The sequence below is a fragment of the Eschrichtius robustus genome, chromosome 14 (assembly GCF_028021215.1).
Source record: "Eschrichtius robustus isolate mEscRob2 chromosome 14, mEscRob2.pri, whole genome shotgun sequence".
In the NCBI taxonomy this organism is placed as follows: Eukaryota; Metazoa; Chordata; class Mammalia; order Artiodactyla; family Eschrichtiidae; genus Eschrichtius; species Eschrichtius robustus.
The window spans coordinates 47,865,809-47,926,756 of record NC_090837.1 but is presented as its reverse complement, the minus strand read 5'-3'; the positions used below and the strand labels follow the sequence as shown (position 1 = coordinate 47,926,756).

Here is a 60,948-nt window from a genome sequence, read left to right as displayed (position 1 = left end):
CTCCTAGACATGAGAAGAAACAATAGAATATGAATTTAACGATAAATGATGGTGCCTAATCCAGAATCTCCACTGGACCCTATCCTGGTTGGAAGGATGAAACAGGAGTTCAGTCACAAAGCATCCCTCAGCAGAGCTGGGCGGAGATCTACCAAGGGGGCGATCCCTAACCGGGGTACCCTCCTATCTGTCGCCAGCCCCACTGGCCTCTGAAACTACAGTGAGCCTGGGACCTCCTCAAAGTCAGAGGCTGCACAGCTTGCTCCCCAGGGGCGCTAGAGGCTGCGTTTCCGCTGGGCAGGGCTGTGGAGCGGAAAGCTGTACCCAGAGCACCTTCAGCAGCACCAGTGGAACAGGGGTCACGGCTCCTGGGAGTAGAGGCGAGGAGGGATTGAGGATGGCATCCAGGTTGTCCACCTGGGCAACTGGATAGAAAAGAAACTGAGGAGCAGGGTGGGAAGGGGTTGCTGCTTCAGCTTTGGGTGTGCTACATTTCAGGCCGTCCACCAGGTGGGGTTCTGTTCGTCTGCACAGAATGAAAACCCAACTACAGCCGCTTAGTCGAAAAGGGGTTTGTTTTCCTCGGTAACAAGAAGCCCAAAGGAGGCATTTAGGGCTTGTGCAGCTGCTCAAGGAGGCCATCCCGGAACCAGGATCGTTCAGGTCTCCTGCTGCACTACCCCGGTGGCTTTCGTCCTCATGATTATAAGTTGGATCCTGTAGTCACAAGCATTTTTCCTGACTTCCAAGCAGAAAGCAAGCTTGGAAGTGTAAAGAGCAAAAGACACATGCCACTGACTCTGTCCTTTTTAAATCCCTATAGATTTCCACTTGGCCAAAACGAGGTCACATGACCACCCCAGGGGCAAATGTCACTTAGGTGAGTATTTTCAACCCTGAGCAAATCAGGATTATGAGCAAAGAAGAAGAGACACTGGATAAACAACCAGCAGTGTCTTCACGGGCACTTATGCAATATATATTCATTGCCCCAATGTTGACCATAGGAATGCAGGCCATCCTGCTGGAGATATTTTTGATACATGAGCCAGAAGTTGAGGACAGAACTGAGCTCTAGAACAAGTTAGGTCATTAACTCTCTGGGATCACATCCTTATTCTTGCCTGTATTTTCAGTTGTCTCAAACCCATCAAAAATTTGAGAAATGCTGCATATTATATTGAACCTCCTGAAAATGCATAATGCATATTAGTATATTAAAGGCTCTAAGAAATTCTCAGTAAAAACCTGTTTGACTATATTTAACCTAATATCTCTCCAACATTTCCCAGACCTTGCTTTGGAAAGCTGATGGAGGCTACTACCTTGAGATCATCTAGTTTAGTTCTTCATGGCCATGTGGCTCACTAAAAATTAAGTTGCTGGCAGGGTATAAGAAATGTGGGATCTCCATGCCATATAATAGTAAGTACAAGACCAGTTTCCTGGGCAAGCAACTTATGCAGTCACACAACTCTAAGCACTTAATCCCGTTCCCCATCCCAGGCGCTTCTAGGGCCCTACCTTCCCCTCAGGTCCTGACCATGGGTTCCTGTTGACCAATCAGAGGTCTTGGTAGCAGGAACCATTACTGTCCTAAGCTCTGAATGGACCAGTCAGAAGGCTAAGTGATAGTGACTCATTGATGTTGGGTCCTGAGTGGACCAATTGGGAGCCTAAGTAACAATGACTCTTTGATGTCCAGGAGCCTGAGTAAACCAATCAGAGAACTAAGTGACAATAACCCTTTCGTGGCCTCTGTCCTGGGTGAACCAGGTAACAATGACCCATTCATTGGTCTTTTAGATCTTGAAAAGAACAATCCAGAAGTCTGAGATACAGTGGCCTCTTTTTAATCTGGGTCTGACTGGACCAGCTAGGGGTCCAGATTTCTGTCAAAAAATAAGGGTCCAAATACCAAAGACACCCTTTCTCCACAGTCCAGTGGGCCACTCAGTGGCTGCGGGGACTTCTGTAGCCAAGAGCCCCACCCTTCACTGATCACAGCACTGGTCCAGGGTTGATGGTGGGCATAGCTTGGGAGGGGGATTGTGTCCCTCCTGGGCTGCCAGTGTTTGCTGCACCACCCTCAGCCTTGCCCATGCCCAGCTATTTTTTTATTTAGTGTCACATGGTTGGGGTAGGGTCTGGGCCTTCCACCTCCACCCCTGCTGTAACCAGTCTTCCCTACTTTATTAAGTACCGGAGGGAATAAAAAAAAAAAAATGCCCCAAACTTGGGTTAATGCTATGCTGTTGCCGTCTTGAGATTAATTTCCACAAGGGGCTCCAAATTTTCATTTTGTACTGAGCCCGGCAAACTACGTAGCCAGTCTCAGGCAAACAGGATAAAGAACAGATAGACATGATTCATATTTTTAGCCTTTTCCTATTTCAGAAGAAGGAGTTGTCTGCTAGTTGAAATACATTTGCCCTTCTTGCTGACATATATCAACATATATGAAAATATTAAAACATAGAACTGTTCTCTCATTCCTGTTAACACCCTTCCCCTACTCCTTTTTTTTCTTTCGGGGGGCGGGGGATGGATATGTCAACTTTGTATTAAACGTAGTGAAAAAAGAAATTAGCCTCACTTTATCATAAATGGATATGAATGGGAATTTAAAACAAACTTTTTTTTAAACTGTAAAACAAAGGCACTAGTCTTTGCATTAGGGAAGGGAGTCATATTTTATTGATTATGTTCAACATGAAGTACAGTACATGGCCTATAGTGGATGCCCAGTTGGCTGATGGATTGAAATAGAGCTTGATGAGTGAATGGATTTGACAAGGCCCATCCAGAGATTAGAGAAACTCTCTAGACAGCCAGAGCCGAGACTCAGGCACCTCCTGCAGACTCTGGTGAAGGCCAGGATCTGTTTTCTACCTTGAAATCAATCCTTTTGTGTAGTTTGTTTGGAGTTCTGGAATTTAAACTTATTCCAGAGTAGCAGCTATCTCGTGACCATGAAGGCCCCCCCTTCCCCAGTACATAAAAGCCACAACCACAAATCAAACTGGTCCTCCACATTGAAGGAAATACCTAAAAACAGGAACAAAACTGGTATAATTAGAGCTGGATTGGAGTTCCTCTCCATCAGGAATTTCTTTTGAAATCTCTGAATGTTGACAAGAAAGATAAGATGGTAGAAAGAGACTTACCCACAAGTCAACCAAGAAACGATTTTTTTAAAAGCTGATTTCTTTATCCTTAGCTCCAGACAAATATGTATAGTTTTTAAAATTTATTTTCCCCTGTTCTGCCACTTCCAGCCTAAAATGTATTCATACCATCACCATCAGCCCCCATCACCACAACCCCCATGAATGGAATGCAACAAGGTGTTACAGGAAAAACAAAGTGTTATCTTCCACAAAGGATGGTTGATGAGTCAATATACTGCTCTGTCTAGGATAATCCACATCTAACTCTCTTTGACTTTGCAAAGCTTAAATAGAGTCTTGGGAGCAGTATAGAAGGAATAAAATTGCCTTTAGGAAGCAAGAACCACACTTTCATTTCTTTGAAACAGGAAAGTTAATCCCAACAGAAAAACAAAAAAAGCAACAAAACTCATATATTAGCAGAAAGAGGGAGATTCTTTGTTATTATTTGTCATGTGAAATGAGAAGATAATGAACCATCAGGGATTGACCTTCTCACTGGAAGAAAGGGTTGATATTTCGATTCCTTTTCTGAGCCAGGAACTGGGTCTCCTCCATGGCAACCACCATAGCCATTTGTTGGTAGTGGGTGTTCGGTACTATCTGTTGGTTGTTTGACGGGTGAGTGGGTGAGTGAGTGCATCGGTTGGTTGGTGGATTTTAAATTCAGCAAATCCTCTTCTTCTCTGATGTTATAGCAGCCTTTTTCTCATTTTCCTGGTCTTTGTTCTGTGATGCCTTAGGCTGGCTCTATCCTCAACACTGTTTGAACCAGCATGCAAGTCCCCATATGAGGACCATAAGAGCCATTCTCCTCCAGAAGGTGATCTGGGGTCTAAGTGTCTTGTTTTGTCTCTAGATTATAAGCTCTCATGTCTTACTTTAGTCCTGGTCCCAAGACTGCCCCACCTGCCCCTCAGCCTGTCCCACCCTAGTCAGGTTCAAAAAATATTTCTTTTGTTGGACTGGTAAATATAAACAAATTAACCATTCCCATTCTGCTTTTGAAAACAAACTCTTCAAGTAGTGAATTTTTAGAAAAGATATGTCTTGAGATAGCCATATTTACCTATTTAAATCTTTTTCTTAAATTTACAACTGAAGTCTACATTGAGTCTTACAATTTAAGCCTACAGTTAGTTTTCAGTCCAGTGAAATAATGTCATGGCTTAAAAAAATACAGGGCACACCATTTTCCTAGCTTTTTAGTTTTTCTTTTTCTTTTCTCATTGAAAAAGTCTGCGACTTAATATGTAATTCTTGCTAAATTATAATATGATTTTCTTTCTATGGTTTGAAACATTTGCCTCTATTAGATTTCCTTCTCTCTCTGTGTGAACAACCGGATGCATTGTGCCAGATTCGTCTCAAAGCAGATAGGACATCAGTAGTCACTTGGAGCATCTCCCACAGGCTATTTCAGAGAAGATCTCTTTACCAGTTCCTTCTTTCAAAAGTTTTTAGAGAGCACAAGTCTTAGAAAAAAAAAAAGCACACACAGTATAGTGTTCTGCCTGGGATTTAGAGCAGACAGGCAAAGGTTAACAAAAATAGAAAGAAATTTAACTCATCCCATTTTATTGAAAGCAATTTCCAAGTAGCTTATTTGTTATGAAGATAACTTCATCCAAGCATTTATTTAATAGTTAATTAGCAGCATCTCTTAAAAGATTTCTGCAGCCTAGAAAACACAAGGCCATAATCCCCACTAATAATATCAACTGATGAACAAGGATGCAGCACCTACGCTTTCAGCTGATGATGTGGCAAAGATCATGAAATCCTGCAAAACGCAATCTAACGTGAGTTATAAATCGTACAAATACCAGCTAACGGATAATGAGATTCTCTTCTAATGTTGATAATGTGCAATGTAAGTGTTTCCTGTTTCTTAAATAGGATATCTTTGACCATTTAAACAAGTCTTTAGCACCAAGCATCCACAGGCAAGAGTATATTAAAAAAGCCATTTTGTGTATGCCACTTGGAGGTAATGAGAAAATGCTTTGCAATGGGACACGCATAAGAGGAGACATCAATGTCTTATTAATAGGTAAGAGCACGCTGAGTTAATAGTGCATTGATAACTTATTTTTATTGTCCCCTCCTCACCACGCTTGTGTGATTCAGTGATGTAATATTAGCAAGAAAACAAAAAGCCAAACTAGCACAATTACTGTGTCATCATTTTCTTGTATAAAAAATGTGCTTGCCTTTTATTGAAAACATTTTTTATCCTTGAGAACGTCATATGACCTTTTCAGAAATATCCTGTGTCCAATACATCAACCCCTGACCCCAAATTCCCCACATATTTCCATACTACCCCTCCTTTTATCCAGCCCTAAATCCCAACTTTGATCTACTCAAAAATCCAATAAACACCCTAAAAAACCTGACTATTGTCTAAATCTCCCTCTAACCTAGGCTATTCCCCCATCTTTCCATTTTACCCTTTGAGGAAAGTCTCAAAGACCATTTGGAATTTGAGCAAAGACTTCAAGGTGCTTTTATACAAGAACCTCCAATTGGCAAAGCTTTATCCACCACTTTCTCTGTCCCTCTTGATGCCAGGCACTCAGGGGGATACAAAAATACATGTGACGCAATATCCGCCTTTCTGTCTAGTTGTGGAGATGAGACAGATAAATTCACTGAACTTGCATTTATTAAATACTTACTCCATGCCAGGAATTGCCAGCCACAGACAAAAAAAAAAAAAAAAAGGAAGACGCAAAGATTGTCCTTAAGGCGCTTACAGGAGAAAACAAGAGGAGAGACATGTAAAGAAATTATCAGTACATCAAAGTGTTTTAGGCTCTATGATAGACGTATAAGCAGAATGTTAGAGGGCAATGGTGGAAAAGTTTCCAAGAGAAGGATTTCAGCTTTCAACACTTCCCTTGAACGGCCATTTTAAGAACTCATTAGGAAATGTTCCTGAAGAATACCTCAGTATCTTCCATGTTCAGTGTTATAAATTACTCCGATTTCCATTTGATTGTCACCTTCAAGAGACATGACCAGACTTCCCAGAATAGCGTAGCCACACAATCACAATCTTGTACTTAAGCTGATTTGTAATCCTTTGCCTAACATTTTTTCTTATGGTTTTATTTTTTTATATATATTTTTTTTATTTTATTTATATTTATTTTTGGCTGTGTTGGGTCTTCGTTTCTGTGCGAGGGTTTTCTCTAGTTGCGGCGAGTGGGGGCCACTCTTCATCGCGGTGCGCGGGCCTCTCACTGTCGCGGCCTCTCTTGTTGAGGAGCACAGGCTCCAGACGCGCAGGCTCAGTAGTTGTGGCACACGGGCCTAGTTGCTCCGCGGCATGTGGGATCTTCCCAGACCAGGGCTCGAACCCGTGTCCCCTGCATTGGCAGGCAGATTCTCAACTGCTGCGCCACCAGGGAAGCCCTCTTATGGTTTTATTGATTGCATGTAAAGTCAAAGAGAGCTGGAACTTTGTTCTGTCACCTGCTGTACCCCCAGAGCCTAAAATGGAGCCTGCCACAAGGAAGGTGCTCAGTAGTATTTATGGAGGGGTGAATGGTAAACGCACAGGATTTTCTCAAATTGGCCTTGTGGCCAGCCCATTTTCCATTTCTCGAACCTTCATATTTCACCCACCTTCCTTCCATCCATATCAGCCCTGACTCAATATCCAGTATTGTTCCACAGGGAAAGGTTTTACAGAATGCTCATCACACCCTCACTGAGACCCTCTCAACAGGCCCTGATGCTTTAGACTGGGTCACAGTTAGAACCAAGGCCTATGACAACTGCAAAACTATTTGTGCTAAGTCTACACAAATATCCAATTGTAATACAATTTTTTAAATTTTTTATTTTACACAGCTTTACAGTTTACAAAATATTGGCTATATTCCCTCTGTTGTATAATACATCCTTGAGCCTGTCTTACACCCAATAGTTTGTGCTGTAATATAATTTTTAAGCAAGAAATAGTATAAACTATGTAAGAAAATAAATTCTGGATAATAGAGGTTTTGTCTTTTTGCTATAAGTTTATAGTCTTTTAGTTCAAATTTCACAAGAATTTGGAATTTGGGGTGATGGCTTTTGTTCATTGCCTAACATTATATGTCAAACAGAATGACTGCCATTCTGAGAAGAGGGAGAATGACACAATTATATTTGATAGGCAAGTGAAAAATGTACCCTGAATATTATTTAGGCCTAACCAGCTATTAATAATGATCCAAACAAGATATTGTCTGTTTTAAAGCTTCTTTCTGAAAACTAATTCTTTGAAATGTGTTATTTACCAGGGCTTTGATTATGCTAATCTATTCAATTCAATTCTATGAATATTAACTGAGTACTTTCAAGCATGTGGAGCAGGGGAGGGGTAGAGAGATGAGGGGAAGTCTAGGAATGTTGTAAAGATGAATAGGAACCCCAAGAGTCCTATAACCTAGTATCTTACCATGTGTTATAGAATAGTTTTATATAAACATTCTATATTTTAAAAGAGCTTGCCTCTCTTCACTTTGTGTTTTCAGTATTCAAAATGGGAAAGAGGTCAGAGAAAGCTTCCCCCTGTCCCAGAAGCACCTCTACCGATGCAGGTTCACCCAGCCCCCCAAACTGTCGTGGTTCTAGTTTTCCTGGTCACCTTCTCTATGGGAAGATAAGCAGAGCATCTGTTGCGCTGAGCTCAGAAACAAACGTCCTCTGCTGCTCTTGGAGATAACATCCACAGAAGGCTGAAAATTAAAATAAAATAAATAGGGCTGCAGATTGTTCAAATTAGGCTACATGAAAGCCAGAGGAACAGTCTGTCATTTAGCTGTTAAATTAGACCACGGCTGCTGCCGATTTGAGAGCAGATGAATGAATGACAAGTGTTAATAAACCCGGGAAAAGGTGCAAAGTAAGCCACAGGGAAGCAAGGAATGCAGAGCAGATGGACAGTTGGATTTGAACAGAAGGAGAAAAATGGAATTTTTAGGTTGAGGTTTTTTTTGAAAGATAGCAATAACCTATATTTCTACAGATGGACTTCTTTGCTTTCTGAAAGATTTTGAAAGTTCATCTCTTTCCATTTGCTGTCAGAAAAGGAGGGCTAGGGGATGCTAGTAAAAAGATACAGATAAGAATTCCATGGGTAAGAGTACTGGATGTTTTCCATAAATTTCAGAGAGCATTTATCACTTTGTACACTGAGTTATAATACATCAGCATTTTATAAGACTCGAAACCCAAATACAGGTCAATGAAATTAATCAATTAGCAGTCTACCTCCAGTATGTTGAAATACAAAAGAACTATTCATTCGCTGCCATTTGGCAATGAACTGTAGGTGATAAATCTCGCTATTTTAAGAACCAAAACTTTTTCATTTGAAACTATTTGTTGAATGAATGAACGAATGGGTGGATGAAATGGATTGTACAGTTGCATTCAGTAGCATTGAAAATAATTTCTGGGTGAACTTGTAAACAGAAGTTACACTGCAATACCATCATACAAGGACACCCTTGGGCGCTGAAGTGTGAGTTGGAATCACAGCTTTACTTAGGCGGTCCTCACCTGGAGGGTTGAACATTATGAATCAAGTCTAGAGGGCAGTGGGATTGGCCAACCAAGAGACTGTCATTAATGGTCACTGGGCACCTGCTCTGAGAGGACCCTAAAGGGTAAGTGATCAGACCCCACGACTGGCTTAAAAAAAGGCAGTACCAGGTTTCTGATAGGTGAGGTAGAATTGAGTTCTGCACATCCTTAGTAAGTCCAATACTTTTCCTCTGGGAAGCTCTCATGAACTCACATCAAAGTCCTAGGGAACAGGAATAAAGAACGCAGACGTAGAGAATGGACTTGAGGACATGGGGAGGGGGAAGGGTAAGCTGGGACAAAGTGAGAGAGTGGCATGGACATATATACACTACCAAATGTAAAATAGATAGCTTGTGTCCGGCTAGAGGGGTGGGATAGGGAGGGTGGGAGGGAGACACAAGAGGGAGAAGATATGGGCATATAGGTATATGTATAGCTGATTCACTTTGTTATACAGCAGAAACTAATACACCATTGTAAAGCAATTTTACTCCAATAAAGATGTTAAAAAAAAAAAAAAAAAGCAAAGTCCTAGGGAAATAGTGAAATGCAAAGGAAAAACCAAAACAATTATCTTTATATAAGATCCTGGGCTTCCCTGGTGGCATAGTGGTTGAGAGTCCACCTGCCAATCCAGGGGACACAGGTTCGAGCCCTGGTCCGGGAAGACCCCACATGCCACAGAGCAACTAAGCACATGTGCCACAACTACTGAGCCTGTGCTCTAGAGCCCCCGAGCCACAACTATTGAGCCCGTGTGCCACAACTACTGAAGCCTGTGCACCTAGAGCCCATGCTCCACAAGAGAAGCCACCGCAATGAGAAACCCGCACGCTGCAACGAAGAGTAGCTCCCACTCGCCACAACTAGAGAAAGCCCGCACACAACAATGAAGACCCAACACAGCCAAAAATAAATAATAAAAAAATAAAATATAAAAAAGATCCTTATGCAACACTGGTAACACCGCCACACACTCTAGCATGGTTTCAGAGAACACAGGACAGCTCCAGCACATCAGCTGCAGTAGCAACTTTCCATGAAAGGACACCTTCAGGACAGCCATGTCCCAGCCTGGCATCACGGCTTAGCCACCGTGACACAGCTGCACCACCACCAGAGTCTATGGGCACTCGCAATCAGTGATATTGAGCATCTTTTCATGTACTTACTGGCAATTTGTATGTCTTATTTGGGAAAATGTCTATTCAGGTCCTCTGCCCATTTTAAAATCTGACTGGTTTTTTGCTATTGGGTTGTATGAGTTCCTTAACCCGTTATCAGATAGATAGTTTGCATATATTTTCCCCCATTCTCTAGGTTGCCTTTCATTTTGTTAATGATTTATTTTGCTGTGCAGAATCTTTTTCATTTGATGTTGTCCAATCATTTATTTTTGCATTTGTTGGTTGGGCTTTTGGTGTCATATCCAAAAATTCATTGCCAAGACCAATGTCAATGAGCATTGTTCCTATATTTTCTACTAGGAGTTTTACAGTTTCAGGTCTTATGTTTAAGCCTTCAGTAGACCCATTTCGAGTTAATTTTTGTGAGTGGTGAAAGATAGGAATCCAGTTTCATTCTTTTGCATGTGAATATCCAGTTTTCCCAATACCATTTATTGAAGGGACTATCCTTTCCCCACTGAGTATTCTTGGCCCTCTATGAGGGTTTATTTCTGGGCTCTCTATTCTGTTCCATTGATCTATGTGTCTGTTTTGATGAAAGCACCATACTGTGTTGATTACTAGAGCTTTGTAGTATAGCTGGAAATCAGGTAGTGTGATGCTTCCAGCTTTGTTCTTCTCAGGATTGCTTTTTATAGGATTAAGTATAAGAAATTCAAATGTTATTTGTGTTACCAAGTCCAAGCCTGTACTGCTTGCTGCATGACAGGCCAATAAATGGAGAGACAGGTTGTTGGGGCAAGGAATAGCAACTTTATTCTGAAAGCCAGCAGACCAAGAAGATGGTGGACTCGTGTCCCAAAGAACCATCTTGCCTGACTTAGAATTCAGGCTTCTTTTATACTAAAGGGGAGGGAGTAAAGCCAAATACTTCCTGGTTCTGGTCAGCCTCAGGAGGGGATGTGATGATTTCTATCTCCCTGCAGTTATTCACAGGTGGGCCTGGTCAGGATGTTTCTTATGAAGCTGACAAAGGTATTTTAGCTTAATGCTCATTACCTGGGAGGCAGGCTTCCCAGAGATGGGTCATTATGTATAATTTAAGCTTATAGGCAACATCCCTTTAGGGATTAACGTGTAATAGAATACAAAGGTTCTTCCCTATTACTACAATTCCCCACTGTCAATGTCCATTCCATAATCTTGTGGGAAAAGGGACAAAGACCAGTCTGGCTACTTCCAGAGGCTACAAATATTCCTTAGAATCTTTAGTCAGTCCTTTATCTATAACTATTTGAACGTGATGAACCCCCTTAGCACTTTGTTCATTTGTAATTCAACTTGGGGTTTTGGTTCCAGTTCCCAATACATGTACTAAATTCCTGTGTTGTTTATTTGGACAAAATTACACAAATTGGTTGACGCTTCTCCAGCTCCAGTGAAAAAACCATCTACTTCAGTTGGATGGGCAGACCTGTTGGAGGCAAATGCGTGAACAGAGGTTGGTATAGAGCCCAAAGTTTTAACAAGTTGGCAAGTCCTAGTTCTTTTAGAGCATTTACAGATTCTCTCACCTGGGCAGACACCTGGAATGGCCTTCCATACAATATTTCAAAGGAGCTTAATTTAAGCCTGCTTCTGGAAGCCACTGATCCAGAGCAAGGCAACTGGCAAGGCCTTATCCCAAGTTAAGCTGGTATTCATTTTCTCAGTTTTTCCTGTTGATTGTGGTCTCCAGGATGAATGTAGTTCCAGTGCCTTAATCCAAATCAGGGGATAATTTCCTTAAGAAGCGCTTTAACCAATTAAAAAGTACTGATTTTTAAAAATAACTTAGAAGACACTGGGACAGCCAAACGGCACAGGAAAAGACGTTCAACATCACTAATCATTAGACAAATGCAAATCAAAACTACAATGAGGTATCACCTCACACCAGTCAGAATGACCATCGTCAAAAGTCTACAAACAATAAATGATGGAGAGGGTGTGAAGAAAAGGGAACCCTCCTACACTGTTGGTAAGAATGTAAATTGGTGCAGCCATTATGGAAAACTGTATAGAGGTTCCCTAAAAAATTAAAAATAGAGCTACCCTATGATCTAGCAATCCTACTCCTGGGAATATATCTGGAGAAAACCATAATTTGAAAATATATATGCACCCCGATGCTCACTGCAGCACTATTTACAATGGCTAAGGCACGGAAGCAGCCTAAATGTCCATCAACAGAGGAATGGATAAAGAAGATGTGGTACATACATACAATGGAATATTACTCAGCCATAAAAAAGAATGAAATAATGCTATTTACAGCAACATGGATGGAACTAGAAATTATCACACTAAGTGAAGTAAGCCAAAGACAAATATCATGATATCGCTTATATGTGGAATCTAAAAAGATGATACAAATGAACCTATTTACAAAAAAGAAATAGGCCCACACACATAGGAAAAAACTTATGGTTACCAAAGGGGAAAGGGACAGGGGAAGGGATAAATTAGGAGTTTGGGATTGCCATATACACACTACTATATATAAAATAGATAAACAAGGACCTACTGTATGGCACAAGGAACTGTACTCAATATTTTGTAATAACCTATAAGGGAAAAGAATCTAAAGAAGGATATATACATGTATAACTGAATCACTTTGCTGTACACCTGAAACACAACATTGTAAATCAACTATATTTCAATTAAAATTTTTTTAATAATTAGAAAAATAAAAATAACTTAAAAGTGCTACACACAAAACAAATTGCTCACAAAATATTCTCCTTTCCTTCTGAAGGTTTTACGATGCATTGTTATCATTAATCAGTCTTTTACTATTAAACTTAAATGGCCAATTGAGACAATTCTGAGACCATTCTTCCACCACTGATTAAGACTGGCATAACGGCCAGAGCGGCTGGGACAACTAGCTCAAAGGGAGGGGTTAAGGTTTGAAGGAACATATCCTCACTCTCATTCCCTTCCTTTTCTTATTTTCCCCGATGTAATAGCACAAATGCTTGCACATAAGAATTTCATCATTCTTCCCTGCTCTTCACAAAATAGCTAAAGAGTCATTCAAAAGCCACTGTAAAACCATAAATAGCAGTTGATCACGTCTAACCATTAAAAGGTTGCCTTTTTGCTTTGGCATCAACCAACTGGGATTACAATGCAATTGAAAAGAAACTTGGTTACTGCTGTGACGTACAACAATTTAAGATAATTACTAAAACTATGACTGATGGGACTTCCCTGGTGGTCCAGTGGTTAAAAGACTCCGTGCTTCCAGTGCAGGGGGCACAGGTTCGATCCTTGGTCAGGGAACTAAGATCTCACATGCTGCAGTGTGGCCAAAAGATAAAATAAAAATTAAAAAATTTTTAATAAAATAAAATTATGACTGCTATCATTTACCAGGATATACTAGAACTTTAGGAGTTCCATATGATTTCCAGAATGTGTACATCAATAGCATTTACCCACATGCTACAAGAAGTTTTATCACCACTTATTTGATGATGTTGCCCACATAATTTAACATATCAAATAAGCCTAATTAGTTTAATATTTCTCTCTCTGAGATGGAGAGAAAATAATTTGAATTGTTCCAGGGACCCTTTGGAAAACCTCAAAGTTAGCTAGAGGTCAAGTGAACTTCATTTAGAATTTGATCTTTGGGAAGTTTGTCAGAAATATCAAAAAGTTTTAACCACCGATAATGAAAGAGCTCAAAGGCCAGTACAGATCACTTAAACAAAGAAACTCGCAGTCTATTACCAAAAGCAGTTCAATATTTTAAGAAAACTTTGTCCTCTTAGAGAACCAAATTCAGGTTTTGTGCCACTTTACCTTTAAAATTCGTTTTCTTAAGTTCGATCTTAGCCAATCCTGACTATGCACAAAACTCTTTCAGTGTTCCTCCTCCGCAAACTTTCTGTATCCATATTACTCTGTCCCTCACTTTCTTTTCCATTCAGAAACAACCAGCTCTAGGACAAAACCACCTTTTTCCCTTTTACAAAATGCATTTTCATTCCTCATACCTTCTCTGCTGAAGACATACATCCTACATCTTTGCATACTGAAATGTTTCCCTTATAATTCTTAACCTTAAAACCTTAATCTCTAGTGAAAACCAAGAAGCAAGTACTTGTAAACTGTCATACCAGCATTTCCTGATTGACAAACTCTCTGGAGAAAGCAAAGATAGGCAAATTTAGATATGCCCAGCAAATAATGTTCTAATATTTTATCCTATTTGAAATGACCCAGATAGTCAATGAATTCTCTTCATTTAATTTAGTTTAGTTTCAAAATACAAAATCTTGAGACTATTTTACATAGACATTCCCAAAACGTAATTATTTCTATAGAGTTTACCTAAAACTCTTAACTCATTTACCTCTATTTTATTTACTCAAAAGCCTTTATCATATTATTTTTCTTGCTGACATATTTTGTAACAAGAATAATGAGGTCTTATTTAATTTCTAGTAAACCTAAGTACAATAAAAGTATTATGCTTAACGTTGATGACTCAAAAGACATGTCTGTATTAATCAAGCCAACAAGCTTAAGTTAACTCTGATACCAGATATTAATTCAATACCGAATATTTCCTAGATCATGTGAACCCAAAATTCATTCTGGCCAGTTTTTTATATGAGTATATATATAAGCACTTAATTTCCTTTAAGACAATTAATTTTGGAAATGCCACACAACTATTAACACACGTACAAACACACAAAAAAACACAGGGACCTCACAGTTCCCGTTCCAAAATTTCAGCCATGAATTGGGTACAACAATGTAAAACCCACCAGTTACAAAAGAGGTTGGAGTCAAATTGGGTTTCTGGTAGATGGGACAAATCAAGGTCAGCTGTCTAGATGGCTAAACACTTTTTACTAGTATTTATGGAAAAGGCACTTATTTCTATGTGTAGATTTTGGTGATTTTAGGAACCAAGTAGAACGTTTCTCTTCTTCCTGGGAATGTCTCACTCTTGGACAAGAACAGACAGGTTTTTTGTTCTTTCCCTGTTCCTTTCCTCCATTAGTAAAAGTTTTAAATATCGCAAAACCGATTTGGCTGTAAATGGAGAAACAGAACCAAACAAAATGAAACAAAAAACCTAAAGGACAAACAGAAAATCCTAAATAAACCCTCAAGTTCAATCTTGGGGTTTTACATATACCTGTGACACAGGAGACCATAAACGATGTAATTAACACAGCAAGGGTAGCAGTACATGGTACACAGAGTCCCAAGATAACCCTGCCTAAACCCCTTGTGGAGATCCTCACAGGTACTGTGGCCACACAATGTAACAATAAAATATCATCCTCTTCTCACCCATGGGTTCATAGCTGTAATCAGATCACTTATCCAAAATGCGCCTCAGAGCACTTTCTTTAGGGATAGTTGAAACATTCCCTATTTTTAAAGACAGAAATTCAAGCCAAAAAACCACAAACGACACACATAAATGCTAGCGTCCAAAGAAGCCGCAAACCGGTTCACAAACTGGGTAAAAGTCCAACAGCTCTTTCCTCTCTCCAACAGGGTACCCCACTCAAATACAAAAGAAATTGGTTTATTCCGGAAAAAAAGCCCCAAACAGAGAGGAAATAAAGCTCCCGGCTGTACACACCAGAGCAACTTACCCTACTGTATGAAGCCCCTCGGTTCCCAAGTGTCGATTCTTCGCTCCAACTGCCAAGCCCTGGGGGAGCCGGTGCCACTTTGGGGAATTTTGAAGAGAAGATCCTTAGGACAAGTGGTCCCGGCAGCTGCTCGGGCCCAACTGGGGTTGGCCAGCCACAAGCAACAAGGCTCCTGGCTGGCTGGGCCAAAATGTGTTACTGAGTCCAAGCTCGTGCTACTTGCCTCACGGCAGGCCAATAAATGGAGTGATGAGTTGTAGGGGCAAAGGAATAGCAACTTTATTCAGAAAGCCCGCAGACCGAGAAGATGATAGACTCGTATCCCAAAAAACCATCTTGCCTGAGTGAGCATTCAGGCTTCTTTTATACTAAAGGGGAGGGAGTAAAGCCAAACACTTCCTGGTTCTGGTCAGCTTCCGGAGGGGATGTGATGATTTCTATCTCCCTGCAGTTATTCACAGGTGGGCCTGGTCAGGATGTTTCTTGTGAAACTGACAAAGGTATTTGAGCTTAATGCTCATTACCTGGGGAGGCCGGCTTCCCAGAGATGGGCCATTAGGTATAATTTAAGCTTATAGGCAACATCCCTTTAACGATTAATTTGTAACAGAATACACAGTTTCTTCCCTATTATATTTGGGGTCTTCTGTGGTTTCATATGAATTTTAGGATTTTCTATTTTTATAAAAAATGGTATTGGAATTTTGATAGGGATTGCATTGAATCTATAGATGGCTTTGGGCAATGTGGATGTTTTAACAATATTAAATCTTCTGATCCATGAATACATGACATCTTTCCATTTGTGTCTTCCTCAGTTTCTTTTATCAGTCTTATACTTTTCAGTGTACGAATCTTTCACCTCTTTGGTTAAATTTATTCCCAAATGTTTTATTGTTTGTTTGTTTTGTTTTGTTTTATTGGGGTATAGTTGCTTTACAATGTTATTAGTTTCTGCTGTACAACAAAGTGAATCTATTATAAACGGGGCTGTTTTCTTTGTTTCTCTTTCAGATATTTCACTGTTAGTGCATAGAACTCAATTGATTTCTGTATGTTAATTTTATATCCTGCAACTTTACTGAATTTGTTTATTAGTTCCTTGGTGGTGTCTTTAGGATATTCTTTAAATAGCATCACATCATCTGCAAACATAGACAATTTTACATCTTCCTTTCCAATTTGAATGCCCTTTATTTCTTTCTCTTGCCTGATTGCTCTAGCTGTGACTTCCAGTACTATGTTGAGTAGGAGTGGCTAGAGTGGGCACCCTTGTCTTTTTGCTGATATTAAAGAAAAAGCTTTCAACCTTTCACCATTGAGTAGGACCTTAGCTGTGGACTTGTGATATATGGTTTTTATTATGTTGAGGTTACTGTTAACAATAACTTAATTTTACTGCCCAGGCTAGGGAAACTTATGCTATCCTGTTTTCCTCCCGTTTTTCATATACTTTTTAATGTTTAAGCCTCTAGACAGTTTCAAATTCATTGCAGTATATAAACTAAGTATAAATCTAAATTAATTTTCCCTATCCTGCTATCCAGTTACCACAATAATCTTAGTAATGACTTAGGAAGAATTTATAGTGAGTTTATATTGTATTATAGTCAGGGAAGCAGGAATTCTCAAGTCCACCTCTGTCAGCCATATCCATCCAAGGCTTCCCTCAGGCTCCCGAAAAATTTGGTATAAGAAATAGCAAATATCACTTTGATAGAACTGAGCTAGTGTCTAATACTCCCAGTGTATCCCTGTGATGAAACTGGGCTGGAGCATGCAATTGGGACCTCTCAACTAACGCCTGCACCAAAAGCCTGAGATAATGCCAGATGCAAGGTACGGCAGCATGGTGATCTGCACCTTTAGATGTGTATGTAGAGAAGAGGGAGACCTGGCAGGCCCTGAGTCCAGTTAGCCAAGTACATGGAAGATACTCAGCCCTGGAAACAAGGAGGCAGAGAGGCAAGCTGAGGGCAGAATTACCCTCTGGTTGCCGTATTGCTCCTGTTCTGTCATACATTAATTTTATAATATATGAGCAATGGAATAGAATCCTTTGGGCAATTCTTCTTCTTTTAACTCAGTAGTATAATGTTTTGGTTTTCATTACTTTCTAAAATGTTTCAAATATGATCAATTTTATGTAAATATGTACACATTTATAAATTCATACTGAGTCCTTTTAGTGCTCTTGGTGACTATCAGATTGTCAAGTTCTATTTTCTATTCTGTTATAACTTCCCTTGATAATGCATCAGTGATGCATAAACCTATGTATCATATTTAGTTAGGATTATTGTCTCCTTTATTTAAAATTCTCAACTGGGAATATTATGTATCTGTCCATTTATTCTTGTCCTCTTTTATTTTTCATGTTAAGCTTTTTATGATTTTCTTAAATGTTGTGTGTCCTGAGTTAATTCTCAGTAATTCAATATTTGCACAAAGAAAAAAAAAGAATCTTTCATTATCATTGTATATTTTAGCATTATGGCACACACATACAGTAATAAATCTTCAATATTTACGTTATATATACAATTAGGAGAACTTATTACCTCTGGCAATTTTTTCTAGATTCTTTTGAATTTTGCAATAACTGACTAATAATTACAAAATTAAAATGTTTATTTCTTTATTCCCATTATTTACAATTAGTGTGTCCTTTTTAACTATCATCAGAATTTTTAGATGGTAACTAAGGCTTTTTTTTTGTCTAATAAGACTATCTCTAGTGCTAGACTAAGCAATGTTTTTATTTCTACAAATCTTAACATATGCAATTTTTAAAACCAAATGGAAAGAAACATGATTAAGTATAAGAAATTCAAATGCTAAATAGAGTGGCAGTCTTTCATTCCTTTTAATGAATGAGAAAAAGATCTCTAAAGAATAACTATGTGGGATGTATCTCATAGTCACCAACTTTGGGGGGCCATTAACTACTTTCATTTTCCTTGAAGTTTTCCAGAATAATGCAGCCAGAATAATGCAGGAGGAAGGCAGGACATGGTGGGAAGGGGGTTCTGATACCAGGGTTGATTGTGTCTTGCAGAAGAATATGTAGCAGGATATCACCCCCCAACTCCCTCCCCAGTACCTGTGTTTTTTGTCTTTTTTCTTTTTTTTAAGTGTATAATTTGATATATTTTTAAGGGTTTTTTTTTAAAGTATAATTGACATATAATGTTATATTAGTGGTTTGTCGAATAAAGAAGAGGATAATTAATGAGTCTAATTGCACGCTCATCTGGTTAAGGAATCAAACCTGGCCTGTGGCATAACTGTATAAAACACAATCTTATCCTTTTTTTAAATTTTTAAAAATTTCTGTTAAATTTTTTGGTCATTCCAACATCAGTTACCTATAGCAGGCACAAAATAGAGTGGGCATCCAATCCACAGTGATTTCCCAGCATCCATTCCATCCCGTTCCTTTGCCACAAGTGTGTGCACTGAACCAGACTGGGCTGAACAGGGCACCTTACCCCTGGCCGCAAGAAACTGGCACATAAGCTAAGCCATGGCAGTCAAAACCCTTCCCCAGGATACTGCAGAATGGGGCTGGAGGCAGAAAGCACCACATCCTGTCTGCGGCAGAGCCGTTAGGCCCTGAGTCTGGCAGCACCAGCACCCCGTCCCCTACCACAGAGGAGCTGGTTTGGTAGAACAAAGCCAGCACACACAAAGAGGTGGAATTGGGACGGCTGAGAACGAGACTCGACTCGGTAGCACACATGTTCCTGATTCCGTTCATTCCTGGGGCCAGCTCGCACCCAGCCTTCCCAAGGTCAGAATTTGCAAGCCAATACAGTTCCCATTTGCTTAAGCAAACTTATCACTTCTTCACTTATAAGCCAAGGAGTCCTGAATTATACAACCAAAAGTCAAAGTTCAACTCAGCTGTTTCTAGAATTTATCTTTCTTACTTCTCTGGAATTCCACTGGGATGTCTGTGACTAAACAGCAGTTGTGCTTCCTTAAAGACAGCTACACTTTCTTTCTCATTTCTCATAGACTCTGCCAGGGAGCAGTGGTTAAATGCCTGGACTCTTGAGTCAGAAGGTCCTGGTCAAATTGTTACCCAAAAATTGGGTTCGCCTCTTGGTGGGTGTCGAGCCAAAAGACGTAACCAAATCAAAGAGCAGGAGAAGGAAGGATTTATTTCTTGCAGCAAGTAGGGAGAACACCAGGGATCTTTCCCAGAGCAGTGCCTCCCCAAACAGCAAAACTGGGGAAATTTCAAGCTAAAGGTATATGCATATTCATGAGGGGGTTTGGGTGGTATATGCATATTCATGAAGGGGCTTGAGCAGAAGAGAATTCAGCATAGAATTGGGGCGAAGTTTACCAGCATCCAAGCTTCAGCTGATTGAAGTCAAGAGGGTCAGAAAAGGTTAAGATCATCATCCCTTAAGTTCCAGCCAGTCTGGGGTCTCAGCAGGTCATTACCATCCTCCACCTGGATGGGGGGACCTTAGTTCCTGCAGAACTCAGATATGTATCAGATTGGTATGATATCCCTTGAGGAGGAATCAGGACCTTGTTTTATTGTTGAACTATTGTTTCTTGACTGCTTTTCCCTTGTTCCTGAATTCCCTCACTTCCCTTAAGATCATTAATTACTGAGACCTGTTCAAGGTCAGGCATGAATGTGGCCAGGCTTAGATCACAAAATGCCTTAGGCCAAAAATGGCTTCTCCTATGTCAGGAGAGCCATGCCTGGTTCTCTTTCTCCAGGGACCCCCTACCCTATCTGTTTATAAAATCTCAGCTCGAGGATTTACTAACTGAGAGATCAAAGCCCAGGGGTGACACCTGCAGGAAGTGGTCTGTTTAAATGAGTTCTATTTAATGGGGAGTCTTTTTTGTGGGCTACTTGTCGATTGGCATATCACATAGTTTATGAATGCCACTAGTCAGTGGACTCTGATAGAATTCTCTCGAGAAAACATTCCCATCTGTCACTCAGGGCCATCATTCTTTAGCTTTCCCTTCCTTCCTTGTTCCTTCTTATATTGTTACTATAAATGATCCAAGAAATTATAACCAGAGGCAGCGGCAGCCAAAAGAAGACACAAATTGGAGGCAGATTAAGAGGATTAAGAATAGAAAATAGATAAATTTCTTGGGATTGTTAGAGCTTCCAAGGAGAGAAGTGTATTCAGTTCTTTTCTGATATTAACTACCTTTTTTATAGTTATCTTAATATTAGCTTAGGAGCTTTCAGGCTATGAAAGTTAATTCATGAAATACTGCTGAACTATGGAAGCAGAGAACACCCTTGTGAGTCGGATGAGGGGTCTGGCTAAGGTTTACAGATAAGCAAGGGTTTGTTGTACATTGATGACAGTGCAGTTGCCTTATCAGTTAGTGCATTATCACACCATCCTGACAACCCCACGTGCTCCTTATATGTGATAGTTTTCCAAGGCTCCATCTAAAAGGAAATGTTGCATAATCCTAGCTGCTTTGGAGGATACCAAATCGCTCTCATTAAGGTTTATGAAGACTGAGTCATTCCCCAGAAAGGGGACGCCTTTGATCTAAAGCTACTCATTCAGAAAGGTAGTCCTTAAGGACCTGGGGATGACTTTGTTTTTGTTGGTTATACAGTTATCAGAAAATGACGACAAAAACTTAAATCTCTTTATTGTGACCATTAGAGTAAGAACACAAGTCAACCCAAAAAAACATGTAATATTTGAAAATACTTGGAAAAGGAAAACAAAAAACAAAAAAACTGGGACTTCCCTGGTGGCACAATGGTTAAGAATCCGCCTGCCAATTCAGTGGACACGGGTTTGAGTCCTGGTCCTGGAAGATCCCACATGCCACAGAGCAACTATGCCCTTGCACCACAACTACTGAGCCTGTGCTCTAGATCCCTCGAGCCACAACTACTGAGCCTGCGTGCCACAACTACTGAAGCCTGCACACCTAGAGCCCGTGCTCTGCAACAGGAGAAGCCACCGCAATGAGAAGCCCTCACACCGCAACAAAGAGTAGCCCCCGCTCGCCACAACCAGAGAAAGCCCATGCACAGCAACGAAGACCCAATGCAGACAAAACTAACTAAATAAATAAATAAATAAATTTATTTAAAAAAAAACCCAGATAGCTAACTCAACACATTATCTGAACTATATACACTTGAGGTAGTTATATGAAAGATGTACAAATAAGATTCCTTTTTTAAAAATTCTCCTCACAGTTTAGATGTCCTAATGTAGTGATTGGGAACCTGCAAACAATTTAATCACTTACAAAATTAAAAATATCTAACCTTTTCCCTCTTCCCCCTGCGCCTGCCCGTGTATGACTTTTCCAAGCCTCTGGAAGACCTGTTTCTGTGGGGTCCACGTGTGGTTAGACAGGGAGCGGGGAGGGGACCTCAAGATATTCTCACAACCTGTTCTAGCCATCAGCTCTGGAACAGAAGGGCCTACTGAATGGCAGAAACCGGAATCCAGGCCTTACGTCTTCAGGAGGCCAAGAGCAGTTAAAAGCAGAGATGAGGAGAGCCTTAAGTCTGAGGCTTAGTCCTTGGATTGGCAGGTCAAATAATAAATTCCTTGGTAAAGCAAACTCTTCAGTCTGAGCAACTCCTCTGTAGTCTCAGTCACACTGTTAGATTTCTACCTCACATTCCCACACTGATGATTCTGCTCCCAATTCCAATGTCAGGAGTGGGCGTGCGGGCAGGAGGGGCAGGCGTTCCCCACACCGCCAAGGAATTCTCCTTCACCAGCTGGCTGTCCTACAATTCAACTCCGTTCTGACACTATCTACCCGGAAATAGCATCAGACGCCACAGATTAAGGACTTAGTCCTTCCTCAGATGTCAGTTGCAAATCCAGGTCGCCACCCACGCTTCTGATCCAATGACCGCCTCCTTGGGTTGGATTAATTTGCAAGAGGAGCTCACAGAACTCAGAGAAACATTTTTCTTACTAGATTGCTGTCTTATTATAAAAGGATATAACTCAGGAATAGCTAGATGAAAGAGATGTGTAGGGCAAGGTATGGGGGAAGGGGGTGGAGCTTCCATGCTCCCTAAGCAGCCCACTCTTCCCATCTTGCCATGTGTTCACCAACCCGGTTGTCCAAACCACAGCCTTCTGGGGTTCAATGGAAGCTTCATTATATAGGCACAATTGATTAAGTCATTGGCCATTGGTGATTGATTCCACCTCCAGTCCCACCTTTCCCTGGAAATCAGGGGGTGGGATGAAAGTTACAACCCTTTAATCTTGGTCAGTTCCCCTGGCAACCAGCCCCCATCCTTAGGTGAGTTCCAAAAGTCACCTCACTAACATAAGACACCTTTACAGTTCTCATCACTTAGGAAATTCCAAGGTTTTTAGGATCACTGTGGCAGGAACAGGAAGACCAAATATATATTTCTTACTAGAAATCACATGATCACACATACTTACCAGAACAATTTCTTTTCTGTTTGTTCCACAAGTAGAGGTTTGGTTTAGTTTGGCTTTGCTTGATAATTTTCTCCTTAAAGATTTAACGTATGTTCTGTATAGGTAGTGCTTAAAGGGCAGATCAGATGTATCATCTCCCACTCCTGAGGTATGGCTGGCTCCACAGCGGAGTGTGTTAAAAAAGAGACAGCAGGGGGCTTCCCTGGTGGTGCAGTGGTTGAGAATCTGCCTGCCAATGCAGGGGACACGGGTTCGAGCCCTGGTCTGGGAGGATCCCACATGCCGCGGAGCGGCTGGGCCCGTGAGCCACAATTACTGAGCCTGCGTGTCTGGAGCCTGTGTTCCGCAACAAGAGAGGCCGCGATAGTGAGAGGCCCGTGCACCGCGATGAAGAGTGGCCCCCGCTCACCACAACTGGAGAGAGCCCTCGCACAGAAAAGAAGACCCAACACAGCCATAAATAAATAAATAAATAAATAAATAAATAGATAGATAGATAGATAGATAGATAGATAGATGATAGATAGATAGATAGATTAAACCCCTTTAAAAAAAAAAAAGAGAGACAGCAGGCCCCAAATGGAGTCACTTGTGCTAAACTTGCATCAGCAAACCAAGACTTAATACCTAACTTAATTGCAGTTTCAACCCCTCCGCTCCCCTGCCCGCCCCACCCCGCCAGAAAGGTAACCTTTAACCAGTCAACCTGGAATCACCTGGTTAGCATTGGTGAGGTCATCTGCCCCTTCCGTTCCCTTTAGGAAGGTGACCTTGCCTAAAACAATGCATTCTTTGCTAATAATTTTCTTCTTCTGCCCCTTTCACCTTTAAAACCCTTCCCTTTTCTACAGCTTGGTGGAATTCCTTTCAATTTGCCAGATGGGATGCTGTCCAATTCATGAATCGTTTAATAAAGCCAATCTGAGCTTTAAATTTGAATTGAATTTCTGTTGTCGAACAGGTGGTACACCCTGCCTACGGCACCACACGTACATAGCAGAGTTGGAAAAAGCACAAGCGGAAGGCCAGATTGACCTAATTCTAAACATAATATTTTTCACCTGCCAAATAAGGATAATACCACAAAGGACTGTTGTGAGAATTAAATATATAAAATGCCTCACAAAGTCTAGAATTGAGTACGGGGCCCTCGGAAAATATTAGTTCCCTTCTCCTGACCAAGAAGAAGGTTAGTTCTCTTCTTCTTCTGATCTTGCTAATCTCCAAAATCTCAAAAGAGATTTATGAACTGACCACCTCCAGGGGCCTGTTTCCACCTGCTAGGTTGGTTTGAAATTGGTGTTTAACTGGCCAGTGATTGTTTCCATAACAGCGTTTCCCAGCCATCTAAGAGCTCTGATGAAAATTTCCTATAATCGGTAACTCTAATGATGGCAAGCACTTTGCCTCTGATGTAAACTACATCTGAGCACTGGAGTCAATGTTCTAGAAGGTTTCTAGTCTAATGGCTTTAGCAGTCAGACACGACTTCAGTGGTGAACTTTGGATATATGGTAAAATTCTAGATGCCGAAGTATAATTGTTTGTACTTTCTGCAGTCCATGTTCTTATTTAAATATGATATTAAAGATAAACTCAATAAACTTTTTATAAAATAAAAAATTTTTTTAAATTTTTAATAATTTTTTTAAGAAAGAGAGATTTCCTAGAAGAAAGCAATGCCACAAGCTCATCGTGCCAAAGGAGAACATTTGATATAAGTTTATAATTTTCACAGAAATTTCTTGTCCTCAATATAGTCTTTCAGGGGTCAAGGTTGGAGTCTCACTTTTAAAGATCTCAGGTTCTAACTGGTATGTGCCGCAGAGGGCTCTAGAACCCTGATGGAAACGAAGTTTCTATGAGCACAAGCTTGACACATGTGTATGTGTGTGTATGTAAGTGTGTGTTGGGTGGAAACATTTAATAGGAATGTTCTAAAACAAATAATAGGACAGTAGAAAAAACAAAATAAAAATTTATATACAGATGTATGGGCTTTAAAAACTAAAAAAAAAAATTTTAATAAATAAAGATAATCTGAATGGAACCATTCTTTCCAGGCCCTAAGCAGTGGTGTCCATAGAAATAGAGGGATTTTAATGTCATTTTGAGCCCTAAGATTAAATGATGTTCACTCTCTCCTAGGTATTTAAAAGAACTGATTAACTCATCAAAATCCCCAGGTACCAAAAGGCCCAAAAGAGTGAATGAAAGAGCAAATGTGAGTGTTTAACAACATGGGCGTGATTTTGCCTATGAAATAAGGTGTAATTAAATTCTATGCAAAATGTGAAATTCTTAATTTGAAATAGCACAGTATTAAATGTCTTAATAAAGAATCTCTGGGGACTTCCCTGGTGGTCCAGCGATTAAGACTCCGTGCTTCCAAGGCAGGGGGTGTGGGTTCCATCCCTGGTCGGGGAGCTAAGATCCCACATGCCATGCCATGCTGCATGGCTGAAAAAAAAAAAAGTCTGTCTCTCTCTCTCTGTGCAAAATTAAAATAATGTGAAACATCTTAAATTTAAAATTTAAATTTAAATAATTTAAAAATTTAAATAATTTAAATAATTTAAATTTAAATAATTTAAAAATTTAAATTTAAATAATGTGAAACATCTTAAATTTAAAATTCTTTAAAGCTAGTGGCCCACAAGAATTGAAAACTGTGATTATGCTCTAACCATAGGGCAGTGCCACTTTAGCTGGTTTCCAGAAATACCCATCATCCCTTGCCAGTCAAAACTGGTGGAAACAAATGGCATCACAAACTTGCAATCAAAGGCCTCACAAGTCTGACTTGACAACCGTGCTGAATGGTGGGCATGGAACCACAGAATGATGCTTGCATGGGAAAAGGTCTTTAGATGATCAAATCCAATTCCCTCATTTTATAGGATTACAACATTCCATTAAAGGGACCTACTCTCTGCTTTTTTTTTTTTTTGGCTGTGCCTGGTGGCATGTGGGATCTTAGTTCCCCCACCAGGGATCAAACCTGTGCCCCCTGCAGTGGAAGCATGGAGTCTTAACCACTGGACTGCCAGGGAAGTCCCCCTACTCCCTGCCTTGAAACAATGATGAAAATTTTTGAACTCCCCCCACTGGAGAAGTACTTAGTTATTTAATACCTCAGACCATGTATCTTAAATAATCACAGGATACAGGGACGATGGAAAAAGTAGTTAAAGAAAAATATCCTGGTGTGAGAATCATGGCAGGTACTGGATCACAACAGACTGAGATGGCTCCCTTTCCCCTCTTTAAAGAAAACTGGGTGTGGGATGGGAGTTTCTATATAATTGAAAAAGAAGAAACATTTATGTAGACTGTTATATGCTCCAGTTATAACCTTTGGAAACCACTGTAAAAATAAAAATCCATATACTATTAAAAAGCTTAAAGCCTGAGACTAACAGGTAACTCAAATTTGAACCCAATATGGCTACATGATATTAATAAATGGCAGTTTGCTAAAGTGTGTACATACCTACTCACTCCCTTGTCCTCATGATATCTTCATATACTACATGAGTAATATGACTATATTCATATATAAGAAATTGGAGAGGTTTTCATCTATTGCTCCTAGAATTGAAAATACAAACTTCTCTAAAATTTATCTCATTCTCAAGTAGGGAATTCCTGATTATGGAATAATAACAGCTTGCCCATAACTTGGTAGTGTTAATCATCCAAGAACCAAACAACGGGAGACAAATAACGTTTGCAGCACAAATGGTCATGACCCTGCATAGAAAAAAACAATGATGAGATCCACTTTTGAGGGGCCAAATTCTCTTATCCAGGGTTTTAATTGTAAACTGCCATGAACATGTGTTGTGAGGAGAGGCACATATACAATTATTTTAAAAAACTACTTTTAACTAAAAAAAAAAATCACTGAGAATAATCCATTATCATCCAAGATTCTCCCTCCTGCTTTCTTACCCTCCCTTTCATCATCCCTTTGTATTTCCTCTTCTAACAATAGCAGTTCTTTCCTACATAGTGGTTGTGATGTGCCAGGCGCTGTTCTAAGCACTTTACATATATTATGTTGTTTATCCTCGCAACAACATTATGAGCTAAATAATATTACTACTCAGTATAGAGATGAGGAAATTAAGGCATAGAGAGATTAAATAACTGTCCCAGGTCACACAGCAAGTGTGTAGTGAGATTTTTTTTCTTTTTATAGTTTTTTTTTTAATTAATTAATTTATTTTCGGCTGCATTGGGTCTTTGTTGCTGCACACGGGCTTTCTCTAGTTGCAGCGAGCGGGGGCTACTCTTCATTGCGGTGCGCGGGCTTCTCATTGCGGTGGCTTCTCTTGTTGTGCAGCACGAGCTCCAGGCGCGCGGGCTCAGTAGTTGTGGCTCGCAGGCTCTAGAGCTCAGGCTCAGTAGTTGTGGCGCACAGCTTAGTTGCTCCGCGGCATGTCCGATCCTTCCCCGACCAGGGCTCGAACCTGTGTCCCCTGCATTGGCAGGTGGATTCTTAACCACTGCGAAACCAGGGAAGCCCCATGTTGTGAGATTTGAACCTAAGCAGTCTGGCTTCAGAGTGTACACTCTTAACCACCAGTGTGTGGGCAACAATTTCTCTTTTGTCGCTACAGTGACTTCCTACAACTTCCTTTGATTAATGGTATATTCATACAATGGAATATTATTCATCTGTGAAAAGGAATGATGTACTGATGTATGATACAATGTAGATGAACCTTGAAAATCTTATGCTAAATGAAAGAAACCAGACATAAAAGGTTACATATTACGTGATTCTAGTTATACAAAACGTCCAGAATAGGTGAATCCATAAAGACAGAAAGAAAATTAGTGGTTGCCAGGGGCTTCAAGGTGGGGAGAGGAGTAACTGCTTAATGGATACAGAATGTTCTTTAGGGTGATGAAAATAATCTAGCACTGGATAGTGCTGGTGATTATATAACATTGTGATGTACTAAATGCCACTTTAAAATGGTTAAAATGGTGAATTTTATAGTTTAAAAAAATTTAACACAATAAAAAAATTGGAAAATAAAAAGTAATGATGGATAGAACTGCTGGTATCTTAGCACAAATCAAGGCAGTGGTACCAAACTGAACTAATAGTCATTGTAATCTTCACTGTTACACACTTGCAGTAAATAAATAAATGAGAAAATAATTTTAAAGCCAATTTTACTTAAGAATATCCTTAATGAAGCAGTAACCGTTATTAACTGTACAAAATCTCAAACCTTGAGCATACATCTTTTTTATATTCTGCGTGATAAAATGGAACGTACTAATAAAGCACTTCTGCCGCATAATGAAGTACAATGATTACCTTAAGGGAAAGCACCTGTAAGATTTTTGAGTTAGATGAATTAGCCACTTTTTTCATAGAATACCATTTTTACTTTAAAAAACACTTAAAGGGTAAATAATGGTCATTCAGACAGTTATTTGGCAGATTTTTTTTCAAAATTGAATGAAGACTATGATTTTATATACATATGTAATGTAATATATAACATATATATAGTTTAATACATTATATATGATTTTTAGTGTCCCTTTGCACAGCTTTTATAGTGGTTCTCTAGGTATTACATTAGATATATAATTATAAGTTAAAAACTGTTACATTATATATAAATTATTTATAATTATATATATATATATAATGTAATACAATTCAATAGAGGAACTATAGCCTTTTCAACAATGCCTAGAGCAATCGAACATCCATAGCCAAAAAATTAACTTCAACCTAAGCCTCACACCTTTTATAAAAATTAACTCAAAATGTATCACTGAGTTAAATATAAAACAAAAAATATATATAAAACATCTTTTTAAACAGGAGAAAATATTCAGGATCCAGGGCTAGACAAAGAGTTCTGAGACTTGGGAATACCAAAAACACAATCCACTAAAAGGAAAAACTGATAAATTGGACTTTATCAAAATTAAAAACTTTTGCTCTGCAAAATATCCTTTTAGGAAAATGAAAAGACACGCTGCAGAGTGGGAAAATATGTTTCCAAACCATACATTCAACAAAGGGACAGATCTAGAATATATTAAAAAGTCTCAAAACACAATGGTATAAGAGCAAAAAAATCCATTTAGAGCATGAGTAAAAGATGTAAAGAGGGCTTCCCTGGTGGCGCAGTGGTTAAGAATCTGCCTGCCAATGCAGGGGACACGGGTTCGAGCCCTGGTCTGGGAAGATCCCACATGCCGCGGAGCAGCTGGGCCCGTGAGCCACAACTACTGAGCCTGCGCGTCTGGAGCCTGTGCTCCGCAACAAGAGAGGCCGCGATAGTGAGAGGCCCGCGCACCGCGATGAAGAGTGGCCCCCGCTCGCCGCAACTGGAGAAAGCCCTCGCACAGAAACGAAGACCCAACACAGCCAAAAATAAATAAATAAATAATAAATAAATAAATTTATTAAAAAAAAAAAAGATGTAAAGAGATAGTCCACGGAAGATGATATAGAGATGGCAAATAAGTACATGAAAAGATGCTCAGTATCATGCGTCACTAAGGAAGTGCAGACTAAAACCACAATGAGATATCACTACACACTTAATCAGAATGGCTAAAATAAAAAAATAGTGACAAGGGACTTGCCTGGCGGTCCAGTGGTGCTTTCACTGCTGAGGCCTGGGTTCAATCCCTGGTCAGGGAACTAAAATCTAAGATCCCACAAGCCATGCGGCGCGGCCAAAAAAAAAAAAAAAATAGTGACAAGTGAAAGAAGCCGATCTGAAAAGGTGACTTACTGTATGATTCCAACTAAATGATGTTCTGGAAAAGGCAAAACCATGGAGACAGTAAAAAGATTAGTGGTGTGGGGAGGGGCGGGTAGAGAGAGGGATGAATAGGCAGAGCACAGAGGATTTTTTAGGGCAGTGAAACTATTCTACAGGACACTGTTGTAGTGGATACATGTCATTATTCACCTGTCAAAACCCACAGAATGTAGAACACCAAGAGTGAATCCTAATGTAAACTATGGACTTTCAGTGATAATAACGTATCAATGTAGGGTCATCAATTATAACAAATTTATCTGGTGGGGATGTTGATGGTGGGAGAAGCTTGTGTGTATGTGGGCACAAGGGGTATAGGGGATATCTCTCTAAGTTCTGCCCAGTTTTGCTGTGACTCTAAAACTACTCTAAATAATAGAGTCTATCAGGAAAAAAAAAGTGATAACACCCAAGTTGGTAAGGATCAGAGAAACTGCATCACCACTGCTGGTGGGAATGTAAAATAGTAGAGGCACAATGCAAATCAGTAGCAGTTTCTTAAAAAACTAAACATGCAACTACCATATGACCCAGCAATGCTCTCCTGGGCATGTATCCCAGAAAACTGCAGAGTTATATCTATATGAAAACCAGTACATGAATATTTAGAGCAGCTTTATTTGTAATAACCAAAATCTGGAAACAACCCAAATGTCCTGCAACAAGTGGATGATTAAACAAACTGTGGTGCATCCATAGCATGAAATTCTATTCAGCCATCAGAAAGGAACAAATTATTGTACACACAACAACCTGGATGAATTACAGAGAATTATGCTGAGTTTAAAAAAAAAAAATCAATCCTGAAAAGTTCTATACTGCATGGTTCCATTAATATAACATTTTTAAATGACAAAACTATAAAAATAGAGAACAGATTAATGATTGCCAAGGGCTTTTTTTTTTTCCCCCCGCCGCCCCACTCGCTTGGCATGCAGGATCTTAGTTCCCCAACCAGGGATCCAACCCGCGCCCCCTGCAGTGGAAGCATGGTCTTAACCACTGGACCGCCAGGGAAGTCCCACATTGCCATGGTTTAAACAGGAGGTGGGAACAAGAGGGAAAGGGACTTGGTTATATGAAGGCAATTTGATGGATTTTTGTGGTAATGAAACTGTTCTGTAGTTTGTATCAATATCAACATCTTGGTTGTGACACTGCACTAAAATTTTGCAAGTTGTCACCGTAGAGGGAAACTAAGTGAAGGGTACACAGGGATCTCTGTATTATTTCTAACAACTGCATGTAAATCTACAATGATCTCAAAATAAGACTTGAATTTTAAAAATTCAGTGAAGTCATGTACCTGTCATTACAAGGAGGATAGTACTTATTACCAATGATAAACTTTAAGCTTTCAAGCAAAAATTAGCATTTTGGAAAATTTGTTTCTGACAGCATGAGCATCAGCTTCTAAGACTTAAAGACTTTTTTAATGAGACGAGTGGTGACATTAATGTTATGTTTTGATACTGTGTGATGAAATGTACCAAAAGTTGTAAGAGCTACATAAGTCAGTGAACCAATATTTTCTAAATAATCAATGCACGATATGACAAAATCATGCATAGATGAAAGATCCATTCAAAATATGAGCTAGACCAATAGATTTACTGGATGGAGTACCAAAATTCATTGATATGTTTTCAGATTCCAATTGTATCTAACCTTTAATAAATTACCATTTGTCCACTTTTAACAAAGGATATTCAAAAAGAATATCCGCAATGACTTGAAAAGCTATTCAAATATGTCTCCTTTTTCCAACTATATATCTGTGGAAGTTTAGATTTTCTTTATATTCTTCTACAAAAATAATATATTGCAACAGACTGAATGCAGACACTTATGTAAGAATTCAGCTGTTTTCTATTAAGCCAGATATTAGAGATTTGCAAAAAATGTAAAACAACACCCACTCTTTTTGCTAAATTTTCTTTTGTTTTGGAAAATATAGTTATTTTTCAAGAAAATAGTATTTATGTTAACACGTATGGGCTTGTTATTTTTCAAGGATTAATAAAGACATCGTTTTAAATTTTCCTGGTTTGAATGTCTAGTGTGGTAAGAACTGATAAATGGAATGTTCATATGCATAAGCTCTTTGGGGCCCTCAATAATTTCTAAAAGTATAAAGGCTCCTGAAACCCAAAACTTTGAGAACTGTTCTAGGAGTTTAAAGTGTTCTTATTGATTGTAGTTGCATGTTCAAACAGATTCTAAACCAGACTCACATACTATGGGGCTTAAGTCAGAAAATAAGAGAGGGAATTCCCTGGTGGTCCAGTGGTTAGGACTCTGCGCTCTCACTGCTGAGGGCCTGGTTTTGATCCCTGGTCAGGAAACGAAAATCCCACAAGCCGCAAACATGGTCAATAATAATAATAATAATAAAGAAAACAAGAGAGTGGCCAGTTTTAGAGCGGCAGGGGGCACATGTCCCCAGGGAGAAAGGAGCTGCCCTCTGCCCCTCCCTACACTGGGACAGGACAGCCTGGAACTGCTGAGATTCCACATGGAAGATCATTCCCATTGGGTGTTTCCAGTGGGTTTCTAGGGAATCACCTGTGAGGCCAACACACTTGGCCCCCAAAGAGAAGGCAGTCATTTGGAAAGCTACCCCCAGTTCTTGCTCTCCGTCTTATAGATAATATTATGCTTCCAGAACAGCCTGAATTGCTTCTCCACCTTTATCTATTTTTATTTTTTATTTTTTTACTCCCCTCCTTTAAAAACAAAAACACAAGCAACATTTCACCAATGAGACCTTTACCAAGATAATGATTTGTAGTATATCCAGCTATGTACAGAGAAGATCCATTTATAGAAGGTGAAGTGGTTGTAATATATTGTAGGTGAAACCATCATGAAGAATTTTTCATTTCATTTGCTGGCTGTATTGCTGAGTTAATCTTCAAAGTGCATGTTGCTAAAAGGGGGAAGAACAGTCGATCACTTAATTTCTAAATTTAAAAACTGCCATTGAAATGAATCCAATGGAACAGTCTGATGTTTAAACGAAGTGCCATGAGCAGTTTCCTGGCATCCCTCCCAACTGGCAAGGGGGTCCCCAGGCTCTGTCTCCAGGAACATGCTCTGGTCTATCCCACTTTATTCAGATGCTAAAACATGAGGGTGAGCACACACTTCAGTCTCAAGAAAGAGGTCATTCCGATTTAAGATTGAAACTAGAGCTGGAGTTTCTGCTATCAGTAAATTTACTGTAGAAATGCCTAGACTAAGGAAAATGTAAGTTGACTCCTTGCTCTTGGGCATGTGTTTAAATGACCCAGAGGCAAAACAGTTCTGTTTTTATAATATGGTGGTTGTGTGTGTGGGAGTGTGTTTCCACTTAATGGCCCTACCATGTCCCTGATACTCTAATAGTTCTCTCCTTTATTGAATTAACTTCCTTCTTTCTCTTCTCTTTGTTGTATCATTTTCTTTAATTCCAATGTTAGGTCGATAAATTGGCCTTTATTTATTTATTTATTTTTAAGATTGATTGATTGATTGATTGCTATGTTGGGTCTTCGTTTCTGTGCTAGGGCTTTCTCTAGTTGCGGCAAGCGGGGGCCACTCTTCATCGCGGTGCGCGGGCCTCTCACTATCGCGGCCTCTCTTGTTGCGGAGCACAGGCTCCAGACGCGCAGGCTCAGTAGTTGTGGCTCACAGGCCTAGTTGCTCCGCGGCATGTGGGATCTTCCCAGACCAGGGCTCGAACCCGTGTCCCCTGCATTAGCAGGCAGATTCTCAACCACTGCGCCACCAGGGAAGCCCTAAATTGGCCTTTATAATAGCACTTACATCTACCAGTTTCCAGAGGAATATCCTGGCAGTCCCATCCACCAGCTAACTGGTTCTCTCCTCCCTAACCACTCCCCCACCATTCCTACTCCAGCCCCCAAGTACATCCCTACTAGCCCAGAGCACCATGCCGGTGGGCACAGCTTCCACCAGGTTGACCTACTGGGTCATTGGCTGATCTGTCCCTTTTATTTTGAGCCATAAAGTAAGCTGGAAACACCTGGTTTTTTATAAAAAAAAAAAAAAACCCTATATATATTTTAAGTCATTTTCTAATAAGCTTGTGAAGTAATTGATCCACTGCCTAGGACTGGCTTTAAACATCTTGCTGAGGCTGAGGAAGCATGGCCGCAGTGTATGAGAGTAAAACTATTTGCTCTCTGTTCATTATCATTGTCCATCTTTTGAATAACTTCACAAATTTACTGTCTTTAACAAACAAGTGTCTTTAAATAAATAAGTCTGTCTACTTTAAAAAATTGAAAATTTAAAATACAGCATGTCTTGAATAATCATTTTTTTAAGAAAATATCCTCATGGGCTTCCCTGGTGGCGCAGTGGTTGGGAGTCCACCTGCCAATGCAGGGGACATGGGTTCGAGCCCTGGTCTGGGAAGACCCCACATGCCGTGGAGCAACTAGGCCCGTGAGCCACAATTGCTGAGCCTGCGCGTCTGGAGCCTGTGCTCCGCAACAAGAGAGGCCGCGAGAGTGAGAGGCCCGCGCACCGCGATGAAGAGTGGCCCCCGCTCACCGCAACTGGAGAAAGCCCTTGCACAGAAACGAAGACTCAACACAGCCAAAAATGAATAATAATAATAAAAAAAAGGAAGAAAATATCCTCATGCTTAAGGTAATTGCAGTATTTTCGGTTTCAGAGATGTGTTAATTGGGCGTGTTTTGTCTTCAGTTTTGCTAGTAATTTTCAGAGACTCTGTTTTGAATGAAATAGAACTGGAAGAATTTTTAAGTTTCACTTTTAAATGATGTTCAGATTCTATTCCGTTAGAAGTGCTCTTTTGTGAGTGAGAATAGGAATCTGCATATGAAACTGTGCTCCCTATGACTGGGGTATGTAGTGGGTGCTGGGGTTCTCTGTTAGTCCTGCCCTTCAGAATGAAAGCTTTCCTGCAGGACATGCCCTACCCCAAAGGGTGCTACTTTGCTTAATTTTCTGCTCCCTCCCCGGGGACAGCCCCAATCCAATGGCTGTTGATGCGGGGAGTACAATGGCCTGGCCCCCTTGCCTCAATTCAGGGCACTCTAAGGGCCATCCCAGCTCCAGAGCTCCCTGCAGAGGATGCTGAGGCCTCAGCTGCAACCACAGCACAATCCAACCTCGCCCTCTGCCTGGTCCACCTTCCCTCACTCCATCACTGGTGTTCCCGAGAGCACGCACAGTAAACGTCCTGCGTGCAAATATCCATCTCAAATAGTCTGCTTCCCCAGGGTAATTTCAAGAGTGTATTGCCATTCTAGAGACCTTCTGAGGCAAGACTTTAAAACTTCTACTTGAAAATCTTGCCTTAGACTTAGTTACCACACATGAAGCCAGAATCATTTGGAAACTTCTTTAATGCAAAAGCCCCAAATGTGCCTAGCACCCCCTTCCTACAAGCCTGAGCTCAACCTTTAGAACGATGACACTTACAGGTCACCTCTCCCCTTAACCAGGAAGGTTGAAATGTGTAGGCAAAATCAGTTGTGCCTTTCAGGAGGGTCACAGACTCCCACCCCAGAAAATTGCACAACCATACAAAATTCTGGGTACAGTTCCAGAAGGATAATAAAATCCCCCCCAATACCCTCCATGGATCCCAATTTAAGAGCCATTGCTTTATAGTGAACATAACAAGAATTCATAGTCTCAAAGCTGTTGTCCCCAGCATAGGGAGTAGAGAAATTTTTTTTTTTTTTAGGATATATAAAATGTCCTAATTTGTCTTTATGTAATTCCATCAATAGGTTTTGAATAACCAAATATGAGAGTCAACTTACATTTTCCAGAGTCGTATTTGCTGTCCTTGAACCTGTCTCTTTATGATACTTTTTCCTGGTACAGTAGACACTGACGAGGGTGATGATCAGCATCAGGGCAAACACAGCAACAGTGGAAGACGCGGCAATCACAATGGTGTCTCGAGTTGAGCCTCTCTTTTCACACCTTTCTCCCATGTACCACCAGTCTTCCCCTGACGGACACCTACATGTGTGGAACGTGACTCAGAGTTATGAGTTGATATTTTAATCTGAAAATCTTCACCATTGAAGGTGTGAGTGAGTCAACACTCAGGTCATTGGCAGATGGAACTATTTGTCACCCATTCTGGGCTAGAAGGGTTGGTTAGACTAGCACAGGCAGGGCCAACGGAAAGGAAAAATGGAATTACTCCTAATCTGGGACTTAACACAGCAGCTCCCAGCTGGGCAAGGAAGGTAGCATAGGTAGTGGAGAAAATTTAGTTCTCAGTGTCCCAGTTCCTCCACATCCCAGCTATGACCGTGGCCAAGCCCTTCTTAGAGTTTAGGTATCTCCATCTAGGAAACGGGGACAGTCACAGTAACCACACCAGCCCGTTGTGAGGACCTAATAAGATATGTAACTCTTGAGGACCGTTTCAGGCAATTAGAATAACGTGCTATCTTTGCATAAATAATTCTGTCGTTCTGCTGGCAACCCAAAGTCCCAACTGGAGAGCAAAAGATAAATATCTTACGAACGGTTTTGAGATGAGAATCAACTGATTTCATTCATATGAAATATCATATGAATCCTACATTGTGGGAATGAAAAAAGATGTAACAAAAGAATGGGTAGATTGCATCCTTACCGGCACTCAGCTTTGCCATTATGGAGAATGCAAACGCCATCATTCTCACATTTAAAGCTTGTGCAAAGGTCATTGATGTCCAAGGTCGGGATTGGCTCATTTTGTGTAGTATTAAGGTGGGATATGTCTAAGGAGGGTGAGAGGAGAGCATGGAGGGAAATCAGTTTGGGGTTTAACAAGCATTTGATCTTTAAGTTTCAAAATAAACTGTTCAGGCTTCAGGTTTGTGAGAAATCCAGGTACTCTTGAAGCACCGTTCAGTAATGTTTATAGGCAGTGAAACAATAAATAGGCAGGCTGAAATCTAGACACAAAGGGAAGGTGATCCAGCCTGTGGGGCTACAACTGAACACGTGCTTGCCTGGGCCTTGGCATGGAAACCAACAGTATTCCTGGAAAATGTCATTACTGGCTGTCATGGCTGAGAAATTTTAGAAGACAATAGATTAATGCTATTACTGACAAGATATATGTGTGTGTGCACACATCTCTATATATGTGTGTATACATATCTGAAAGAGACAATAAAGCCAGGTCATTTCCACTCTAATTTTATGTGTTTCTGGGATATTTTTACTTCTGGAATCCTAGAGTTAAATTCTAGGGTATAATGGCTATACTTCAGCTTATTTCTAAAGAAGTGTTCTGGACTAAAGCTTTCCACTATTGCCCCATGCCGTGTTAATTAAGTTTTTTATCCTGGAACTGTCCCTGTTTCCATTTAAATTATTTTCATATTGTTAATGATTCATACTAAAAAAAAAATCTCACTCATGCCCATTCCCTCCCATGTCTCTAATATATCTAAAAACGGAATCCAGAAGAACACAGTAAATAATCAACGACCACAAAAAAAAAAGCAGCTTAGATAAAACTATTTTTATTGACATACCTTCCACTGTCAGGAGGATATAAACATCATCTCCTTTTATAAAATCTCTGCTTTTCAGCCTCTCATGGGTCATAAAGACACTGTTTCCATAGCCACTACCTCTTTGAAACTGAGTTCCATTAGGGAAAAAAACTTGTGTTCCCACTTTGGAAGGCCTGTCCCAAAAATAGGTTCCATTACCTGAAAAAGCAATTTATATTAATGGACTGTGTTTAGCATCATCATAGCTTTTGGTGTAGGAAAGCACCGGCAATGTGAAGCACAATTAGGATAGAGCTCAAAATAACTCAGTGATGCTATTGACCTGTAATGTATTCCCTGGCAAGTCACTGGAGTTTGTTCATTTATACTGTCCTAAAGAAACGAGATGACATGGCAGGGAGGACCACATTCTGGAATATGAGTGGAGAGGTATCAAAAGTTTCCTACATGGGGTGTCACACTCCTACTGAATGAGCAGTGTAGAAACTCCGCTGCCCATTAGAATCATTCTTTAGTGGCCTTCTGAGTTACAGGTAGTCCTTTTAGCTGAGTTAAATCAATGTGTTACTGAGAGAGTTTTTAATATTGGCACTGAACAATTCATCTCAGTAACTGAATTATTCAGTTACTAACAGACTAAAGTCCTTCAGGAGTAGAAGACAGTGAGAAGCACTGCTTCTGGGAAAAGGTGGCAACCCACCCAACCTTGAGCCATTTTCAACATGATTCAGGGAGAAATGTTTTGGAAAAAGGTAAAGAAATTCTGAACATCAAATCCCCACACCTCTTTGTGAATACTATTTTTTTCCTATCAGATTATATATATTTTTTTTTCCCCAAGTCACTCAGGTCCATTCTTTTCATATACAGAATTCAGATTTGGCAATAATATTCACCTTGCCACAATTCCATTTTTCACTTTATCATGTTCCCAGAGGGCGAAGGATTATTACAATTAGAAATGTGATCATTGCTTTCTGGGTGCTGCTTCTTTTTCAGACTAGAAAGAGGGGGGATGGTGTCACCATTGGCAAGTCCTCCAGAATTCTTTAATAAGAAGTTGTAATCCATTCCCATACCCTTCCCAACAATACAGAGCACCTACTCAACATCTTCGTTCTGATCAAAAACCACCCCCATTACAAAAGCTGAACTGTTTTTGAGAATTCAGAGGCAAGACCAGGACAGCGTGGGTTAGGAGAACTCAACATCTGAGAGCCTCTCCATACCAGGCCCTTCCACAAACTTCCCTACTTGATCTGTAGAGATACTTTTAACAAACGTGTGGGGTTTTCATTACTGTCCCAGTTTTACTTCTGAGGACACTGGTATTTCAAGAGATTATCTGCTCAAGGTTACATAGCTAATGAGAAGCAAACCTTGGATTGAACCCAGGCGCATTGGACTCTAAAACTAAAACACTCCTCGTACAACCCTGGGAATTCAGGTATTGTCATCAGTTTCCAAAAATATAGCCAATATCTTCTCAATTTGTTGGCATCTTTGCTGACATTTCTGACAGTCTCCTGCCTGGGAGACTCTGTCCACAGCAGCTGAAGCCCTTCCCCTAAATATCTTCTGATCCTTAGATTTGGGGCTCAAAATTCCCTAGCTACCTGGCTATGCAGTCTCTCCTTCCCAAATCATCCATCCCTCCTAGAGCAGTGATTGTGTATTAGCAATAAAAAAGATGAGTCACAAACCAGTGGTCATAAATGGGTCTGTAGTTATACTCCGCTTGTTGGACATACGCTGTCGAATGTCAGGATTTTGATCCAAGATGGTCATCGTGACTTGTTGCCAAGGACATGGCCACTCTAATTGATCATCATTGGCTCCAGAGATCAAGTGGAAATACATTCCTATATTAGGCAAACTACTTAGATTCAAGCAAATCTGAAAGGCATAGCCTTTAGAAGAATAAAATGAAGGACTGAAGACAGATCCACTGGGGCTGCCAATGAGCTGTGTGAAATTCCTTATATGCCAGACATGATGAGGGCACTGTGTTTCTGAAAGATTGATGTCATCAATAGACAGGCCACCCCGTGAGGCACCAGCGCCTCTGACCCCTCCAAATACCACTCTAAATTTGTTGCTCACTTTCAGTGTTACGTGGTAAAGTTGCCAGCTCCCAATGGGTATATCTGCAAAAGAGACATTATTATTCCAAAGAGAACAAAGGACTATGAATCATGTGCAAATCGACATTAGAGTTCTAACCTTCATGGACAAAGGATCTTTCTAGACCTACTGCTTCCTGCGGGTGTGAGGTATGGCTTTCTTATGCCTCCAGCCCAGGCCCAGTTACTTCAAGGCATTTCTGTGGGGATGGCACAGCTCTCTGGACTATTTGGATGCTTATCTAGCTGATTCTTAGATAGATCACCCTTTCCCAGAGATAGGTGAGCAAACGATAGCATCTAACTCATGAGAACTCCATGCCCAACTTACAAGTTACCTCCCATTCAGCTAGTTAAACAGACAAGCAAGCCCAATACTCTACACTTGTACCCCAGATTCCTGTGATACTCAGCTGAAGCCTCCTTTAATCTATTTATACTTTGATTGGAATACTTCCTTCACATGCAAAATTTTTAGTCAACTCTTTGGCAGTATTAAGCATGAATTCACCAAACCCTAGAAAGCCCACATCTTACAACTGACTCGATGTTACATATCTAATATTTGGTACCATCTCCTTTCTTCCCAGACTACACGTCCCCGCCACTATTACTCCTACCCCTAGCTAGCAGCACATTGTATGACATCTTGTCTTATTTTCTGATGTCACATACCCAAATAAGAAGCAGTCCATTTAAAAGTTTTCAGAAGCCTCCCAGGTAGAGAATAGTTCAGGAATTCATGTCAAACCAGTAGTTAACTCAATGCCTTCAAACTTAAATATATTGGCACTTAATGAGAAACATGTTGCTTGAAAATAAGTTAGAAAGATCCAAATTACAGAAAATGCTATTCTCCGTGGAAGGACCCCAGATTGAACAAAAACCTTTCATGAGAGCCTCCACTTCATTTTTACCAGTACTTTCAGTTTAAATTCTGGACTCCTAAGCAGGTTTCTTAAGTACATTTTGTGCTATTATCTGTCAATAATAACACCCACAGATTGCTAATGCAAGGGATTATATATGTATAATCAAATATGTGTGTAATAATCTTATTTATAATCTTTTATATATGTATTAGATACATAAAATGTACATGTATAATGTGTGTATATATGTGTATGTATGTATATGTATATGTATATATATATATATATATATATATATATAAAATAAGGTTAAGAACCTCAGCTTATAGGTGTTCATGAAGGAAAATATCATCTATGTTTCAGATTGTTTCTCATTGTTAAACAGGGGGAAAATGGCATGACATATGACATAATGTGGATCAGTTTTATAATAGGTTTTAGTCAATTCATTCAAACCAAGAGGTCATTGTGTGGAGCAGACAGGAATGCAGCCGCCAGGGCACAGCCCCTCCCTTCCTCAGGGGACCTTCTGAACCATCTGCTTTAATATGTGGTCAACGTGACCCACCTCCCGGACACACGATTAGAAGGAAGCATGACCGCCTAATCAGTGATGCCCTCTCTCCACTCAGAATTGCTCCAGAAGATGCATTTAACTCAAGTCATAATAATTAGAATCCTTCGCTGGAATTTATTTTTCTAGGCTAGAAATTACAGGAAGAGTCCCTTCTCTAGTCTGATGGCACATTTGGTAAAATGTAAGCTGGGAAGTGTAACAGCCAAAGCACCAGTTTTACGGACAAAGCCCATCTGAGATAACAGGAAAGGTCCCCAACCATGTAAAGGGACAGGTCCCATCCTGCCTGAGGCCAATTCCTCTCTTCTCCATCCTACAATATAGTTATGTTGAGCCAGTAACTCTTCACATTTTGCCTAAGCTAGTTTCCATTATATTTTTTATTAGTTGCCAAGAACGGACTTCCCCCTAAGTCCAAAAAAAACAAAAAAAGTACTAAGTCCATAGCCCCTACCCTGTTGTAAGTGGTTTTGCATTAAGTAAAGGGTTAAGACTGACTCACTCTGAACCCAAGAATAAGAATGTTGATAGCGTACCTTTTATTTCTTCCACAAGGGTCAGAGTCCTGTTCACATTGGCTGCAGAATACTCCCTGATATAGATGTTCAGTTGGTCATGTTCACTTCCACTGTTATATAAAAAAAATTGCAAGCACTGAAATCCTCGTTTAGGGTATAGTATTCTACTTCCCAGCATTGCTGTGGCCCCCTCATTTACAGAGCTACTGTTGAAATGCATGAAGAAACCAGAACCTGTTAAAGAGGACAAATGCAGAACTGAGAAAACAGATACCGGATACAGGAATGCGTGTCTCGCGGGCACTCTATTTCCACCTAGTTCCCACTGTATGCAGGACACTGTTTTGAGCATTTAAATGCAGTTCTTGGAGCAGGCAGTCTATGAAAAAAAAGCAACATTAGATCACTTCTTTCTTACTACACGTTAGTTTTCAAAAATGGGAAAAAGTGTTACCTGTTTGGTTTAGCCTCTCTCTCTCTCCCTCTTTCTCTCTCTCTCTCCACCCGCCCCTTCCCTTCCTCCCTCCTACTGATCTATGTAGAACCACTATCCACTATTCAAATCTACATTTAAAAAATATTTTTTTAATTGAAATATGTTTGACATGTACCATTGTGTAAATTTAAGGTACACAACATGTTCATTTGACACATTTATATATTGGCATCTGATTGTCATTGTATCAATAATTAGCACTTCTATCACACTACATAATATCATTTCTTTTTGGTGGTGGGAATAATTAAGTCTAGTCTCAGCAGGTTTGATGATTATAATACAATATTGTTGCCTATATTCGCTATGCTGTGCATTAGATCTCTAGGGCTTTTTACTACTCGTTACAAGTTTGTACCTTTAAACAACATCTGTCCTGTCCCCACCAATCCCCCAAAAAAGAAAAAGGAAAAGCACCTCCATGCTCTTAGGGATCTCAACCCCTTCCCAGATCATCTGAGCTGTCAAGCAATGGCCCTGGGTTCTGAAGGCTAGTTTTACATATTTGCTGCCAGAAATGAGCAAATAAATAAAAATGTGGTGCTTGTAGCCAAATAAATGACTATTTGATTCAAAACAAAATTTTAATGGAAAAGAATACTCATCTGAGTAAAATTAAATAAATTGTACTTTCTACCTTCATTTAAAGTATTTTTGTAACAGGAACGTGTAATCACAACCAGCTGAAATTCTGAAACTGATTAATTCACAGCCTGGTGCTGTTCACTGGAAGTTCTCTTGGATTCTTGAGGCGTCAAGAAAAGAACCCCACTGCTCCAGAGAAAAGAGTCCTTTCAGGGAGGGGCAGCCCCTCTTGCTGCGGCCACATACTATGGGTAGAGGCTTCACAGAGCCCAGTGCTGACTCATGGGGAAAAAAAGCAAACTCGGACAGTAAAAAGCAAAGAAATTAACCATATCCTTATAAGGCACAGAACCAATTCCTGAGTAGCGCTAGTGGGCTATCATTAATAATTCTAATAAAAATAAGAACTCAAATCCCAGTATTTCACAGCAAAGAAAGAGGCTAGAACCACTGAGAGTAAAATCTGGAAGTATCTCACTCCTGTTACCTTTGCACCGGCCCATGTTGGAGTGATCACTCTCTGGCCCCTCGGGAACCTGGGAGACCCGTTGCCAGTCAGCACTATCTTCTGAACTTTGAATCATACCACACACATTTTCCAGTTCAAAATCGCACGACTCCATAAAGCTCAAGGAAGAGGCTACCAAAGCAAAAAATCAATTATTGACGCTCATATATAACATGATAATCTAAGTAATAAAAACTGAGATTATCCAGAAGCACTAGGAAGTCTAGGATGACATTAAAGGGGACTCGTCACTGATTCTGGGTGATGGTGGCTTCAAGATCTCTTGATATCTGCAAAACCAAGACAATCGACCAACTGTGTAGTTCTGTATGAGCTGCCTGCCCCAAGTCTTGTTTATCAGGTTAACTAATTATAGAAACCTGAGTCTACACTCCCCTAGTTATTCAGAGTAATAAACCACAACCCGGATTATTTGATCCCATTTATATTATGACTGTACACCTCATTTGGGCTGAAAAGAGTTTTGAATATCAAGTTGGTCCACATTTGCATCAGTAACAGCTTCAAAAACTTGAATGGGGCATGCTCATGCTGCTACAGGACTCAGTTTGTTTTTATATCTAAAGCCCAGAACTTGTGAGAAGAAAAATGCTGCTTCCATGTTGTAGTCTGGTATCTGGGGGCTATTCTGTTTTGTTCTGTTTTGTTTTCTTTCTTTCAGAATATCAAACTTCAACTATCCAACTATTATTTTCAAACAATTATCTAACTATAATTTCAGAAAACCCAGCAGTGCTCGGCAAAATGGCACAGAACAGAATGTTTTCCTACAGAGCAGAGAGGAAGAGAAGTCATTTCAAAGAACCTGTCACATACAGCAGTTATACAGTTGATTCAACTTTAAGAGATCAGAGTCACTGAAATCCATTCGTTGGCCAATCACATCCATGAAGTCTGGGATCCTTGTCACAATTGTTGGTTCCGATCCATTCTGGAATGCAGTTTTACTGTAGTGCATCACTGAGCTGTAATCATAGGGAACGTTCAGGGAGTCTGCTTTTCGGTCATCATAGGATTTAAAATTTTTCTCTTTGCCTAAATGATAGATAAAAATCTTTAATTACTTGATGTTCACAAAATTTAGTTTATCTTACTCCAAAGACTGTTAACTTAGAAATAAAGACTATAATAAACAGTGCAACCTTGGCTACAACTGACACTCTATGGTATTTCAAGAGTGTTTCATATATTCCTATCTTAGAATAGACTATTCAAACTTAGAATTGTGATACCAGCTGTCATGCTGAACTTATCTAAGGTTTCATTTCAGCTCAAAGTTGGACTTTAGCATTTGGCCTAAGGTTCTAAGAACTGCTAATGGAAAGAAGGATTCTAAAAGGTGTTGTTGAAACACTCAGGGTCATTGGCAATGAGGAGAGGTAGGGTATCCTCAGCGGATGGAGATGAAAATAAGAGGACTTTGGGAGGTGTGATGGGGTAGGACCTGGGAGTGATAACGTGGTCATCAGAAAGGATTGACATCGTCAGTGATTTCTTAGTTATCTTAGTTATTCTTAGTTTCTGGAATACGTGTAGATGTATGTAAATAAGTACATTTAGAGAAGATTCCTGACCACTTAGCATCATACCACTGGGCCACTGATTGCAATGTGAAATCGAAAGATTTTACAGACACAACAAGGTAGATTTGATCAACAAAGAATAAAGATGTGTTATCAAATCGAGGCAGAAGTTTCTAACAGAAATAAGACATTGGAAATCCTAAAGAGTGAGGCCATGGATTAAAGCTCAACACTTCTCTTGTTCTAGAAATCTTTCAGTTGGCTTCAGTGCCTTCCCCCAGACTCTGGGTAGGGGTGAGGCCAGGGGCAGGTAATGTGATGTTAGAATTGTGATGTCAGGGGCCCTCAGCGCAGAGCAGCCCTCACTGGCCTCACTTGATAGCGATGCCATCCTTCCCCTCCCCCTCCCCCCCCACACCCCCGCCATACCCTATGGAGGCAGGACGGATGGGGAAACTAAGTGTCACCGCGGAAAACGTGAGTTGTAGTCGGACATGGTTATTAAAACCTTTCTGACTTTGAGCACAAAGTCACAAAAAGTTCAGGCTGTTCAACTACTGCAGTGTTTCCCAACATGGGCTCCAAAGAACAATAAATCCGGGAGATCAGCTCTGTGCTTTGTGACCACCTACAGGGGTGGGATAGGGAGGGAGGGAGGGAAACGCAGGAGGGAGGAGATATGGGGATATATGTATATGTATAGCTGATTCACTTTGTTATACAGCAGAAACTAACACACCATTGTAAAGCAATTATACTCCAATAAAGATGTTAAAAAAAATAAAAAATAAAAAAAAATTTTAAAAAAAGAACAATAAATCCAAATACTCCACAAAAAGAAAAAAAAAAAAAAAAAGCATGATCAGGTCATTTTGGGAAATGCTCCTCTTGGAGATTTACAATTCGTGTTAGTCTAGCAAAGACACTGAACAGTACAGCAGTGTAAATAACTCTAAGTTTAATTTCTTTTAACCTAGGATTTCCCAAATTAATTTGACCACAGATTCCTTTCCACACAACCCCCTGAACAAATTGTGCAATGGCACTACATAAAATAATCTTTGGGAAACACTGGTTTCTAAGATCACATCCAGCTCAAACTGGGGTTCTGGAATACTGCTCCCCCAAAACCTTCAGGCACTTCAACTCCTATTGAATTAGAGCCAAATCAAGTAAGATCAAAACATCAGAGTTTTCCCATTATTAATAGACAGCACCAATGGCAGAAGAGGGCACATGTTTAGAAATGCAGTATTTAACTTAAAAACAATGTAAGAAAACAAGATTAATGTACCTGAAATAATTCTGTCCCAAATTATGCTGACATAGTCATCCCGATCAGACCGAGACTGTTCATGCCAGAATCCCAGTGCGTGGAGAAACTCATGTTGAACTGTTGCTATTTTGTCACAGCCCTTTCCGATGGAGAGTTCTTGCCTCCCAATGCGACTATTTCCCACTGAAGACCAGCAGCTTACAAGAGAGTTTACAGGAGAAGGGGGAGAGGGTTTTATATTGATGCAGGTGGAGGTCCTAGGGCAAAATCCCTAATGCCTAATCCACTTAGGTACCCACCTAGATCCTTCACTTATGTCTGGACACCATGTATTTCTCTCAAAACCCCAGTGAGGTATGAAAAGCCTTCCAGACCAGATGATCTTTGGAGAACTTGGGCTGACACCAAATGCTTAAAAAGTCAGCCTCCAGGCAGCCTAGTCCTGATCTCTTCTGGAAATTTCAAAATTTTTCAGATGGTCCTTGAATAAGGGTTTTATAGGTAAAGCAACCATTCAGAATTGCTGACCTTGAGTCAAATAACTATCATCTTCTTAACTGAAGTAGTAAGAGTTCTTAGGTTAAAATAAATTTAAATATACATGTGCGCATGCATACAGATGGGTTTTACTTGAAGACAGAAATAAGGAGTATAGAAACTACAAACAGGCTGAAGTTCACAGAGTCATAGGGTGGATGGCATGCGATCCCACCTTCCTTGTCTTAACATTGGCAGTCTGGTTGCATATATGAAAATAATCTTTTATGGCTAGAGAAAACAGATCCAGCAAACAGCAACGGAACCCCCGACCCCCCAAGGTTAGGGTCGAGGGCAACTGCTGTGATGTAATGCCCCAGCCACAACAGTTCTCATCAGAACACTTAGAAGACCAACTCTTCAACTTACCCATTGCCCTTGAACACTGATATATAGTTGGGTTCTCCAGACCAAGGCTTGAAGTCAATGCATGTTTTTAGGCGATAGCGTTCAAATGCATTGAGGATAACTCCCCTGGCATTCATTTCTGAAGGAAGAAAACAAACAAAAGTAAACTTATTAAAATTACCACCATTGAACAGTTCACCATGGAAACAGGCCATGCAATATATTGTTTATCATGAGTTAGTCCCTCCATGAATATTAGTGTTTTATTTTTTAAAAACTTAGTATACAGTACCAATCAAGTATCACATGCAATTAACTGGTTGTTCTTCAGGTAGCCTTTTTTCACCCCATATATATTTCCCTGGAGTCATTAGAGGTGCAAGTAGCAAAAAGGGCATTTCCTTACCTCAGAGAACATATACATTGGTTCGCAGGCAACCAAAATGAACAATCACTGTCACATGCTTCATCTAAGAAGCTATAATATGTATTTAAAGCCTCACAGCAGAGTTTTTAATCTGAGGACCTTGAGATGAGAGGGACCATGAATATGCTGAAATAGTAGACAAAGAATTATGTCTATATCTATATTTATATCTGTCTCTGCAAAGTGCATTTTCTGGGGAGAGCATTCATAAGATTCACAAGTGAGTTCCGGGTCCAAAACACGAATAAGAACCATTGCTTTCAAGTTGAGTGATGCTAACAGGTTAGATAGAATGGAGCTCAAAGAAGGCAGAGGTGTGAAAGCAACACAGACGTTCAGGAAAAGAAGCTCAGAAGGCAACCCGGAGGAAGGAGCTGTATCAGGTGCATATGGAGAGACAGTCACAGCTGGGGTCAAGTACGGTGAAGTGAAGGATGGTGTCTGCCGGGAGGTGGGAGACAGTATGGCAGAGAAGATGGTGTGTGGACTTTGGAACCAGACACAGCTAAGTTCTCCCCTATCCTCACCACTGACTTTTGATGCATAATCTTTGCCAATTTAATTTACCCTTAGAGCTTTGGTATTATCATCAGATCAACTAAGTGGGGAATTAAAATCAACTTCACAGGGATATTGTGAGGATAGCAGAGAAAGTAGAGGTGAAGTTCCAAGTACAATAGTCTCCCTTTATCTGCAGTTTCAGTTACCTGCAGTTAACCGAGGTCCAAAAATATTAAATGGAAAACTCCAGAAATAAACAATGCATAATTTTTAAGTTGCACACCCCTCTGAGAGCTTGACGAAATCTTGGGCCATGCCTCTCCATTCCACCAGGGATTCCCCAACCCTGGACATCCATCATCTGCTCCCAACACCCAATCATCAACATCATCATGAGTCAGTGACCCAGCATCACCCGAAGCAGATGATCCTCCTTCTGACGTGTCATCAGAAGGTCAATAGTAGCCTGACGTTACATCACAATGCCTACGTCATTCACCTCATTTCATCTCATAATGCAGGCATTTTATCATCTCACATCATCACAAGAAGAAGGGTGAGTACAGTACAATAAAATATTTTGAGAGAGAGAGACCACATTCACATAACTTTTATTACAGTGTATTATAATTGTTCTCTTTTCTTATTAGTTACTATCTCTTCCTGTGCCTGATTTATAAATTAAACTTTATCATAGGTATGTAGTATAGGAAAAAACATGCTATATATAGGGTTTGGTACTACCCACAGCTTCAGGCATCCACTGGGGGTCTTGGAACATATCCCCCAAGCATAAGGGGGCACTACTGTAAAGTGAGCATTTATCAAATGTTTATTTCCTTCCTACCTTCTTACATGTCCATTGCACAAACATTTAAAGACATTATTCAGAATGCCTCTGTCTAGGTGAAAGTAAAGAACAAGATACATGTGGGACCTAAAATCCATGAATCTATAAGAGGCACTCAGAATTCAACCTTTTACAGTATCACACAAATAATACATATTCATTGTAAGTAAGTTAGAAAATATAAACAAAAAGAAAGAAATTATAAAATCTTACCCAGAAATAACCACATTTATCATGCTTTTTTCTTATGAATATGTACATACATAATATACATATTTTTATAAAAAGTAAAGTCACAGCCTACATAATATTTTATAAACTATTTTCTCACTAAATAATATATCTTAAAATCTTGCTTCATCAGTATTGTTTTCACCATTTTAATGGCCCCATTATATGACTGTAAGATACATAACTAACTTCCTACTGTCAAATATTTAAATTGTTTCCAAATTTTCTGTATTGTAAGTATCATATTTGGGTCACTATTTCAGATCTAACACTTCCTTAAAATAAGGCATGATGATACCGACCACCACATGACTGTTTTTGAACTGAACGTAAAAGGAGCTTGCTTGCCTTCGCTTTTTATCAAAGCTTAATGAGGATAGTTTCTATCCTGCGTTGAATTGTTTGGAGACTCAAATAAGGTAAGAAAGTAGGAAGGAAATAAACATATATACACATATATATGTGTATATATGTATGTATATACATACGTATATATGTGTATATACGTATGTATATGTATTATATACATACATATATATGATTTTGAAACAAAAGTATTTTTAAATTTTTGATCAAAAGATTAAAATTAAAAATAAATATTTAAATAAGGAGAGGTTGGTAAAAGGGTACAAACTTTCAACTGTAAAATAAGTAAGGTCTGAGAATCTAATGTAAAACATGGTGACTAGGCTTCCCTGGTGGCGCAGTGGTTGAGAATCTGCCTGCCGATGCAGGGGACACGGGTTCGAGCCCTGGTCTGGGAAGATCCCACATGCCGCGGAGCAACTGGGCCCTTGAGCCACAACTACTGAGCCTGCGCGTCTGGAGCCTGTGCTCCGCAACAAGAGAGGCCGCGATAGTGAGAGGCCCGCGCACCGCGATGAAGAGTGGCCCCCGCTCGCCGCAACTAGAGAAAGCCCCCGCACAGAAACAAAGACCCAAAACAGCCAAAAGTAAATAAATAAATAAATAAATTTATTAAAAAAAAAAAACATGGTGACTATAGTTGATGGTACTGTATTGCATAACTGAAATTTGCTAAGAGAGTAGAACATAAATGTTCTCACACACACAAAAAAGGAGAAATATGTGAGGTGATGGATGTGTTAGTTAACTCGATGTGGGAATCCTTTCACAATGTATACATATGTCAAATCACCACAATTACAATTTAAATATCTTATAATTCTATGTCAATTATACCTCAATAAAGCTGAAATATTTTTAATTTTAATAAAACCTTTCAGATTTTCCCCAGTTCCAAAAGCCAATGAACGTCATTCTCTCCTGATGTTACACAAGCTCTTTATAGCTTCTAATCCTATTAATTACTGTTGCTTTGGCTTTTTCTGCCCTACTCTTGGTTTTTCATCTGTTTAATGGCCAATCTTCCCTTCTCAAAAATCTCTATCAGATCTCCCATCTATATCAATTCCAAAAAGTTGCTCTCCCAGGCTGAATTCCATTCTGTGCCATCTTCTTACTCAATACAATCTTCCTGGGTCATCCAATAAGATCCATTACCTATGAAGTACTTGTTATATGCAATGCACTATGTGAGAATCTCATCCATATCCATAGCTTCAACCATCTCCTATACCCTTAATAACTCCCTGTTAGATTTCTCTATCTTGAATGACCAGATCAGACACCAAGCCATTATATGATATCTCCACCACAGTGAGCCTGATGCATTTCAAATTCTGCATGCCAAAAACCAATTTCCACCACATTTCTCTATCCTACCCTCTCCAAGACATATTCCCTATTCTTGTTAAAGGTGTTACCATCCACCCGGTTGTCTAAGACATAATCTTGGACAGTAGCACTTCTTTCCCTAGACTCACCTTCTTCTTGATCTCTTGGAGCCAATCACCAAATCTAATCGTCTCCTAAGCCTCTCTTAGAATTATCCACTCTTGTCTATCCTTGCTGAGAGAGTCTTGGTTCAGAAACTCTTTAATCTTTCCCTGAATTTCTTCAAGTCTAACTGATCTTCCCACTCTCTTTCTGTCCCACTGATAATACATCTTCTGCACTGCAACCAGAGTGATAACAATCTCACTTCTGCATTAAAACCTTTAGTGGCTTCACATTACCACTGGTATATACACCAAGTTCTTTAACATGGGAAAGACTCAAGTCCTTCCCAATCTGAAGTCTGCCTATCTGTTCCACTTCATTATCTCCCCGCTCTCAACCTACTTCCCACCAGGGGTTTTCTTCCTTTCCCCATGCCTTTGCACATAGTGATCCATCTGCCTAGAGCACGCTTCCCTTACTGTCAAAGGCTGCACTAGCCCCCATAGTTCCCTTCTGTGAATTAGAAAGAGCCACCTCACTGTACACCAGAAACTAACACAATATTGTTATTGTGTTAAATCAAATATACTTGAAAGAAAGAAAGAAAGAAAGAAAGAAAGAAAGAAAGAAAGAAAGAAAGAAAGAAAGAAAGGAAGAAAGAAGGAAAGAAAAAAGAAAGAAAGAAAGAAAGGAAGGAAGGAAGGGAGGGGCACCTCATCTGGGCAGATGTTGCAAGTGCTGGCTTGGCAGGTGGATGAATAGTACTTCATGCAAAGAAATGAATGCTCTGGGGCTTCCCTGGTGGCACAGTGATTAAGAATCCGCCTGCCAATGCAGGAGACAGGGGTTCGAGCCCTGGTCCAGGAAGATCCCACATGCCGCGGAGCAACTAAGCCCGTGCGCCACAACTACTTAGCCAGCACTCTGGAGCCTGCGAGCCACAACTACTGAGCCCATGTGCCACAACTACTGAAGCCCGTGTGCCTAGAGCCCATGCTCTGCAACAAGAGAAGCCACAGCAATAAGTCCGCACACCACAACGAAGAGTAGCCCCCGCTCGCCACAACTAGAGAAAGCCCGCATGCAGCAATGAAAACCTGACATAGCCAAAACTAAATAAAATAAATAAATAAATTTTTAAAAAAAAGAAATGAATGCTCTTGATGAATATAATGCAAACTTAATTTCAGTCCCACTTGTGCCCCCTCCCCAGGCACCTATGTGTGGTGTACAACTTGCACAAGCTTCATGGCAGCCCTACTGCATAGGGTCACCTGCTCCCTAATGCGTATGCCTTTATATCTAGGTTGAGTTAAATGTCCTCCAGTGTGCTCCCATAACATTTTGAACATATCACTAATCATTACATTTATTGCATTCTATTATAATTAGCTTTTGGTTTATCTGAATCTCTACAGAAATGTACGATATTTAAGGAAAAATTTCCCAAATGGCAGTTCCTAAACTGATGCTGGTCAAGGATATCATTTTTACTAAATGGGGACCATGTTTAGAGTTTTCCATTACAATAAATTTCTAATATAGAATAGCTGTCCTTTCTTTTGGATTAGGTTCTTCTGACTTTTTAGTATTAAAACATTATTTTATAAAAAAAAAAAAGATGATAAAAGATGATAGTGGGTTTTTGTTGTTTAAATTCCTCACTTGTCCAAATAAAATATTAGTAAAATAATGACAGCTCCTAAAGTTTTGTTTGGTTGGTTGTTTCATGTTTCAAACTCATATGTAAAGTCTGAACATATATGAAACCACTGCTTTAAAATAAAGACTAGCTCCCTAATCTTTATGTCCCAAGCATCCAATACAGAGTAGGCTCTCCATAAATATTGGTTGAATTCATCCCTTTATTGGTCAAAACTCAGCAAATATTTCAGACAAAATCATTTAGGTTCTGTTCGTTTTTCATTTTGCTTATTTTTTTTAAAGTGTACTTAACCACACAAAACAACAAAGAAAAAAACCCTTGAAGGCCATGTGAGTCTTCCCTTGGAAATACTGTCATCATATTCTGTCAGGAACATACATTAGTTGTGGGCACTCCAAAGTGCATACTAACCCAAGCTATCGTCTAGAACATATGGAATAGTATGAGGCCATCTATATCTTTCTCCAACGATGGAATTTCTTTCTTGTACCTGTCAAAAATAAGTGGGAAAGGATTCATTGAATGTATCAGTCAAAAATTTATGAAACAATCAATAGTTAATCTAGAAATAAAGGAAGTTTTAAGCTTTCCCAGCCAGCCTAAACAAATTGCCAGTGTGTGTGCGTGCATGTACACATGTGTGTACGCCTACTTTTATCATATTATAACAAAGGTTTTAGGAGGACATCACTAATTTCTGTTTTTTTTAATAAGGAGAATGACAAGCATTAATATTTCCTTTAATCTTATCATTTCACTTCAATTATTCATATTTTTACATATCCTTGTAATAGCGCAAGTTCGTGGCCTGACGCATAGTGAGGCCAAACAAACGGAAACATCAGAGTTTGGAGCAGAGAAAGGTTTATTGCAGGGCCATGCAAGGAGATGGGTGGCTCAGGCCCCAAAAAACCTCGAGCTCCCCAAAGGGTTTCGGCGAAGCATTTTTAAAGGCCAGGTGAGGGAGGGTGGTTGCAGGGTATGTGATCAGCTTATGCACAATTCTCTGATTGGCTGATGGGAAATCACTAATTTCTATCATTAATTTTGTTGATAAAGTTGAAGAAGGCACCATGCAAAATCATGTAAATAATGGTTGTTGGGAAACTGGACAATAAATATGGTAGATTCATAGACTAGTTTCCTATACTAGAGATTAAAAATATACAGGAAGGAAGTGATAGCAAAACCTCAATCATCTTGATCTCATAATAGCAGAAAAAAAATCACACATGAGCTAGGCCAAAGTTTTCAAACAATTTTAAAGTATTTGAAATTTTTTTTTCCTGGTCCATTCATCCTTTATCAAGTATTTTTTTTTAACATCTTTATTGGAGTATAATCGCTTTAAAATAGTGTGTTAGTTTCTGCTTTAACAAAGCAGAATCAGCTATACATATAACAAAGTGAATCAGCTATACATATACATATATCCCCATATCTCCTCCCTCTTGCGTCTCCCTCCCAATTTTTATAATAGAAAGCTAATAATGTTTCATTAATGTATTCATCCAGCCAACAAAATGAACACTGTTCAAGAGTACAGAGATCCATTGGTAACCAAACAACCAACGTCTCTACCTTCCTAGAGCTCTTATCTAGTGGAGGAGACAAACAGCATGTAAGAAAACAGTCTAGGGACTTCCCTGGTGGCACAATGGATAAGACTGCACACTCCCAATGCAGGGGGACCAGGTTCGATCCCTGGTCAGGGAACTAGATCCCACCTGCATGCCACAACTAAGAGTTCGCATGCCACAACTAAGAGTCCACACGCTGCAACTAACAAGCCAGTGAGCCGCAACTAAGGAGCCCATGTGCCGCAACTAAGGAGCTGGCGAGCTGCAACTAAGGAGCCCACCTGCCGCAACTAAGACCCCATGCAACCAAATAAATAAATATTTTTTAAAAAGCTTAAACAGGATATATTTAATAGTAGCAGAGGAAATGAAAAAGGGAGATGCGGACAAGAATAAAGGGATTAGGGGAGTGCATTAGATAAAGAGGTCAGGACAGGACTCTTTGAAAGGATGACATTGAAGGTGAAATGAGAGTGATAAGAAAGAGCCAGTATTGAAAGGGGCTCTGGAAAGATCATTCCAGACAGAGGAAACAGTAGTTGCTCTGCTCTGAGGTAGGACTATGCTTGGTACATTTTGCATGTTTGAGGCCAGTGGCCTAAGGAGATGAGATCAAAGAAGAGAGGAGATGGGAGGAGAGGTAGGCAGGAGTTAAATCATGCAAAGTCCTAAAGGCTGTGGGTAAATCTGGATATTATTCTAAATACGATAGGAAGCCATTGAGTTTCAAGCCAGGAAGTGAAATGGTGGTGTTGCTTATTTAAAAGTTCACTTTGCTGTGGGGGATAGGGGACAGGGGCAGAGTGGAAAAGATTCTAGGAGGGCAGCATTTGAAGTAGATAAATTAGGAGAAAAGTGGATTCTTTGGAGTATATATACGTTGGAGATAGAAATGATATAACCTGCTGATGGAGTGGATGGTGGGGTAAGGGAAATGGAAGAAGCAAAGGTGACTCCTGGGTTTTTTACCTATTCAGTGGAGTGGGGAGAGAGAGTGGTGATGACTTTACGAAGAGGGAAAACTGGGGAGGAACAGCTTGTATGGGAAGTCAGAGTTTAGTTGAGGACACATTATGTTTGAGGTATCTTGTAGACATTCCAATGGAACTGATGGATGAGCATTGGGATAGACAAGTCAGGAGCTCAGGGGAAGGAATGAACCAGAGTTATACATTGGGAGTCATCAGCATAGAGATGACATTTAAAGCCCTGGTACAGGGTAGGATCAAGAAGGAGAAAAGAGCAGACCAAGGACTAAACCTCAGACACTGCAGCTCCGTTTCTTGAGTTGAAGTTCACAGTGGGGGTTGAGGGATGTTTAAGCTCCCATAAACTACATGTAAGGTACCTGTGTTCATCTGTGTGCCATGATGCCTAGGTAAGAACCAGTACTCTTTATGAATAGTTTGGGAAGATCTTTATGTGGCAACACTATTCTCAGCTGTCAGAGTAGAAGTCACAAAACCTTTCTCTTATGGTAAAAACCTGATTCACTTAATTTACAAATTCAGTTTAATTTTGCTTCAACTGGCTTTAATCAGTGAGGTTCTATTTAAAAATGAAAATATCATATTGTTCCCATCATGAAAATCAGTCAGATCAATAAGACCAAAGCATGCAAGGTGAGTGACGGTGGTTTTAACCACACAGAAATCTGAGTAATGAATGATGAAGATACTATTATATGAATCCCTTAGAGTATAAAGTATTCATTGACTAAATGTGTCAACTATGATTGTACACCCTTAGAGATAGCTGGGCTTAACAAAGCCCATGCTGTCCCATCATTCTCAGATACTCTATTTTAGCTTGCAGTGGTTAATTGAAGGTCTTTCCTTGCATTGTTTCAACTCACCCCATCAAGTCTGATGTCTCCCTCAAAAAGATCCAGTCCCAAATCTAAGAGGGAAGATAAAAATTTGTGTTAGCAAATTGGATTCAAACTTCCCACTTAATAAAGAATTTTTTTAAAAAATCCACAAACCTTCATTGATATCAAGTATATCCCGGTCAATTCCACCATCTACATCTTTAACAAAAAGAACAAAAACACATTGAACATTGTGTTTATGAAAGAAGAAAATCTTTATCAATTACCAATTAGAAGTAAGCAAGGTTCTTTTGCCTCAGATAAGAGAGTACCAGGCTCTGATTCAACATACATTGATTGATTGATTGATTGATTGATTGATCGATTGATTGAGATCTCCCATGAGCCAGGCTTGGGGCTATGGGGCTTTTGCATATATACTCTTGTTTTACCCATGTCCCTTGTATGCCAAATAACTTCAGGAATAAGAAATTGGTCATTCCATATAATATTAAGCTTAATTTGAAAGACTAGATTAGATGACTAGATTAAATAGGAAGCAAATGTTTAAATTTGGTCAAACCAGTCCAATCTACCCATATATTTATATTCCTTGCTAATAGTGTACCTTGGAAATCTCAAGCAAAATTCCTAATTTATATTTGAATTATTCCTAAGTTGCAAAGGGGTAGGTAATATGGCCAAGTCTCTAAGTGTGCGACTGAATAGGACAGACATCAGGTCCATTTGACTTGACACAAAATAACAAAAATAATAATAGTAGGCATTTTATGGGATGCCGATGTGTCAGTCACTGTGTTTGGACTTTCTTATACCACCACTTATTTTTTTTTTTTTGCTGAGTAGGTGGAACCCTGGAGCAGAAACAATAAAACGTTCCTCAATAAATCAAAAGAAGCTGGCGCTTGATCAAAGTTCAGTGCAATTATGCAATAATGCAAATGCAATTATGCACTGTGTTTAGCATTAAATGTGTCCTAAGTTCTTCTGTTCTGTTGTTCTATTATTCACATAACCTTTTTTTACTATAACATAGGGCAAAACTCAAAATAGACTCACCAAAGATTTCTGGGGTTGGCTGGGAAACAAACACATAAAAAAGATATATTATTATGATGCCCGTGACATAAATGGTCTTATTGATTCCAATTTATGTCTAACCATTTGTGGGGTTTTCTTTTTTCCTTAATATTATGGATTACTTTCTGGCATATACCCAGGAGAGCTAAATCAGAGTCTAAGATAACTTTTTGACCCAAGGGTCTTCTCATTTCATATAAAAAATGAAACAGCCTGTTGTATGGATTCGAAGGTGAAAGAAACAAGAAATTAACTTCACAGGTTGAAAAGAAGGCAGAACATAAGAGTCCTGCCCTCAATTAAGTGTTCACTTTAAACACGATTTAAAGTGAACATGATTCTAAATAATTCATGGAGCTATGTTTGAAAAACCTAATAATTTATTCCCAATATTGAAATATTATTATAATTTTTAACTATGCTTTAAAAAGAAAATTTTGTTGGAGACCTCATTAACCATGGTTTACTTTCACATTTCTCTCAAGACTCCATCTTCAAAGTCAATACCAAATACTCCAGAAAAAAAATCTATGGCTATACTTTGCAATTGGAAAAAAAAAAAACTTCTGAAAATAGATTCGCTACAGGTGACCAAATGAAACCCAGACCACATACCCAATGGAAAAAACTAAGTAAACCTGAGATTTCTTAGTGAAGTCTAGTTTAAAAAGCTCATGGGACTGGTAGACAGTAGGTCTGGGTTTTATTCCTGCTTCCACCAACTAACAGCAAGTCAGTTCACCTTCCTGATACTCAGAATATCTGTATAATATGGTCAGTGTCTGCTTTGCCTGGGTATTATGATGGTTATATGATGTAATGTGAAAGAACTTGGTAAACTTTGTCATACAAATGTAACGTACAATTTTATTTAAATACTTACCTGTAGATACTAGAATCAAGATACTAGAATCAGTTGGAGTGTTTGGCAAGCATGGGAATAACTGGTTGGATGATGACCATCCTTTTTGATATTAATTAGTGCCTTGATTGCCTCACACTTGGCCACACACAGGCACACACTCACAGAGTAATGCCAACACACCTCCTGAAAAAAGTCATCAAGTATTTGTTCATAATTACAGTTTTAATAAGTCTTCAATAGTATCTCCTGTTCTCACTGCTGTAGTTCTGTTCACAGAATATCAGCTCAACATAATAATTGTTATTTAAAATTCACAACTAAAGGTTCCCCCCCAGGCACTTGAAACTTCATTTAAAACCTTGATTATGGTTACCAGGCGATAAGGGGGGGAGGGATAAATTGGGAGATTGGGATTGACATACACACATATACACATATCTATATAAGATAGATAACTAATAAGAACCTGCTGTACAGCACAGGGGACTCTACTCAACACTCTGTAATGGCCTATATGGGAAAAGAATCTTAAAAAAAAATAAATAAAGAGTGGCTCTATATATATGTATAACTGATTCACTTTGCTGTACACCTGAAACTAACACAACATTGTAAATCAACTACACTCCAATACAAATTAAAAATAAATAAATAAAACAAACCTCAAGTTGGTTTGTGGTACCAACTACCTGTCACTGTAGAAAGACTGGTCTAACCTGATGAAGAAGCAGAAAGAAATCCCATGCTACAAAACGTAAGTATTTGCTGTGCCCGTGACATTCATCATTCACTCCGTCGTGTCTCACATTACTGTAACAGCAATATGTGTCACATTCTGCAGTAAAAATGGAATGATTTTCAAATCTCACATTTTCCATCTTATGACAAGAAAACTTGTTACACAACAATGAAACTGAAGATAAAACATAACTTTATGTCAGTGTCCCTGACTTTTCTTCTGGTGGGTCTTCTCACTTCCAGTACCCTGCCTGTCCCTGCTCGCCAAAAAGAAATGTTTATTTCATTGACACTTTGAAATTCCTTAAAAAACAAAAAACGAACGAACAGGTTTTTCTTTAATAATCGGTATCAACTACCCCCAGTTTTTCTAATTGTTTTCTATACATTGTTTTCTTACCAAGCCAAAAACCTGGAGGAGGGCAGCAAAGAAAAGAAATGAAGGCAGATACCAAGAATCCATGCTGTCACTTCCAGCTGAAAGTTGCCAACTATGAAATTCAGAGTAGCATTTACTTTTTAAAAGGCAAACATCATAACGTATAGCCTTTGATCTTAATGATCCATCTGGCAGGTCAGCCCACTGCAGTAGTAATACCTCCAATCAAAAAGTTAAAGTCCAGTATCCTTAACACTGTTCTGCAGAGTTCATTGGTTGTTTTTTTGTGTGCGGGGTTGTTTTTTTTTTTTTTCTCCTGTGTCAACATTCAATAGCCAAGTGCCTGGCTGAGACCTGTTAATAAGTTCTCTAATGTATAATACTGGTCCCCAAGATTATTAAGTGCCATTTGAGGGAAAAAAATCCAATTAATTTCTAAACTCAATCTTTCAAATGGAAACATTTGTGAAGCTCTTTCTGCCCTTGTAGCCCTGAGCTGCTTTAATATATCCATGTATGTCCATAGCTGTTTATTGTTCATTCATTTAATAAAAATGTATTGAATTACAATACAAAATCCATTAATGTCCTAGAAACTTGGCGTATTTGATATTCACATATAAAGTAGCAATAACAAAACAGCAACATACATCTCTCCTGAAAATTCCCATCAAGCAAAGTCAAGTGGGAGTTGTTAGAGTAAAAGACTAGGAAGGGTCACTGGTTTTCTGAAAAACTAGTGTCCCCAATCCATCTCTCAATTCTTTCTCACTTTTTCCTCCTGGGGTAATTTCTCTTTAGAGACAACCTACTCTCTCATTTCCCACACTTTCACTCTCAACTTAAGTGTGATGCAGGGTAATATTTTTGAAATATGAATTTTTCCCCTCAGTATTTCCTTCCCCACTCAAGATTGGTCTTTGCTCCATTCCGTGCTAATAAAAAGGATATGAAAAGACATGTAGGGGCTTCCCTGGTGGTGCAGTGGTTAAGAACCCGCCTGCCAATGCAGGGGACATGGGTTCGAGCCCTGGTCTGGGAAGATCCCACATGCCACAGAGCAACTAAGCCCGTGTACCACAACTACTGAGCCTGTGTGCCACAACTACTGAAGCCTGCATGCCTAGAGCCCATGCTCCTCAACAAGAGAAGCCACTGCAATGAGAAGCCTGCGCACCACAACGAAGGGTAGCCCTCGCTCACCACAACTAGAGAAAGCCCATGTGCAGCAACAAAGACCCAACACAGCCAAAAAATAATTAAGTAATTAATTAATTTTTTTAAAAAAGACTAAAAAAGAGATCCAAGGAAACAGCAATACTCTACAAAAGAAAGCATGTCTTCAGCAGAGGAGAATAACTCCTAAGAAGCCAAGACTGGCCCAGAAGTATTAAAGAAAGCTACCAGGTCTGAGGGGCCACATGGATAGGAATAAGCCCAGAGATTAACCCACGCGCATATGGTCACCTAATTTATGACAAAGGAGGCAAGAACATACAATGGAGAAAAGACAGCCTCTTCAGTAAGTGGTGCTGGAGAAATCTGGACAGCTACATGTAAAAGAACGAAATCAGAACACTACCTAACACCATACACAGAAATAAATTAAAAATGGATTAAAGACCTAAGTGTAAGACCAGACACTATAAAACTCTTAGAGGAAAACATAGGAAAAACACTCTTTGACATAAACCACAGCAAGATCTTTTTTGACCCACCTCCTAGAGTAACAGAAATAAAAACAAAGATAAACAAATGGGACTTAATTAAACTTAAAAGCTTTTGCACAGCAAAGGAAACCATAAACAAGACAAAAAGACAACCCTCAGAATGGGAGAAAATATTTGCAAATGAAACAACAGACAAAGGATTAATCTCCAAAATATACAAACAGCTCATGGAGCTCAATATCAAAAAAACAAACAATCCAATTAAAAAATGGATGGAAGACCTAAATAGACATTTCACCAAGAAAGATATACAGATGGCCAAGAGGCACATGAAAAGATGCTGAACATCACTAATTATTAGAGAAATACAAATCAAAACTACAATGAGATATCACCTCAAACTGGTCAGAATGGCCATTATCAAATACTCTAGAAACAATAAATGCTGGAAAGGGTGTGGTGAAAAGGGAACCCTCCTGCACTGTTGGTGGGAATGTAAGTTTATACAACCACTATAGAAAACAGTATGGAGGTTCCCTAAAAAACTAAAAATAGAACTACCATATGATCCAGCAATCCCACTACTGGGCATATACCCTGAGAAAAGCATAATTCAAAAA

The 60,948-nt window shown here is 39.6% G+C and overlaps 1 protein-coding gene across 1 annotated transcript; it reads right to left on the bottom strand.

Annotated features, from left to right (window-relative positions):
* Window positions 1-243: 243 nt before the first annotated feature.
* On the bottom strand, window positions 244-58,742 carry MEP1B (meprin A subunit beta). The gene is made up of 15 exons (XM_068562449.1): window positions 58,680-58,742; window positions 56,656-56,674; window positions 55,750-55,794; window positions 55,621-55,664; window positions 52,597-52,675; window positions 46,729-46,846; window positions 45,841-46,019; window positions 43,840-44,058; window positions 42,982-43,134; window positions 41,432-41,647; window positions 39,027-39,470; window positions 37,342-37,521; window positions 36,450-36,576; window positions 35,617-35,821; window positions 244-717 (listed from the first exon to the last, which is right to left on the bottom strand). Exons 1-15 carry the CDS (start codon window positions 58,740-58,742, stop codon window positions 244-246), a joined length of 2,565 nt encoding a protein of 854 aa, XP_068418550.1.
* Window positions 58,743-60,948: the final 2,206 nt, after the last annotated feature.

Bases quoted from the DNA above. Each gene is read 5' to 3' on its own strand.
- MEP1B (XM_068562449.1), bottom strand. From the start codon at position 58,742: ATGGATTCTTGGTATCTGCCTTCATTTCTTTTCTTTGCTGCCCTCCTC. The intron at 46,020-46,728 runs GTAAGTTGAAGA...CTCTCTTGTAAG, and splicing joins TCAGTGTTCAAGGGCAATGG to CTGCTGGTCTTCAGTGGGAA. The intron at 39,471-41,431 runs GTACGCTATCAA...TCTCTTTTGCAG, and splicing joins CCTTGTGGAAGAAATAAAAG to ATATACCCATTGGGAGCTGG.